The sequence below is a fragment of the Microtus pennsylvanicus genome, chromosome 1 (assembly GCF_037038515.1).
Source record: "Microtus pennsylvanicus isolate mMicPen1 chromosome 1, mMicPen1.hap1, whole genome shotgun sequence".
NCBI lineage: Eukaryota > Metazoa > Chordata > Mammalia > Rodentia > Cricetidae > Microtus > Microtus pennsylvanicus.
Window position 1 is genome coordinate 222,508,160 of NC_134579.1, and position 72,089 is coordinate 222,580,248.

At 34.4% G+C, this 72,089-nt stretch overlaps 7 protein-coding genes and 1 pseudogene across 7 annotated transcripts in view; 1 reads left to right on the plus strand and 7 right to left on the minus strand.

Moving 5' to 3' along the window:
* Positions 1 to 1,945: 1,945 nt before the first annotated feature.
* On the minus strand, positions 1,946 to 2,926 carry LOC142842709 (olfactory receptor 1165-like). The gene has a single exon (XM_075959405.1). It carries the CDS (start codon positions 2,924 to 2,926, stop codon positions 1,946 to 1,948), a length of 981 nt encoding a protein of 326 aa, XP_075815520.1.
* Positions 2,927 to 8,834: 5,908 nt separating this feature from the next.
* Positions 8,835 to 9,785, minus strand: LOC142842711 (olfactory receptor 1165). Its single transcript, XM_075959408.1, has one exon. The coding sequence runs from the start codon at positions 9,783 to 9,785 to the stop codon at positions 8,835 to 8,837; it is 951 nt and encodes a 316-aa protein (XP_075815523.1).
* A 12,173-nt stretch (positions 9,786 to 21,958) lies between these two features.
* LOC142842712 (olfactory receptor 1165-like) lies at positions 21,959 to 22,912 on the minus strand. Its single transcript, XM_075959409.1, has one exon. The coding sequence runs from the start codon at positions 22,910 to 22,912 to the stop codon at positions 21,959 to 21,961; it is 954 nt and encodes a 317-aa protein (XP_075815524.1).
* A 9,605-nt stretch (positions 22,913 to 32,517) lies between these two features.
* LOC142842713 (olfactory receptor 5W2-like) lies at positions 32,518 to 33,438 on the minus strand (annotated as a pseudogene).
* A 6,508-nt stretch (positions 33,439 to 39,946) lies between these two features.
* Positions 39,947 to 40,897, minus strand: LOC142842714 (olfactory receptor 1165-like). The gene has a single exon (XM_075959410.1). It carries the CDS (start codon positions 40,895 to 40,897, stop codon positions 39,947 to 39,949), a length of 951 nt encoding a protein of 316 aa, XP_075815525.1.
* An 8,635-nt stretch (positions 40,898 to 49,532) lies between these two features.
* Positions 49,533 to 52,743, minus strand: LOC142834994 (olfactory receptor 5D13-like). The gene is made up of 2 exons (XM_075948096.1): positions 52,736 to 52,743; positions 49,533 to 50,472 (listed from the first exon to the last, which is right to left on the minus strand). The coding sequence occupies exons 1-2, from the start codon at positions 52,741 to 52,743 to the stop codon at positions 49,533 to 49,535; spliced, it is 948 nt and encodes a 315-aa protein (XP_075804211.1).
* A 13,591-nt stretch (positions 52,744 to 66,334) lies between these two features.
* Positions 66,335 to 67,312, plus strand: LOC142835060 (olfactory receptor 1165-like). Its single transcript, XM_075948206.1, has one exon. The coding sequence runs from the start codon at positions 66,335 to 66,337 to the stop codon at positions 67,310 to 67,312; it is 978 nt and encodes a 325-aa protein (XP_075804321.1).
* A 3,590-nt stretch (positions 67,313 to 70,902) lies between these two features.
* LOC142842715 (olfactory receptor 5D13-like) overlaps positions 70,903 to 72,089 on the minus strand; it is a 2,463-nt gene continuing 1,276 nt past the window's right edge. Inside the window, exon 2 of the mRNA XM_075959411.1 lies at positions 70,903 to 71,833. Within this exon, the coding sequence (XP_075815526.1) occupies positions 70,903 to 71,833 (931 nt within the window). The remainder of the gene's footprint in view (positions 71,834 to 72,089) is intronic.

Below are 72,089 nucleotides of genomic sequence, written 5' to 3' on the forward strand. Positions count from 1 at the left end.
ATAGGACTATGTATTTATGGACAATTTGCTAAATCAATATGAAATTTTCTTTTATTTTACTTATAAATTATTCTGATACATTTCTGAATTACCAAGGATAAGAAACTGCAGCAATGTTTACAAGAAAGACTTATTGATACCTCTTCATTAATCATCTAATAAGCTTTTATAAACCAGGTTTGAATTAGACATTAGGTCTTGCAACAACAAATATACTATGCAAACAAGTAACTTGCAAGTAAAATCAGAGTGATAATTTTATGAAAATTGTCACATAGTTATCTAGAATTAGTTAAACCAAGAACTTTGGAGCATTAATTATTGGGACTTTGTGAATAATCCTAAGATTTCATATTCTATTGTTCTTTAGTAGTTAGGATTTTATGAGATTATAATATAGTCACAGAATCTGTCTCTTAACTGTCAGTTTTAGGTCTGACTTTCATTGCTTTCCTTCTTCACTGTTGGTATCTTCACTTTCCTACTTCTCACCACTATCTGTCACTTTCTGCCTGTTCCTTCATGATTTCATGTTATGACCATTATAAAGTCAAGCTACAAAAGTAAAAAGGATATTTCAACATTTCTGTCTTTGTTTCCACTCTTTCAGGAGCCACTTTGCTAGTCTATAAGTTCATATTCCAATTACACTTCATTTGTATTTTCCACCTTATTTATCCTGAAGTTCTTTAATTCAGGAGAATAAAAGTTTCATTTAAACATCTATAATATGCAGTACAACCATGAGGGCAACAATTCAAATTGTCTTTGCACATTGGCTATGAAGTTTAGCACCTGAAATACGTTGTCAACACCTTGACTAAGAATGACACCCTGTTACTCCAATTACCTTGTTGTTCAAAAAAACATCATTACTAGATTTCTCTATAGATATGGGGCTTAGACTTCCAATTTCTTCTGAGTTCTAAAATGTTAGCAGATGAAACGCAGTCTGTGACATGAGGTGAGTTAGATTCCTCAAGTCTGATTCTGTTTACAACCAGGTGAAGAGTCTAATGTTCTATGGATGTCTTCATGCACTTAGGCCTAAACACTAAAATTTACTAGTTTAGGAGCCGAGACTTAAAACTCTTGTTTCAAGTAATTTAGTAAAATTCAGTTTCAGTTATTCAGTAAAGTCACAGGTGCAAATGGATGGTATATAGCATATAAGTAACTACAATTTTAACTAACAATTGTTAAATAATTGCTCTTTTTCAAATAGTCAATATCTGCATGAGATGTATGAATTATGTCAATATCGATAGAGTTGCTGTTATATTAGATAGTTATGGTAGAACCTAGATAAAATAATTACATCAATATGATTCTTTCCAAAGAAAATGAACCTAAAATAATTTCATTCAGATATCACACGAATAACAATAAACAATAGCCATTGAATGATTACATTATCACAAAGGACAAACTGCAAGATTAGAATATACTTTAAATCCTATCACTTTTTTCTCATACAGCAGAGAAAGTGTTTAATTTATAAAACTGGAATAAATTGAACTATATCATAATATACACTATGAAAGTAATAGATATATGTGTATATTATCATATTTTATTTGGTAAATTTATCAATATTAGAGTTGTCTGATTAAAATTAAATACATTTTTGTTCATTTATGTATTCTGTGTTCCTGTCTGGACAACTCAGTACTGATATATATTAGGAAAGTCAGTTAGTTATTAAAAATACAATTTTTTAAAAGATTTTAAAACTCCACATTATTATATTAAATTCTGAGAAGACCATAATGATAATTTCCTTTCTCTACTTCCTAAATCATACTTAGAATTATTCATTATAGGTGTACAAAATTATATGTACAATTTAGCTCCTCAATAAATAGTCTTTTTTGATAGAAATAGCTACAAATTATCAATAAATATATAAAGTATATTTATTAAAATCATTAAAAAACATGTTTGGTTATAAGGAATGAAAAATACATTTTAGGTAGACTAACTTCCTCACAGTCTCTTTAACGTCTTTGTTTCTGAGGCTGTAGATGAGGGGATTCATCATAGGGATGACCATGCTGTGGAAAACTGTGGCTACTTTCACGAGAAATAGTGAGCTTTTAGATTTGAGCACGCAATATAGTAGAAGAACAATTCCGTGACAGACACCGATAGCTGTGAGGTGGGAGGCACAGGTGGAGAAGGCTTTTCGGAGGGCCCCCTTCGTGGGAATTTTGATGACTGTGACAACTATGAAAACATAGGAGGTGATGATGATCAGGAGGCAACAAGCCTCATTAAACATGGAAATGACTAGACAAGCCATTTGGCTGAAGGAGGTGTCCGAGCAGGACACAGAAAGGAGGGCAGAGTACTCACAGCAGAAGTGATTGATGACATTAGGTCCACAGTAAGATAGCTGCAAAAGGACATATGTGAGGGTTGAGGAGAAGATGACAGCCCATATGTAGGTAACGACTACTAGGAGAGAACAGAGCTGGCGAGACATAGCAACAGTGTAGAGCAGGGGGTTACAAACAGCCTCGAACCTGTCATAGGCCATCACTGCCAGCATGAACATCTCTGTAATCACAAATGTACAGCCAAGAAAATATTGTGCCATGCACCCTTCAAAGGAGATAGTCTTGTCTTCTACAAGCAAGAGGCCTAACAGCTTAGGTGCAATTACAGATGTGTAGCAAAAATCAACAAAGGATAAGTGGCTGAGAAAAAAGTACATAGGAGTGTGGAGTTTGGGATTAATCCTGATGACAAAAATCATACCGAGGTTTTCCAACACAGTGACTGTGTACATGATCAAGAATCCCAGGAAGAGAGGCACCTGGAGGTACGGGAATTCTGAAAAGGCCAAGAGAATAAAAGAAGACACCATGCTTCCATTTCCCTCATTCCACCTCTGGCTTCTGTTGGAAGAAACCACAGAGTTCATCCTGAGCAGCAGTCTGCAGCAGAGGAGTGGGTATTATGGAAGGCAGGCACACTTCCAAAATGAGCTGCTGGAATTTCATGTATCAAATCTGTATCAATGACTTCTTTTTGACATGCTTCATCTCAATCATGGCCCACTTTCTATTTGAACATGTCATGTGTTTCTCACTGAATGACTCATGTCCTTTCTCTGTAAATAACAATTCAATCATTATAAAGCCTTATAAATGATTTATATAAAAATAACAAGATATACTAAAAGGTGAAATAATGGCACAAATATTTTTTAAAAAGTTACAAAAAGCCATGAAATTGTACTTACATCTCAATCAATAGTAGAGAAATCATGTCTGGTATTGCAAACCTATCCTGCTTGCTCTGGCTGGTGAGGCCATGGACCTTAGAAGAGAAGCTACTAATACTAATTCAGTGAGTCAATATAATTTCTAATTGCTTTCTAATACTTATCCTTATTTTCACAGAAAAGCATAGTTCACACCTTCATCAAAGGAACTTGTTTTGCAGCAAATGGAGATGATTATAGAAAACCACAACAGATCAGAACACAGACAATAACTGACCACAGGGTGTCTTATCCTATTTAACACATCTGTGGTACTTATAACTAATTCTAAGTCAGTGGTTCTCAGCCTTCCTAATGATGTAACTTTTTAATAGTTCCTCCTGCTGTGGTGACCCCAACCATAAAATTATTTATTTGCTTCTTCAAAACTACAATTTTGCTACTGTTGTTGATAGTAATGTAAGTAACTGTTATGAAAATATCTGATAAGCAACCCCCAAAAGGGTTGTGATCCACAGATTGAGAACAGCTGGTAAAAGCATATTATAGAAGAGGTGACAGAAATTTGTTAGAGGCAGAGAACGAGGACAATGAGTCAGTTGTTAGGACGAGTCTTTTATATATGACAGAGTATCTGCAACCATGAAATCAACAAGATCTAAAATAAAACACTATTTTTTATGCCTACTGAGGGAATTCTCACAAAGCTACACTCCTAGAGGACAAGTTACTGACAATTAATGGTTACTGAGAGAAGAAGAATCAGTCTTCTCCAGGGACATACTCCCTGATAGTTTAGCCAATCCCAAGAGGTCAGTTCTAAATAAGATTGAACAATACTAAATGATCTTAGCAGCTTATATTTATAAACTTGAATTAAATATAATATATATATATATAATTATAACTAAAGAATAATAGACATTGAGTTTCAGCGGAGGAGGAGGTACCCAGGAGAAACTGGAGAAAGGAGAGTGAGAATGATGTAGCTATAGAATTAGATTTTGGTTCAAAAGTTCTGATTTTAAATGCCTCTTGTAAATTGTTTCAATATTTCACTTGACATTGTTTACAATGTCATATTTTTTTCAAGGCAAGGTTTCTCTGTGTAGCCCTGGCTATCCCGGAACTCACTCTATAGACAAGACTGGTCTCCAACTCACTCATGGAGATTTGTCTGTTCTGCTGGGTTTAAAACATGTACCACAACCACCCAGTCTTCATTGTCATATATTTTAATGTGGTATCTTACTTAAGGTTTGTATTGCTGTGAAGAGACACAATTACTATGGAAACTCTTATAAATAAAACATTTATTTGAGGTGGTTGACATTTTCAGAAGTTTAGTCCACTGTCATCATGACAGGATGTAATGTAGAGTGCAAGCAGACTTGGCGCTGGAGTAGTGGAGAGTCCTACATCTTGTATGTAACTGGAAGTCGACTGGCTCACTGCTCAGTGTTTTAAGCATAGGAATCCCCAAAGCCTTCCCCCACAGTGGCACATGTAGGGATAGCACACTTCCTCCAACAGAGTCATACCAACTGCAACAAAACCTCCTAATAGTGGCTCTCCCTATGAGGTTATGTGGGTCAATTACATTCAAACTATTGCATGTGGTCTGAAAACAGATTGTATGTGCTGAACACCATGTGAAAACCCTCACAATAAACTTCAAAAATGTGCTCTTAGTTTCCATTTTCATAACAGAAACACTGTGGGGCAAACTTTCAACACATGTCCATAGGTAAGGTTTCTAAATGATGTCTGAGGGAAAATGAATCATATCTCATATTTATGTTGACAAAAGTGTAAGTTGTGGTATTATATCTATTATGCATGTCAGAGTCAATTCAGGGTTTCCATCCAGGTCTGTCTCTCACTTTAATTAACGTGAAAATTTGCTTTATTTTATATGTGATCACACCTCCATAAAGCCTATATTAATTAAGTCATAATGTGGTGGCGCATGCATTTAATCCCAGTATTCAGAAGACAAGGCAGATGGACCTCCATGAGTTTGAGGCTAATCTGGTCTATCTACTGAGCTAGTTTCAGGACATACACTAAAGTTGCACAGAGAAACATTGAATTGACTGAATTCACCCCACCAATACAGCTACAGCTTTCAATAGAAAAAATAAAAATTTTAAACCAGGAAAATGAAAGAAAATGGAGCTACATGTAATTTGTTCTATGCTTTATGACCTAACTTGTTATCTACCTAAACTTGCTACATTATTGTTGTTCATATACCTATACCTCTAAAGATATATAATCTTATGAATACTGTCATTAAATATATAATACTAAATACGCATATATTAAAGTATATACTAATTTAATATGCAACATTCAATATAATATATTGAACTTTGTGTGTGTGTCTGTGTATGCGTATGTGTGATTCTAGTGGCCGGATTTGGTTTCTCATATATATGAAAAATAAAAGTATTAGTAGGAGGTAATGGATCAAAATACATAAGAAAATGTATAACTGACATACTCCTTGAAAGAACAACTAGAATTGGTTTAAACCTCACTTATTATAGTGATCTTTGATCTAAATATACTTTTGAAACAAAGAGTATCTACTTCTCTGGCTCCAAACTGACATGTGGGACTCCAGTCCATTTTAGCCAGTCTCCTTTCTAGACTACAAGTAGGATCCTGGATAATGTTGAGATACTAAAATATTTATGTATGTGTCTAGCCATCCTACTAATGTTGCTATCCTCATTCAAAATACATTTTTGTACCAAAAAACATGCTCCTGTATTGAGATGCACAGTTGATCTTCCTATTTTATTGTTTCGTGTGGTTGGTTCTGCATGGATTTTGTTCATTTGTTTGAAGCAGGGTCTTTCTACACAGCCTAGGCTGTAATGTAATCACTATGTAGATGAGGCCAACTTTGAACTCAGGAGGTCCACCTGCCTCTGCCTCTCAAGTGCATCACTACAGCCTAACCTTGCTACTGAAGCCTGTGACAGAAATTATCAATTTCCCAAAAATAAGTAGCCTCTATCTTCAATCATTTCTTTGACATTTAGACATACTTATTTTTATTTTATGTGAATGGGTGTTTTGCTTGAATACTTGTCTGTGTACCACATGCACTCCTGGAGCCAATTTGAAGTCAGAAGAGGAGGTTTGATATCTTGGAACTGGAATAACACATTGTGGTAAACTACCCTAGGAATGTTGGGCATCAAGCCTGGTTCCTCTGCAGTAGTTGGCCAATGCTCTTAACAGTTGAGCTCCTGGGAATTTCATTTTGAACCTCTTTCCTCAACAACAGCATCAATACCATCAAAATACTGCTTTTCCCCACTTAGTATAATGCTGACTGAAGTTTTTGGTACTTTTTTTTTTTTTTTACTGTACTGATCTGTCCATTCTCTTTCAAATATCCAGAATTACGTCTCATTAAATAGCTTTAAACATTATCAAAGGAAGTTCCTCATTTTGTCTACTAAGATTGCTATATATTTTCTTTCATTGAGTCTACTTATGTTCTGTAGTTCACTTATTTATGTTCCTATTTGGATATGTGATTTCTTTTCGATCTATGATTCAAACAAATGTGATTTGTTGAATTCAGCATCTGAGCATATTTTGATGAGTGCTGTGTTTAACTCTTCAGGAAATTGAATGCAGTTCAATAGTTTGCTATAACATTACCTAGTTTTACTATCAAAGAAAATCTAGATGAGTAGAATTAGTTTAGCAATGAGCCTGTTCAAATTTTTGAGCTGATTTGGAAAGTATAGGTGCTAATTCCTGTGTAAAGCTTTGGGAGAGCTCTACAGTGAATGATTCAGTATCATAGCAAGTAAATTATCACTTTATCATCAACAATAATTAAAGTATCATTGAAAATAAACTATTATTTATAAGTAAATCATATCCAGAGCTATGTAGTTGATTGAACAGAGGAGAAAGCAAAAACATATTCTCTCTGACCTTTTCTCATATATATGCAATAATTCAAACTATTTACATTTTCAGCAAAATCTATTTCTGGTGTCAACAGTGTGAGTCATCATTCTTCATATTAAATAACAAAATATCAAACAATTACCATTTATTATTAACCTTTTAAAATTGATCTATAACAGATTACAGATGCTTAAATTTTTAAGAGTTTAATAATAGACATCCTAAGAGACATTGACAAAAAATTATAAAAATTTATATTCGAGCCGGGCGGTGGTGGCGCACGCCTTTAATTCCAGCACTCGGGAGGCAGAGGCAGGCGGATCTCTGTGAGTTCGAGACCAGCCTGGTCTACAAGAGCTAGTTCCAGGACAGGCTCCAAAACCACAGAGAAACCCTGTCTCGAAAAACAAAAAAAAAAAAAAAATTTATATTCGAAATCCTGAAAAAATTGAAAAGAAAGAGATAATCCCTAGACACTTGTAACTAACCACAATTAAATGCAGAGAAATTGTACAGGTTAAACATGTTTTAAAAAACAATGATAGGAGAACAAGAACAAAGATCCTAAATAAAGAAGGAATATGTTTTGTGTTGACCAACTACTTCTGTACATGGGAAATATCTTGAAATGTGATTGATATGTCCAATGATACTCAATTAGTATATGACGTAATATGATTATTAAGGACATATTTTTAACCCACAGATCAGTTCATCATTCAACATCAATATGAAAAGCTTCTTCCTACAGTAGATGTGAATTAACAAAGAGATTTAAATGAGACAATGTGTAAAGAGTAAGAAATTTTGGAGTTCACAGTCCTTAACTTACTTTCATCAAATTCCTCCCTTCAAGGTGCGGGGGGGCTATTCTGTTTGTAATAGCACAGAGAACAGCTTGGTCATTTCATATATTTCACAAGTAAAATGGGTCATAGAACCTGATCTTCTAAATTTTATGTAGAATTAATGTATAACAAAATATCATTTGTACTTTTAATATCCATAAGATAGCATAATCACCTATTATTTTTGATGGTTCTATCAATCATTTATATATATACATACATATATGTGTATATATATATAGTATGAATAGGTAACTTTTTTATATTGGCAATGTCACAATACATTTTATTGATCTTAAAATAACATGTGGACACTCAGAGCAAGTTGTGTACTTAGCTAATGTTTTCAATGAACACTAATTTAAATTAAGACAATATGTTAGTATTGTGAAACAAGATTTTACTTTAATACAACATTAAAATGGAATTAAAATAATTTATATCAAAGCTACTAATTCACAAATAGTTATCAAAACTTCAGTTTGAGTAATATAGAAGCAATTATCATTTTGTATGCATTATTTATCTATTTAAAACAACTTAAAGTATAATATATCTAGAAGGAGTTGACTTGGTAATTTCCCTTTGTCAACCTAACTTCCACAGAATTCAGAATAGAAAATTTTAAAAAATGTTTGATGAAGAAACTTCACAAGTTTGTGCAAGGAAATATGTTGTTAGCAAGGTGAAAAACATTGTATATTTAATACAAAGTTAAATAATTGGAATAAACATAGCACAATTTCAATTATCAATAAAGTAGGGTAACTCGTAAGTAAAATATTCATGTATAAAAAGTAGAGTTCATGTGTGAGTTATTTTGCATGAGAATGCAGTTTCAAACTGAAGAGTCTACTGACTGTCCCCTTCACATCCTTGTTCCTAAGGCTGTAGATGAGGGGGTTCAGCATGGGGATCATAACAGTGAAAAGCACAGTGGCCACTTTGACCACGAGCCATGAGTTTTTGGAGTTGGGCACACAGTAGAGAAGGAGAATGATCCCATGGAAGATGCTGATGGCAGTCAGATGGGAGGAGCAAGTAGAGAAAGCTTTTTGGAGACCACCCTTTGAAGGCATCTTGATGATTGTGACAACTATGAAGACATAAGAGGCCAGGATGATGAGGAGGCTACAAGTCTCATTGAATATCGAAATTATTAAACATACCACTTGACTGAAGGTAGGGTCAGAACAGGACAAAGAGAGGATGGCTGAGTACTCACAGCCAAAGTGGTTGATGATGTTAGGTCCACAATAGGAAAGCTGTAAAAGAGAGTACGTGATCATTGAGGAACAGAACACACCCCACATATATGTTCCAGCTACAAGGAGAGCACAGAGCTTAGGAGACATTGCAACTGTGTAGAGCAAAGGGTTACAAACAGCCACAAACCTGTCATAGGCCATCACTGCTAACATGAACATCTCTGTGATCACAAATGCACAAATGAAAAAAAATTGTGTCATGCATCCTTTGAAAGAGATAGTCCTGTCTTCCACAATCAAGATTTCTAACAGTTTAGGTGTGAAGACACTGGAATAACAAACATCCAAAAATGAAAGATGACTGAGAAAAAAGTACATGGGAGTGTGAAGCTTGGGATTGATCCTCCTGACCACAATTATGCCCAGGTTTCCGATCAGAGTAACTGTGTAGATGATAAAAAACAGCAAGAAAAGAAGTGCATGTAGATGCGGGTATTCAGAAAAGCCCAAAAGGATGAATGTAGTAACAGAACTCTGGTTTCCCATATCAAGCATCATTCCTTTATTGAGGAAAATAGAATGAAAAAAAGCATAATTTAAAGCAGGAAACTGGGAAACTGTGATTTGGTAGAATTTTAGCTGAGGCCCATTGAAAATAGGAGGTTGTCCATTCTAATTCATGATAATTTTACTTCAGTTTGAATCTTTCTTGTATTAATTTCTGATTATTTTCATTGATATCGAACTTCAGTCATATAGGATTTTTTAATCTAGAATTTAAACATAAGTATCAGATAAAATTATAACTATAAATTGTATATACATAAAGTCTTACAATGTTATCTATTAAAATACAATTTTAAGACCCAAAGCACACATCAAAGACAAAAAGCATTAAACAGGATATTTTAGTCATACAATCATGTCAGAAGAATCCTTCAGACATAATGCTCTTATCTCATATATTCAAATGCAATGTTAAAGCTACTAGATTTTATCAATCAAGCCATGTGTCGTATCTCCACGGCACTGTTTTTATCCATCCTATGGATGTTACATTGTTACCTATTTTTAATTCACATACATTTTGTAATTTTAAGTGGTCTTTAAAGTATATTGATGACATTGTTGTTGAATTTAGGTTCCATCTTCTGATAGATTAGAAAATTCAAGGATCTCAGCACCAGCAAATAAACTTTTTTAAACATGGAATTAAGCTTGTTTGGCCAAGTGTAGTACATATCTCATGAAACAGAAAAAAAAAAAACACCTATTTACTAGAAACAAAACACAAGTAAAGATTTGCGGAAGAAAAAATATTCTCTCATATTAAAGAAACTAAAATCCTTTTTATGTAAACAGAGAAAATAAAACATATGTGATTTGTTAATAAAGATTAAGCTTTTTGTGCTTCTTTGTTTTTTTTTTATTTTGTGTTTCCTTGTTTTGTTTTTGTTTATTCTTTAGGTATCCATAAAGAGTCGAAGTATTAAGTGTTCATATGATCAAACCTGAGGGTTAATTCAGGGAGTAAAGTTGGAAATTATATAAATATGATTGAGCATCATGAATGGAAGAGAAAACCAAACTTTTCTATTATTTCATTTTAGAGTTTAAATGAACTATGTCATTTACCTCAGCTAGATAGTGTAATTAACGTCACCGTCTCTTACAGTAGAAATCCTGCACCACTTGAGACTTTTGTTGACTCATCCTACTCTGTTGAAGATTTAGACATGCCATATCTTTCTTTGTTGGTCAATGAAATCATTTAAAGCCTCTTTAACTTGGTGTAAAAATTAATTCCTGGAACCGTCATATTATACTGTCTTAAACATTTTTTGAACTTCTCAATCTACTCCTTAATCCTTCATCTTATATTATGTTTTTATATCAAAACTCTCCTCACTTCTAAAGTCTTCCTTCAGTACTCATCACTAAAATAAGCTGCATATTATTTTTACTAGCATAACTAATAACTAAATGCTAATGTAGAGCATGACAGGTATAGGGACCATCAGAGATTTTATTATAAAATATATGGCGATGTGTATGTTAAAGTATTTCCAAAGAAGAGTCAATTTGGAAACATTTTCCCACTCAGTACTGCATCAAGTAGAAATAGAAAATCTGAACAAGTCAAAATCAAGGAATAAGACTGACTTAGTCATAATTAATCACTCATCAAGAAATGATCAAAAGAGATGCCTCTACTGAGTTCTTCTAAACACTTAAAGAAAAAAATCAATTCTCCTTGCATTATTATAGTTGTTGAGACTAGGGAACTATTTCTTACCTCATCTCATTAGATCAGCACTCATTGCAGTATTCACAAGTCAGATGCTAGTTCAAGAGGAAGACTCTATGAGATAACACATTTTGTAAATGTAGATGAGATATTCTTATTGAAATGTTTGCAAGTTAAATTCTAAACTACACTGAGTATATCACTAAGCAAGTGACACTCATGTCAAATTAAAGCAAGATTTGGTGTTCAATTTAAAAACAAAAAGCAACACAACACATGATAAGAATATCTCACAATGCTGATTCATACAGAAATGTTTCTAATAAAATTTACTACCCTTTCACATTTGAAAGTACGAAAGAAATAAATTTTCATATGCAATGAATATTCCTTACCATATAACATTTTGTGTAATATGAGTAATTAACAGCTATCATAACATAAAATATTTAAAAATTCAATAATCCCTTTGAGAAAGAACAAAGAAAATGTGCTAAGATTGACAACTTTTATTCAACATTGTACTAGAAGCCTCAGCCAGAAAAAGTAGGAGAAATAATAAAACATAGTAAAAAAGCCACATTTTGCAAATTATATTGTAATATATTATATAATGTTGCAAATAGTTCACTAAAATTACTAGCACTCAGTATTTTATATAAAATATAATGAATTAAAATCAGCATGCAATCTTAAGTATTTTTCCAAAAGCTAATATCCACTTGTATGATATAGGAATGAAGAAAACAATTTTACTCATAAGACATGAATGTAAAACATACAGATAATTGCAAATGAAAAGATGAAATAACTTTTTCCAACAGGAAGAATTACAGAAGGCAGAAAAGAAATGGAAAATTTTTCACTGTTTATAGATTCATAGTATCAACATTAGCAAAATGCCTTTCCTACACAGGATAATCTACAGATTCAGTGATCATCCTTTCAGAGCATGACTGACAACTTTTATATAACTGAATGTTAAAGCTAATACACAGAAATAGGGAAGGGACCTATATTTTTCAAAGTAATATTGAGTGGAAAGGTAAGGCTAGAGGCAAACTCCATGATTTTCAAATAATACTGTAAAATTCCAGTCATCACACAGCATAGACGCTATACAAAACAAAGCAACTAATGAAACAAATTACATCACTTGAAATAAAACAAACATTGATAGTAAAATAATTTATTTCAAATTTCTACTAACATGAATGGAGTAAGATTAGCCAGGCCAATAAATGATGCTGGAAAATAATGTGTTCACATGCTCAATAATAGAATTATATCTCTGTCTCATCAACTATAAAATTAATCTAAATAGACAAATAACTGAATGTAAAATGAGGCACAACAAATTTTATATACAAAACACTATTGAAGGTAAATATTAGGACATTGGATACAGGAAGGCACCTGAATTATTCTAAGGCAATGAACAAAAGAAAAAAAAGCACTAAATGAAAATAGCCTTGCAAGAGGAAAGAAAATAAAACCAGGGTGAAAGAATTATGGAGTGAGTAACACTTCACAATATAATGTAAGTTAGAGTCTATAATACATAAGGAACTCAACTCGACCAAGAAATCAGAAAATAGATCTGACAGCAAACAACATGTGTATATTAGACATTTCTAAAAATAGTACAAAGACATGCCCAAGAGGCAGAGGAAAACATTCCAACATTGTTAATATCCAAGGAAATTTTAATATAAATTGTATAATATTTATTTCACTGCTATAATAATGAATACTATAAAAATTAAAACAGAAAAATGTTGGCAATGGTATGATGAAAGGAATAGTCTTTCCCATTGATCCTGTAATAAGAGCAGATACTATATGACTCAGCAGTCATGAATATCATACAACCTAGTATTCGGACTCCTGAGTTTATCAAAAAGAAATGAAACCAGCCTGCTAAATAGACTCTGTACTCTGATAATTACTGTAGCACCATTCACAACATCCAAAATTTTTAAACAAATTAATTATTTGGCCTTATTGGGCGGGTTCTGAAAAATAAAATTATACAAAATACAAGTTATACATTTTTGTTTGGCCACAAGAAGAATGAAATGTTATCATTGACAACGATAAGACTAGAATTGGGCTTTGCATTATTTTTTCACATTACTAAAGGAAATGTGATTATCTTCATAAGAAAATTATGTGATAGTTTGTTTTGAATGGTAGAATAAAACACATTTTTAACTCAAAGTATTTGACAATGGAAGGAGATATGATGAGATACCAATTTATACTGCGAGAGGAGTGATGGTTACTTGCCTGGTGGTACACAGTGGGGTTATTGTGGATAATAAAAACATGCAGTTTATTTTCAAAATTCAACTGATACATTTTAAAGTATTCATGATAAGTAACAGCTATTTAAAAAATTGGCATGTATAGATTATTTAGAATATATAACAGAAGATGAACTATTACATAGTACCATATCATTATGCATAGTTTTATGTATAAGTTAACGAATGACTAAAAACTAATAAAATCATAAATGAAGTAAATGGTCTTCCCTCCCACTTCATCTCTAAATTGCCATCAGTGCCTATAGAACAGCAACCATTATAATTGGATAAATTTCTAGCACATGATTTTAACCAAGATAACTTTACAAAGAACACGTCACTAAAATTTAAATTTCCACTAATATTATTATAGATTTAAAACCATTGCTGATTGTGACAATTTGTTAAATATTTATTACATAGTCTTACATCTCCACTCTCCTCTTATAGAGACAGTCCATGATAAAGAGTAATTGTAATTAGTCTAGGAGTGCAGAGTTCATTTCCCATCACCCACAGAGCATCTCATAACTACCTGTAACTTCAGCTTCAGGAGATCTGACCCTTTTCTCTGATATCTGTGTGGCACCGACACACAAGTCATATGCACATGAGCATGGCAGAGAGAGAGAGAGAGAGAGAGAGAGAGAGAGAGAGAGAGAGAGAGAGAGAGAGAGAGAGAGAGAGAGGAGAGAGGAAGGGAGAGAAGAGATTAATAAAAAGAAAATAATTTGTTTTTAATGCTGTAAGGGTATACCATGTGTTCAATACAAGTTTGCTTATTGCTTTCAGGGTTCCACTGCAATGTAAAAGGGTTAATGAAAACTTAGAGATGTTTCTTGTCTGATCATTGTGCAATTGTTTTGAGTGGTGGCACATGCCTTTAATTCCAGCACTCAGAAGGCAGTAGCAGGTGGATCTTTGTGAGTTCAAGACCAGGCTGGTCTGCAGAGCAAGTTCCAGGACAGCTGGGATTGTTATACAGAGAAACCCTGTGTTAAAAATTCTTTCTGTATATATGAGTTTACAGAAAGAATGATTGCATATTAGAACTATACAAAAAGTGGATTCAGTAATTGCCAAACTAAAACATTAAAAACTTTATGATTGTGTGGTGCTCTTTGCTATCACATGGGTTAAGGAGCTGAGTGGAAATCTTGAGTAAACCAGTAAAATTATACCAAGATTCATCATATTTGCTTAGCACAAAAGCACAGACATTTATTCACGTAAGCAGTTGTTACTCTTTCTCATTTCTTATTAGATTTTCATTCCAAAATACTATAAATTCAAAAGTGTTGGATAATGAAATCAAAATACATTCCCAACGCTAAGTATTTACCCAAAGAAAGACTTTCCTGTTGCAAATTTTATATTATTCCCCTGTTAATCATTGAAAACAGTGACCACAATATTGCTCACCATTAAAAAGGTCCTACGTGTTAAGTAAGCCATTCCTTTAAAGGCAATTGTAAATTCTTGCAAATAATTCAGTAAGAATATTGTTTTCAAAGTAGCAATGTTTCAAACTATGCAATGGTGCTCTTAATGGGGCCTTGAAAGGATATTTTATGTACATGTCATATAATGAACATCTAACTGCTCTACTTCAGGGATTCAGGCCCAGGAGAATCCTCAAAGTTTGCTATCACTAACTGAAACAAGCAAACACAATTAGAAGGAACTCCCTCATCTCTTATTATGTACACAATATCTTTCAAATCATACTGTAATGATATTATGTATAAAAACACCAAAATAGACAGCTGTGTGTGATTCTTTTTTTATTTTTATTCTGGTTTGCTTCCTTTTTTTCTTTGCCTATTTGTTTTTTAAAGGAGAGAAAAAAAGTGCTTAGAGATGGGCAAATGATGATTTGGGGAAGACCAGGTAAAAGTTTGGAGAAAGAAAACCATAATCAAAATATTTTGTATGAAAAAAATTCCTTTCAATCACATATTAAAAGATAATATAAACAGTCTGCCTATTCATAAAGGTTGTACTTCAAGAGAAAACACTATAAAATATATATTGTTATATCAACAGTGTAACAAATTTATCTTTGCTAAAGAATAGCTATTGATTTCACCATTTTTTCCAATTTTTGTGTTGCATAGTCCACATTCCTTAGTATAGAGGAACATACACTAAAAGAAACAAAAAGATTTTAGACTCCTACGTGAAAGAGAAAACTCCACCATTTTCTATTTTTTAAAAAAATTCACAAAGAATGGTACATTGCTAAATTACCATTTTACAAAACTTTGCAGAATTGCATGAAGGTCTAGGTTAGTCGGTTCTATATTGTGATGACAATTTCTTCAAAACTGTCAGTTTATTTTGGCTTAAACTGAAATATTCCGTAAAATGTGGGCATGTTTTATTTATAAAACCTCAGATTATGTGTATTTAAAGGAGAACAGATATAAAATTCAGAGGAAAATGGTATTATATTAAAAACATTTTTACAAAGGAAAGCAGGACAGACATCAAAAGAATCACTCTATAGATTCATTTTAATATGTATATTTTTATGGATGAAGGGAGAAAATGCTGGGAGAGATGACTGGAATTGAGTTACATTTCTAGGGTGAGGTAGAAACCTAGTGCAATGGAAACTCCCAGAAATCTGCATGGGCGACCCTAGTCTATACTCTTAGAAATGGGCATTGTGGTGATAGTTTATTTCTATCTAAGAAATAAAGCTTTCTTAAAGATCAGAGTGTGAAGCTAATCACTAGAGGCCAGGCAGTGCTCACATGCAATTTTAATCGCAGGACTTGGGAGGCAGAGACAGATGGATCTCTGTGAGTTCAATGCCTTCCTGGGTTACAAGAAATAGATCCAGTCTAAAAGAGAAACAGAGGCAGGTAGTGTTGGATCGCAGCTTTAATTTCAGTACTTGGGTGACACATGCATTTAATCCCAACACAAGAGAGGTGGGGACAGGAAGGGATATGGCTGGGCATATAAAAATATTAACCCTTTATCTGACTCATGGTTTTTATTATTAAAACGAACTAGAATTCACAATACAAGCATATAGAGCTTGAACCAACCATCTTCTGTAATAAGGAAAGACCCTGTAGGGATTGTGTAGAAATTGGGACACCAGCCCAGTCACAAAACTTTCACTTACAATTTATGCTTCCTGCAAGATGTGCTGGGTTAAAGGTGGAGCAAAACTAGGAATAACCAAAAAATTACTGACCCATCTTTAGACCCATGACGCTATAGAGAGCTCACAACTTACATTTTCTGTAGCTCCAGGACTCAAAGACTGGAAAGACAGAGACCTAGGATAGAATAGGCATGACTAGCAAAATATAAATTATAGATTGGAGTCTAGATCAATTGAGGGCAAATACACAGCCAAACAATAGATGGAGCTCAAATTTCAGGAATAGTGTAGAATAAGGGACAGGATAGTAGAACCTGCAGAGATAAAGGACATCATAAGAAAATGACCCAAAGAATCAACTAACCATAGTTCCTAGGGCTGATAGACATTGAATTGACAGTCAGGGCACCTGTATGTGTCTGACCTAGGTTCTCTGCATATATGTTATGGTTGTATAGATTTGCATTCCTGTCTTACACCTAACAGTGGAAGAGGGGTCTCTCTCTGATATTTTTTGCCTGATTTTTGGCCAGTTTTATTCCTACTGGGTTGTCTCACGCAGCCTTAATATAACAGAATGTACCTATCCTTATTTTAACATGATATGCCAAGTTTTGTTGATATCCCTGGGAGCTCTGCCCTTTTCTGAAGAGAAATGGAGGAGGAGTAGATCTAGCAGAGAGGTGAGGAGTGGGAGGAGAGGATGGGGGTGGGGAAACTGCAAAGACAATGTAAAGTATGAGAGAAGAAGAAAAGAAAAGGAGAAAATATTTCATTTATTACGGTGCAGAAGTTGAGTGTATCCTAAGTACTTTCAAAGATAAAAAAAAAACAACACAAAAGTGTACTACAAGGATTGGGCAGATGACTTCATGAATAAAGAATTCACCACACAGGCCTGCTGACTTAGTTTGAATTCCCAGAACCCTCAAAGAAGCAGGTGTTCGTGATGTTCTTCTTCTGTTGCAAACAGAGATTCACTTGATGGCAAGTGAAGAAATAAAACTGAGACTGGGATAAACAGTGTTACCCAGGGAAGAGAACACCAAGTGTTTACCAAAGACTTAGAAACATAGAAACACATATCATTATAAAGACTGATCTGGTTGTATTTATAATTTTAGGAATATATGTGTATGCATATACATATCTGTATGCAACAACTATTAATGAAAAAGAGGCTATGGGTTTGAAATAAAGCACAGAGGTGCTTATGAACAGCAGATTTTGAGTGAGGAAATGGAAGAGCAAAATAATGTAATTATATTATAATCTCAAAAATAAATCATTTTAATAAATCATTAGGTGTGCTTATTTGCTCTGTTATAGCAATGTTACAAACGTGAGATGGAGGTACAGCAGAAGAGTCTCTGGAAGCTGACATGCCAGGCAGCTTTGTATACACAGCAGCAAAATTCATCAGCGTTCTGTCTCCACCAAGGTAGACAGTGAGGACAGCAAAAAGTCAGAATCTGATTTCCACACATACCAAACATGTATGTGCCTATATTCATATGCCTGAACATATATAAATACTCACATACATGCATAGTATAAACACATCTATATCTTACATACAGACCATACAGATAAAATATAATAAGAAAGTAGATTAGAGGGCTGGAGAGATGGCTCAGAGGTTAAGAGCATTGCCTGCTCTTCCAAAGGTCCTGAGTTCAATTCCCAGCAACTACATGGTGGCTCACAACCATCTGTAATGGGGTCTGGTGCCCTCTTCTGGCCTGCAGGCATACACACAGAATATTGTATACATAATAAATAAATAAATAAATAAATAAATAAATATTTTTTTAAAAAAAGAAAGTAGATTAGATTAACACGCTGTGAGAATGTGTTATAAAGAATCAATTACAACTACAAAGACATGGAAAAATATGAACATTTGCAAGAGCTATTTTTTGAAACCAGAATCAGTACATTTGAAATATTTCCTGATTGGATTTGAAATATTTCCTGATAATCTGGAAAATTATCCTGATTGTATTGTAATATGGTGAATACATTTGTTGATACATGATGTCTTCCATAAACACACTGAAATTTTGGAGATAATTTTAAATAATTCCACAATCTGTATTAAACTATAAAGACTTTCACTAACTCCTGAAAATTAAACAATAATTCTCTGCTTCCACAATGCTCACACTGATTCCATTTTGGTATCCATCCCACAGCCTACGATCCTACTGCATAAGAGTTTTACTCATTTCTCCTTCAAAAGATTTTTACCAATTCAGTGAGTTCAAAGGTAGAGAGTATTGCAATCTCTTCTACTGCTCAATTAAATAGTCACAGCTAATTCAACCCATCTCCAAGATGATGAGGAGATGATCTTGATATATTTGGAGAGAAGAGAGGTTATGTTACAACACACCTGTACCACATGTATTGGTTATTCATAAGATACCTGGGGAAATGTACTAAAGGAAGGAAGGCTTTGCTTTAGTTCATCCTTCAAGGTTAAGTCGATCATGGCAGAATTAGAAAGAGTAAATACTGGTGCTCAAATAGCTTTCTTGTAAAGTTTAAGACAATATCCCAGGAAATGATGCTACTCATCTCAATTAACCCAACAGAGACAATCCGTCATAGAACATAGTCAGAGGCTAATTTAATCTAGATAATGAGTTACAAGTGTGTATGGAGATTTGTTTTCTCAGTAATTAAAAACGCTGTCTACGTAATGTAATATTGAGCATTATTCCATGATTACTGACCTGTTACTTTATCATTCACCACACTCCTTCATTTGGGGCTTAGCCATAGGACTTTATTTAATGCATAACATGCAGACAAATAAGATCTAGCCTTTTCAAAGATGATTTTAACTTTGTCAAAACTCTATTAATATAGCTGCCTGCAGGAGACAGATGACTCCACAGGAGCCCACCATAGTCTTGCCAATAAGCACATGATGATACACAGATTAATAGAAATGGGTTAATTTAAGATATAAAAGTTAGCCAGAAATACACTTAAGCTATTGGCCAAAGAGTATTGCAATAAATACACTTTCTGTGTGATCATTTTAAGTCAGGGTGGTCAGGAAAGAAAATAGTGGCCTCTTCCAACAAATTGGCAACAACATAGGTGACTACATTCATAAAATCTGAAAGAGCATTGTTTTTTTAGATGGACTCTGTTTGCTGGCAGCAAGTAGGAGCACCATGGCTCGTTTTTGAGAGGTCTTCCTGATTTATTGGTAGGAAGAAAACAACTTTTGAAATGGCAAGTTTCTAGTTCATGCTGCCAGCACAAACTCAGGCTTTTTTAGGAGGTTGAGCACTTGTGGTGTTTGTTGGCAGCAGGCTACAAGTTACTTGCTGACAACATGGGCCAAGTGATTAGCAGAATTGGGGTGGTGAACATGGTTCCCACACCATAGTCTCAGAGGCAGTGAACAGACATCTTCAGTGTTGGACTGAGTGGAGCCAAAAGGCAAAGCAGCCTTAGTTCTAGCATTTTAAGAAGTGGTTCTGGTCAGAAAAGGATTACAGATACGTAAAAACGGATAGATTCAGATTTTTTAAAAAAAAGACCTCTAAATGGGGCACAGTGTTGGATAAATGCACATAGGTATGAGAGAAGGAAGAAAAAGAACATCGACAGTTATAAAAAGAAGTAAACGTGTTTAAAATTAAAACAAAGTAAGATCTAATGAGTCTCTGAATTTCCTCTGTGTCTGTGGTGGGGTTCCTTGGACTTCCCACAGGACAGGGAACCCTGATTGCTTTTCGGGCTGGGGGGAAACTTAATTGGGGGAGGGGGAGGGAAATGGGAGGCGGTGGCGGGGAAGAGACAGAAATCTTTAATAAATAAATAAATTAAAAAAATAGATATTAATTTGTTAGTTTTTGCTGTTGTTTTAATAAAATGGATATTTATTTCCTAAAAAAATTGAAACAAAGTCTTTAAAGGGACAGAGAACAGATGGTAATACATTAAAAGGGTAAAAGAAAAATAAATTATATAAAGATGGAAAACACACAGATAATCCGTATTATGTATATTATTGTTTTTTTTTTATTTTTTGGCTGTGAATGAGTTAAGTACAGAGAGACATTTTATTGTACAGGTTGCTAAGCTAAACTAATATATATATTTTAAGTATCTTGGCTTCAAAATTTGGGTCTAAGAATTTGTTGCTTTGGAAAAGAGGTTCATGTTTTCTTTCCACAGAGGATGATAACTAGTGATTTCCTTCATCCAGACTAATGTGGTTTAGTGGAACAAGATTCTTAGAAAGGTTGAACACTCTCAATAATTAGTTTGCCCAACAAAATGCAAGAAACAGTTTGGAGAGGACTACATCCTAATTCCCAAATATTGTTTTAAAATGTTTGTTTAGATTTGAAAGAGGTTATGCTATAGAGATTTGCATTGATATGGATCTTGGTTTATTGATGTAAATTTAATATATATATATGCTCTTGATGAAGGCATTTTACTTTTGCATCTCATTTAAAAAGGTAATTTATAATTAAGAAATACAGGTTAATAGAGATTTTTTATAATAGTAAAGTTTGTATTCATGTTAGATTTTCTAAATGCTTAGAGATGTATTTCTGATGGATAGATGTTCTTCAGATCTTTCAAAGAGTTTGGAACAGGTATTCTATATTTTTCTGTTTCTCAAATTATTGATTTGACATTTTTCTCTTTCTCTAGAATTCATTGTTTCTTTCTCACTGCATATTGATCATGTACTATACTTATACTAAATAGAGAAAATAAATGTCTGTAGTCTGTCTGCACTTAGAAAATAATACTACAGTCTCTCTCTCTCTCTCTCTCTCTCTCTCTCTCTCTCTCTCTCTCTCTCTCTCTCTCTGTGTGTGTGTGTGTGTGTGTGTGTGTGTGTGTGTATGTATGTATGTGTGTGTATCCCTCTCTGTCTCTCGGTCTCCATCTCTGTCTCTATTTCTCTGTCTCTCTCTCTGTCTCTGTCTCTCTCTCTGTCTCTGTCTCTCTCTTTCTCTCACTTACTCACGCACACACACACACACACACACACAAACACACACTCACACAATTATGTCAAGTGAGAGTGCAGTTTGGAGCTCATAAGCCTCCTGACTGTCTCTTTCACATCTTTATTCCTAAGGCTGTAGATAAGGGGATTCAGCATGGGTATCATGACTGTATAAAGAGCAGTGGCCACTTTGACAAAGAGCCGTGAGCTGTTTGAGTTGGGAACACAATACAGGAGGAGTAAGATTCCATGGAAGATTGTGATGGCCGTCAGATGGGAAGTGCAGGTGGAGAAGGCTTTTCGCAGTCCTCCTTTGGAAGGCATCCTAATAATAGTGACAACTATGAACACATATGAGGCTAATGTGATAAGAACACTAGTAGATTCACTTAATATAGAAATGACTAAGCATACCATCTGACTAAAGGAGGAGTCAGAGCAGGATACAGAGATGACAGCAGAGTACTCACAGCCAAAGTGATTAATAATGCCATAGTCCCAATAAGAGAGTTGTAAAAGAGTATATATGATTATTCCTGCACACAGGCCACCTACCATGTAAGTCCCAGCTACTAGTAGAGCACAGAACTTATGAATCATTACAACTGTGTAGAGCAAGGGGTTACAAACAGCCACAAACCTGTCATAGGCCATCACTGCTAACATGAACATCTCTGTAATCACAAATGTACAAATGAAGAAAAATTGTGTCATGCATCCTCTGAAAGAAATGGTTCTGTCTTCCATCACCAATATCTGCAACAGTTTGGGTGTAAATACACTAGAATAACATATATCCAAAAATGAAAGATGGCTGAGAAAAAAGTACATGGGTGTGTGAAGTCGGGGACTGATCCTGATAACCACAATTATGCCCAGGTTCCCCATCAAAGTCACTGAGTAAATGGTCAAGAACAGGAGGAAGAGAGGTATTTGAAGCTTTGGATATTCTGAGAAGCCCACTAAGATGAATGTGGTCACAGAACTCTGGTTCATCAGTTCACGTGACATCATGTTTCAGATTATAAAAGAGGAAGAGGAATAAAATGAAAGTGAATGGAACTTGAGAGAGTGAAGTGGTAGAAACTTAGTTGGAGCTTGTCATAAAACATAAAATCAGACATGAGCATTTTAAATTTGGAAGCTTTATGCTTCAATTTTTGTTCTTGTGTGGCTGATCACAAATAGCATTTTGAAGCAGTGTCCTTTATTCTTCACTCCTGTGTTTTCCAGATCTGGAATTAAAATGTAATATTCATCAGCATCACTCTATGTGAGCTACAATTATATTTTTATAAAAATATGTATATTATATTTATATTTGTTTGATGCTAGAATATTTACAATAAAATATCATTATATGATGTTAAATACATATATTAAAGTTATTCAAGCACTAAGAAGATTGCAGTGTCCATAAGTTCAAGTCTGAGAAGGTCTGTGCAAACTAAACACATCCCATACGGATCCAAATGCAAAACATGTGACACAAGTTGGAAGGATTTTAGAGTAGTCTACAAATGTCCACATTTAATATCCTTTGATTCTTATTCACTCACACGTTCATAGCACATTATATTAAAAAGGACATGGCCAGCTTTTTTCAGCAGTTATAATAAAAATAAACCACAAAACTTGGCACTAAATATATAAGAATCTATTTTCAACGAAATAAAAATAATATTTAATCTGAACCATCTGGAAATACTTTAGTTAACTAAGAGCATGTCCTGAGGGAAAAGGAATCTAATTCAATTGCAAATGATTTACTTGATCTATTTTTCTATTTCCCCAAACTATTAGATAATAATTGCAATTGTTTATGTTGAATGTGTCGAGAACTGGTATAACTCTTGATTTTGTCTATAGCAAATATTTTCCATAATGCCAGTAGCTATGATTTCCAAGAGTAGACCATTATCTATACCATCATACTCTCCATGGCATGCTGTATTATCAGAACTCTGTGAACGTTATTCTGTCAGTCATGTATTGATAAGCATCTTTTCCATGAGCAAGTATTTGTCTATGCTCTAATGAATATTTCAGTCATTGAACTGTCTAGAGCTGAGAACAACAAAAGTATAACAAAAATAAGAAAAGGGCAATCAAAAGTTCTAAAACAATCATGCTGAAATAATGTAATATGGTAAATTTTAAAGTAACTGAGATATTCAATAGAAGTTGATTACAATAGACTGAAAAACTTCGGTACATTACTACAGCGAATAAATCGTAACAATGATACAGCATTTAAAAATGAAAGGAAAGAAGGACTATACAGCTATATCTTGTCTCCTTTTAGGTTAAGAATTAAGATTTACTTTTGGAACTTTATGTACATCGATGCGTCTCTTGGTAGTGTTAGGTTACCAATTGTTTTCTTTGATTTTCTACTGCTCTACTATGAATATAATGTACCTTCTGTTTTTTTTTCTTCTCTTCCTTCTCTGTCATTCTAAATAACATATTTTTATTGAGGGTACCTTGCTCACTTGTTATAGAATTGTCTAACTTTTACTAAATAATAAGGACATTATTTTTCTCAATTTAGCATATTTTTTAAAATGCACACATTAATTTTCTTTTACATAGACTCCCATGAATCCCAAAAGAAACATGTGAGCAAATTACTTTGTTAATTCTTACAGTATTGTTTTAAACATGGTCTCACTATGTAGAGCTGCATGGTCTGCAACTCACTATGTAGTCCAGGCTTTCCCTAAACTTGAGAATATAAGCCTGCCTCTGCTTTCCAAGTGCTTGGATAAAAGGTATGCATAAATAATATAAAAAGAGGCTGTGATTTGAAAATAGCATAGAGGAGTTTAAGAGACTGCTTAGAGAGAGGAAAGAGAAAAATAAAATGAAATAAATGTAAAAATTGAAAGTTTTTTAAAGGATCTCTTTAAGATGATTTAATTTATGTAATCTGTGAAAAACATTTAGTGTTTTATGTGATGCTTTCTTGACAACTTTCTAAGAAAACTGCTTTATTTTATCAATTCCAGTATTTTCACTCATGTTCCATTTTTTTGCAACTATTTTATTTTCTTTTATATAACAACTCTTACATTTTGGGCTATTTTAAGTGGAAATATTTAATGTGCTATATTTTGTTCATCTGCATCCATTAAAATTATAAGGATAAACTTATAGGTAACTATTGGATTAAAATTTCTGGAGAATGGTTGATTGTTGTGTTACATGCATTTAATAACAGCATTTGGATGGCAGAGAGAGGCAGATACCTATCAGTTCAGTGCTATCTTGGTCTACAGAGTGAGTTCCAGGACATCCAGGAATACACAGAGAAACCTTCTGTCAAAACAACCCACCGAACAAGCAAACAAAGAATAACAACAACAACAACAAAATCTGAAGAGTTACTTAACAATAAGAAGCCAGATTTAAATTCAGTACAGTAGTGAAAGGAACAATAAAATTTAAGTTCAGCACCCTAATAAGTTCTGTTAAATAAAGTAAAAGTATACTTCTCTTTCTCATTTCAATTATGTTTAACCTCCCCACTGATGGGTGGATTCTATGCATATTCCATAAGATTGAAAATATACACAATTCTGAAGTAACTCACCAAAATTCAGTCCATCCCAGTATCCATTTGATAATGTTGTTGATAAAATTTGTAAACTACATGTATAGTCTTTTTCAAATTGAAAATTATTTTATAATTCTCCCAAAATAGTAGTAATTCATCACTGAAACTAATCCAATTGATTACATAAGTACTAATATTTTAGCAGCTCTGAACAATTTGTAAAGAACAAAGGGGAGTCTGTAAGAAGACAGAAACCTGACAATTTATTTCATGATATTATTGATAGTTGAATCTGTAACTACTTGGCACTAGGGACATGGACCCCGAGGAATTGTGATAGCTTGTTATGATGAAACATGTAGAAATAATTAGAGGAAACCTATCCTCTGTTACTGAAAATATGCACCTGGTTTCTATGGCAAACTAGTATGGATACCAGAATCAAAGGTGCGTGTTACCACTGCATGGTCTGTAAGTCTGAGCAGTAGGGCTGCTTTACTCTCTAATCTTTATCTATTAACATACAAATGGAATATCACTACATAGTATATTGGCTTTTTCTCAGTATAGTTGTCTGGGCTTCCCTGCATAACCTTTCAAGCACATGACAAGTAATTTGCATTAATTGTCATTACATGCAATTGTAACTGCCTACAAAACTGCCTAAATATAAATTTAACAGGCCAACCACAAAAGACTTGACAAATGAATGTAGGAACCCTACATGGCTACAACCCTACACAGAGAACTACAGCCAACTAGGAAATGTTGAGAGTGGGAGAAATAGTCCAGGGAAGAACACACCAATTAGTCATCCAGTGCTAAATGGTCAGCCCAGAAAGCAAACGTATAAATAACATTTCTATAAACAGACAGTTTAGAAGTATACATGTATACACATAACTCTTTCTAATTACTCTGAATCCTCTTCTAGTAAGACTATTGGTTTTAAAATGACAATGTTTTCTTTTCCTTAATGTCTATATAATTGGAATTACCAGGCCTATGCTCATGAACCTTTCATTTTCCCATATCCCCCAACATACATCATTTTGATTCAGGTACTTTTGTATCTACCTTCGGGTTTTATTGTGGTGAGGAGACACTATGCCCAATGCAAGTTGTGGTGGCTCCCCGAGAGTTCAGAGGTTCAGTCCATTATCATCCTGGCAGAACATTGCAACATATAGGCAGACCTGGTGCTTGAAAGGTAGCTGCTACATGTTGATACACAGACAAGAGGAGTGGACAGCATTATCAGGTATGACTTAAGCATATTTGAAACTTCAAAGTCTGCCTCCACATTGCCACATTTTCTCCAAAAAGAGTGCACTTATTTTTAACAATTCCACACCTCCCAGTAGTGCCACTCCTTTTCTAGGCCGTTTTCTTTCAAAACACCAAAGCACCTAACTAGCAAAATGTTGTTCTTCCACACTGGTTTTACACATTAATGTTAAATAACAATCACAATTCTTACTTCGTTTATTTCAGGGAATGAGGCTCATTGCAAAATATTTCAATACGAGTGTGTGTGTATGTGTGTGTGTGTTACTCTCTCATATATTGCATCCCAACCACGTTTTCTCCTCCTTCACTTCTGCCTTGTTTTTACCATGACCTCCACTCTGAATAAATCAACTCCTACTTCTGTTTCCCTCAGAAAAAAGAGCAGGCCTCTCAACTAAACATAGCAGAATATGGTACTAAAAGGCCAGGTACATACCATCACATCGAAGCCAAATGAGGCAACTCAATAGGAAGAAAAGGTTTCTACAAGTAGGCAAAAGAATCAGAGACAGTTCCCACTCTCACTGTTCAGAATCCTACAAGAGCACCATAAAAAATACAGATGGATATAGGTTAGAACCCTACATGTTTCCTGGTCTTTGTTAGTCCCAATGAGTTCCAGTCAGTTGAGCTGTGAGCTGGGTTCTCTTGTTCCTGAATGTTCTGTTTCCTCGTATTTTTCCTCCCACTCCTCCACAGGACTCCTGAGCTCTATCTGAGGTTTAGCTGTGGAACTTTTATCTGCTCCCATCAATTGCTGGATGAAGTCTTTCTGGTCTCTTTGGTGAGCATTCTGCTAGGCTCCATTCTCAGAATAATTTGAAGGCAGAGTACATTGTACCTCAAAGGTTTTGTAGCTGAGTTGATATCTCAATTCCTACAGTTGAGACCTTACTTGGTTATGAAAGATGGCTGGTTCAGGATCTGTTCACCATTAATAGGAATGTTTGCAAAAGTTAGTCTGGTATATCCCACGGAGTTTCTATTGCACTAAGTTTCCACTTCATGCCCAAAATGCTCTCAGTATTTTATTACGCCACTCACTTGATCTCTGTAGTAATAGGAGCGGCAGGGCTGCGTCCCCAGCACCCCTGCCGCCTGGCTAGCTTATACCCCAGAATAATTACATGGACACTGTATTCTTTTAAACACTGCTTGGCCCATTAGCTTTAGCCCTTACTGGCTAATTCTGATATCCCGATCAACCCATCTCTAATAATCTGTAGCTCCGATCTTACTGGGAAGATTCTAGCCTACGTCCATCCTGGGTCGGAGCTTCATCGTGCTCTGCCCGGGTGAGGAGAGGAGCATGGTGTCTCTCTGAGGCGTCTGCCCCCGAGAGGAGAGCTGTCAAGTCTGAGCTCACTTCCTCTTCCTCCCAGCATTCTGTTCTGTTTACTCCACCCACCTATGTTTTAACCTATGAGGGCCAAGCAGTTTCTTTATTGCTTAACCAATGAAATCAACAGATTGATATATGACACTCCCACATCAGATCTCTCTTATTCCCAATCCCACCTGTCTCTAGTCTACTCATTAAAACTATTCTGTTTTCCCTTCTCAGAGAGATCCTTGCATCCCCACTTAGACACTCCTTATTACTTAGCATCTTTGAGTCTGTGAATTAGCATAATCATTTTTTTTGTAAATACAGAACATTTACTTCACAGCTAATACCTACATATAAGTGAATACATACCACATTTGTCTTTTTGTGTATGGAATATCTTACTCAAGATGATCTTTTCTAGTTCAGTCCAATTGCTGAAAATTACATGATGTCATTGTTTTTAAACAGCTGAGTAATACTCCATTGATTAAATTTACCATATTTTATTTATTCATTTTTAAGTTGAGAGACATCTACATTACTTCCAGTTTCTAGATCTTATATGTAAAGCTGCTGTGAACATAGTTGGGCAAGTGTCCTGATGATAGGGTAGAAGTCCCTTGTATTTGCCCAGGAGTGGTATAGCTGGTCTTGAGCTATATAGAGTCTTAATTTTCTGAATAACTGCCACATTGACTTACAAAGAGGCTGTAAAAGATTTGCTCCCACCAAAAGTAGAGGAGTGTTGCCCTTACTCCACATCTTGTCCATCATGAGCTGTCACTTGTGTTTTTTCTTAGCCATTGTGACAGGAATCAGATGCTATCTCAAAGACCTATTGATTTGTACTTATCTGATGTCTATAGATGTTGAGTATTTCTTTAAATGTTTCTCAGCCATTTTAGATCCAATGTTCCACTTTTAAATTTGAATGTTTGGATTATTGGTGACTAGTTTCTTTAATTCTCTTTATATTTGGGGTATTAGCCCAAAGTCAGATGTGGAGTTGGTGAAAATCTTTTCCCATTCTTTAGGTTGTTATGTTTTTCTACTGATAGTGTCCTCTATCTTATAGCTTCACAGAGCCCTATTTATTAATTGTCGATCTCAGTGCCTCTTTACTGATCTTCTGTTCTAGAAGTTGTCTCCTATGCCAATGACTTCAAGGTTATTACATACTTTATCTTCTATCAGGTTCAGTGTATCAGGTTTTATGTTGAGGTGTTTAATTCACTTGGACTCAAATACTGTGCAGGATGAGAGACGTGGATCTATTTTTCTTCTTCTTCTTCTTCTTCTTCTTCTTCTTCTTCTTCTTCTTCTTCTTCTTCTTCTTTTACAAAGGAAAACATTTATTTGGGAACTTAGAGTTTCAGAGACTTAGTCCATTAACATCATAGTGAGGGACATAGCAGTAGGCAGTCTTGGTCTGGAAACATAACTAAGACCAGTAGATGGAAAGAAAGGCTGGACCTGAAACCTCAAAGCTCATTCCCATAGACATACTTCCTCCAGAAAGGCCATACAACCTAATCCTTATCAAATAGTGATATTTCTTGATGAATAGGAGCTCAAAGATAGGAGCCTATCAGGACCACTAGTTTTCAAACCATCACAATGACTATATAAAATAAAGATGCATCATATAAGGTATTTATTATTATTATTATTATGGCAATTGTGAAGGGTGTTGGTTCCCTAAATTCTATCTCAGACAATTTGCGGTTTGTATATAGGATAGTTACTGAGTTTTTAAAGTTAATCTTATGTATAGCCACTTTACTTAAGGTTTTCATCGGCTCTGAGAGTTCCTTGGTGGCATTTTTGGTGTTACTGTTCTATACTATCATATTTTCTGTAAATAGAGATTCTTTGACTTCTGGGTTTCCAATTTGGGTAATCTTGATTACAATTACTTATCCTATTGTTCTCACTAGAACTTTAAATACTATATTCAGTAGAGATGGACAGTGTGGAAGGCTTGGGTTGTTCTTGATTTTAGTGGAATTGCTTTAAATTTCTCTGCATTTAATCGTATGTTTCTATAGGCTTGCTGTTGCTGTGAGTTGACATAATGCTTACATGTGTCCTTTGTGTCCCTGATCTCTGCATGACTTTATCATGAAGTGGTACTGGAGGTTTTTAAAACCTTTTTCACCATCTAATATGATGACCATGCAGCTTTTTATTCTTTCAGATTTTTTATATGATGAATTACATTGACAATTTTTTATATGTTGAACCATTCCTGCCTGTGGAATAAAGCATACTTGGTGATGGAAGGTGATCTTTTTTTTATGTGTTCTTGAATTCAGTTGGCTAGTTTTTTTTTGGGGGGGGGGAATATTTGTATCAGTGCTCATGAGGGAAATTATTCCTGTTCACTTTTCCAGACTTTCCATTCTTTGATTTCCCTCAGTGTGTTTTATTTACTGCTGCTATTTCAGTTTTTAGGTCTTGAACAATTTCTTTGTCCCCGCTCCCCACCCACAGGCATTTTCTGACATTCTTTAAGTAATTCATTGACTCTTTTTCCATTTTTTTGTTTCTTTTCCTTAATTTCTTTAAGGTTTTTTTATTTCCTTTTTAATGACCTCTATCATCTTTATAAAGTAGTTTTTAAGGTAATTTTTCTTGTTCTTCAGTTCTTCAGCTGTGTTGTTATATTCAGGTCTAACAGTCATGGGACAGCTGGGCTCTGGTGGTACCATATTGCCCTGCGTTTTGTTAATTGTGTCTTCAATACCTGTGTGTCTATAGTCATTTCATATGTTAAATTTTCATACATAAAAGAATTTATCTGTAAATATTTGTGTACATTCTTGTTCTAAAATACACCCTCCAAACATTTTACCAACACCTGATACATAAAAAATGTTATGTTATCCAGTATCTTATTTTCTTATTCTTGTCAGCATTCTTTTTGTTTTTTTTTTTACAAAATATGATGTTAGAGTTTTGAATTGCAGAAATGAAATACTTGGACCAGAAGTCAAAAATAATTAATATGCCAGTTTGGAGATACTTATATAAAAACAGAGTAAAATTAAATAACAGTTGAATGAAGAAGATAGATGATGAAGTAGAACCTATAACAAAGGATGCATATAAAGAGAAATAAATAGGAAAAATTCCTTAAAGAAACGAAGCAATGCTGATGAACAGAAGTTCCATTCCATCACATAGGAAGAAACTAAAAGTTCAGTCACAAATACCACTTTAATTTCTCAAGATTTTTTAATTTTAATTTTTATTTATTTATTTTTTTACAAGCAAACTGTTCCTTCCTTTACTTCATCTCCTTCCATCCCCGCCTGTACCACCTTCCCTTCGCCGATCCCCCCCATTTCTATTGAGAGAATGTAGGGACTCCCATGGATATCAACCAAACATAAAATATCAAGTTGAAGACTGATTAGGCAACTCAGTATGAGGAAAAGAGTCCCAAAACATGGCAAAAAGAGTCAGAAACTACCACTGATACCACTGTTTGGAATCCCACAGTCAGATAAAGCTACACAACAATATCATATATGCAGAGGGCCTAGGTCAGTCCCATACAGACTTTCTGGTTGTTGGTTCAGTTGCCATGGGACCCTATGAGCCCAGGATAGTTGAAAAGCTTTTAAGCAGTGACGTTGATCTCTTTTTCAAGAGTTGAAGATGACTAGATAGTAAGTTGCAGCTGTTTATGCATACAATATTCTGTTTCCAAAGATCTCCCTGTGCTAATATTATTTGAAGTGCAATGATTTTACAATAAGAGTATCATTGATGATAGAAAGTCTGTCATTGATTTTAACATCACAATCAGGCAAGACTTCTGTGGTTTCCAAATGTCATAGACCTGTTTGCTTCATTTCCTACGTAGCTGTTGTCAAATCTTCAAACTATAATGTGTTCATCTTTTCAACATGTATAACTTTAATTCTCCTGTTAACAAAATATTTTCCCCACCCAATGAATTTAAAACAATCGCCTGTAGAAAATACCCTATACTTCATTTACTTCAGGATCATTTTGAAGTGCATTTTAAATTTTTGAAGTTCAATTAAAATCTATTGCTTTTACAAGAACACAAATTTATTAGAAAAATAACCATTGAATTTGCATTGAAGCATGAGGTATAGAATAAGTAAAGTGAAACTAGTAAATATTCATTAAAGAGGGTAATCAAAACTACTATGAAATAAATATGCCATCAATCAAAATAAGCAGGAAAATTTGTAGTCATGAGAGCTATGCGTTAGTCTTAGACATATGCTGAAACTTGCCATATTTTGAGATCTGCTCAATTTACTCTAGTTTGGTTTTAGAACAAGTGAACAGTTTTACTGATTTCAACTACAAATTACAACTTTTTTCTATGTCATCATTACATTTTCTAGGGGAGGGGGAACATTATTTATAAGTGTATAAGTTTGTGTAATGCAATGTGGTTTAAAACCACATTTTTATTTTCAGTTTTTGAATAGCGTCTTTCACATCCTTGTTCCTCAGACTGTAAATCAGAGGGTTTAGCATGGGAATCACAAGAGTATAAAACAGTGAGGTTATTTTTTCTTGATCCAGGGAACATGAAGAACTTGGCCGAAAATACATGAAGAGTACAGTTCCCTGGAAAATGGCCACTGTTGTCAGATGGGAGGTGCAGGTGGAGAAAGCTTTGAATCTCCCCTCAGCAGAACGGATCTTCAGGACTGATAATATGATGTAACAATAAGAGACTAGAACTCCTGAGATGGTGCTCAGTTCAATGAAACCAAAAACAGTAAATAAAGCCAGTTCATTGACTTGTATGTCTGAGCAGGAGAGAAGATAAAGTGGAGGCAAATCACAAAAGAAGTGATTGATCTCATTAGACCCACAAAAACATAAGCGGAATGTCAAGGTTGTATGTTGTTGCTACCAGGTAAACCCCAGCCATGAGCATGGAACACACCATGCTGGACATGTTCACTGTTTAGAGCAAGAGGTTGCTGATGGCCTGGTACCTATCAAAGGCCATTACTGCTAGCAGAAGACACTCAGAATCTGCAAAGACACAGAATGTTAAGAACTGCAGAGCACAACCAGTCATGGGAATTGTTTTCTCCTTCTCTAAGAGATCCACCAGCATCTTAGGTCCAATTGCTTTGGAATAGCAGAGGTCACAGAAAGAGAGGTTGCTAAGAAAAAAGTACATGGGTTGTGGAGCTGAGAGTCCATTCTAATTAAAATGATCATCCCAAGAATAGACAGAAGAGTAATGAGATAAACAAGTAAGAATGTGGTAAACAGACCTACTTTTGTACCAGGGTTATTGGTAATTCCCAAGAAAATGAATTCATCCACAGAAGAGCAATTTCCCCTGTCCATTCTTCTTTCTTTTTAAGTAAATTTTGAAAGATATTTCCAAATTTGAGTAGGTGTATTCTAGTTATACCTAAAAACGAAAATAAATCATTCTCTGAATTTTGATCCCTAAGAAATCTACCTGGTCATATTCTACTCTGAAAGTAGATCTTTATGATATTGATCATAATAAAACATACCTGATAATCTTAGGGTTAAGTTGTCATGACTTTTATCATCCAGTTAGCACTGTGAAATATATAACTTCTTACATTTTCAACATTTTTGAATCTCCCTTCCCCTTTTGAAAATATATTTTGATTAACTGAAACTTACTTAATCTTCAACATATGTGGACAAAATAACAATCATAGTAATGTGAGGCTGTAAAATAAAATGTTTGATATTTCTTCATATTTTAAAACATTAACCTGAACAAAATATTAATTACTAGTATCTATAGTCTCCAAATTAAAAAAAAACTTTGTCAGTTCAAATACCAATGGAATTCTATGCCACTGGTTAGATAAAATTAAAATCATTTTATTCTAATACTCTGAAGCATATAACATTCAATAATAGGGAACAAATCAGATTTTTAATTAAGAATATATTTTAATTTCACTTGTTTGCTCCAAAACAATCATCTAGACAGAAAGCCTTAGAGTCTGGTCCTTTAAAGAGATATAACCAAATTGGAAATCTTATAATTTAATCCATTTATATTTGTTTTATGTCAAGTTCTTAAGTCAAAATTATATTTTGAATTTTAAAAGAGCATAAGACAATAAAGTTTGCAGAGATGTATATGTTTGACTTTTAGTGTATGATACATTTGCAATATTATATGTAGACCCCTAAATGAAACACAGGGAGGGGAAATGGATGGATATACACTGAATACTTTTTCTATTATTTTGGCTCAATAATTATCATGTATGACTTACATGATGTTGAAGTGAAATTGAAATTTCTCAGGTTGTTATTTATAAAGTGGTATTTCCATAACCTGTTATAAAATAAACATAGAGAAATAAGTGAGCAGATAGAAATTGATTCATGAATATATCTCGTATTGTTTTCCGAAGAAGATCAATATTTTTAACCTTGTGCTTTTTAAATGTGGAAACCCAGGAACTTTCCTGAGGTGAACAGATCAATGGCGTATGAATATTGGGCAGCTGGTGCTGTTTTGTGCCGGTGAAAATTTCGTGTATATATCATCCATCCTTGAAGTTCCGTCCCTAAGGCTTTGGTGTAATAAAAACATTTAATTTATTATGTTTCTAGTTCTCTGTTTTCCCTAGTGAATACATATACATTGTAGACAATGCTTTAGTTTAAGTCTTGTTGACAGTCATTAATTTCACATTCTAAAATGTAATTTATATGAATGTAATTTGTACTATAAAATTTTATCTGTATTCCAAACTGAAATGAATTGAACTAAAATGTATTCATACTTAAACATTATTTATAACCTTCCTGTATTTATTTCATTTTGAACCATTATTTTAAATCCTCTATTGAATTATTGCTAATTTTCACTGTTGCAGTTTTGAGATATAATTAATATACAATGAAATTCATGCAGGTCTGAAAGTAAGTACTATTTGCTTTTTCATTACTGTAATTTGATTTTTCTTTCTCTGTGCTTACTGAGCGTTCATTGCTTCAATATGAAATATACAAGGCACTTTACTATTTACTTTTGTTCTTTAGAATGTTGTAAAATACTTTCTGATTCCATCAAGTTTGTTTGTATTTTATATATAATATATATTATATATTTATTTGTACATGACTTATATTGCTTATTAGTTTATAAATCAGATATATAGAGCTCTATATTTTACAAGATCTTTGCTTTTTCTCTTTTATGTACTGCGGCCTGAAAAAAATACTGGATTCTGAAACCTTCTGTTTTGGTAGTCTATTTTGTTAGAGTATTTGCAAGTCATGCTACTAAACCCTCTTTATATATACATGTATGTGCATTCTGTACATTTTGTTTCTCTAAAGAAACCTGACTAAGGCTTGGAGGGTGGTCAGTACCAAAGGAACAGAGGGGTGAGAAATAAGTAATACTAAGGATGTCTGAAAACTGATAAGGAATCTTATTTTATAGTTACCAAAATTTACATGTAATACATAATATGTATAGAATATATGTATACAAAACATGTGGAAACTCTGAGTAGTTAGTCATGAGAGTCTGGTTGACTCCTAAGGAATATAAGTTATTGCCGTTGACCTTGGTTCCCTTTAAGAGGTTGAGATAAGTCTCTATTGCTGAATACATGGTTAAAGATTTAAGACTTAGAAGACTCTAGCTATATATGACCTAAATGCCTCTGCCCTGAAGAGGAGAATGCAATATTTCATATTCCCCTAATTTGCCATATAATCTGTCAAGGGACAAAAGTAGCCAAAGTTCTGCCTAGATAAGATATGTATTTATCACAACAATGACCAGCATGATATTACAATGGTGCAATATGGGGCTTTGCTTGTTCTTTGACATTAACCATCAGCTATCTGATTGGATTGATGTACTCTTATCACTAAGGGAATCATGCCTTGAAGTGGAAGCCTAGACAACCATTCATGCATAGTGCGTTAGGGCTCTCAGATGAGAATATACTGCTCAGACCTGAATAATCTTACAGAAACTATATTAATTACAACATTAGGCCAATAGCTTAGGCATATTTCTAGCTAATGATTATATCTTAAATTAACCCATTTCTATTAATCTGTTTATCACCATGAGGCTGTGGCCTACCAGAAAGTTTCTGACAGATGGGTGGCGTCTTTCTCCTGCAGCAGCTACATGGCATCTCTCTAACTCTGCCTATTTTCTCTCCATATCTGTTCAGATTTCCCGCCTGACTTTACTAATCCATTGGCCAAACCTTTTCTTTAATAACCAATGGTAATTAAAACATATTCATAGCATACAGAGAGGAATTCCACATCACCCTATGATGAAAAGTATGGTATATTTGAGTTTACTTATTCATAGTCTTTACAGATAAGGAGTGCTGGGTAGCCTGGATTCACTCTCAGCTGATATGGGGAAAAGGAACCTCATTTAACCCTGCTCAAACCTTAACAGGTTACTAATATGTAAGGTACTAACTTTCACTACGGTTTATTGATGCAAGATTTTAGTCTAGGAAATTAACTGTTTGTGTCTTAACATTAAGAAATAAGAGGAAAAGACTCATTTTTCATTATTTTATATTACTTTTTTCCCATCTCTTTAAAGACTTTACTTTAAAACTACTCATTTTTTTCTATGACTGTCAATACCCCTTTTATTTTCTTATGACTATACACAATGTTAGAAACACTGGAACTGGTTTAGAGGTTTTTTTTTTCTCATCCGGATATGTATTTACTGTGTATCTCTAGACTCTTTTGTCTGCATGAACACAGAACTGCAAAGCTGCTCAGCCAGGAGAACCTCTGCTGTGACTTTGGCAGCTGTGCTGCCCTCTTCTTGAGTGTTGAAAGCCAAGCCTAAATCTTGATTGCCTGGTTGGAAGTAGCTGACAGAGAACTGTGTTTAAACTCCCACCTCTTCTTGCACTGTGGCAGGCATTTTTTTTTTACTTTGTATTCTTTTTCTATTTACTGTAAAATGTCTGTTTAAATGTTATGTTGCAGAGTTTCTATCCCCTTTTCTTCAGCTTTCTCAGGTCTTACATACATATATGGAAATCATATTGGAATGCCAAAATGTACTTAGTTTTGTTTTGTTTTATTTCTTTTTGGGAACCCACCACCCAGCTCCCAAATAAATCCATGGAGACTTGTTCTTATTTTTAGGAATGCCTAGTCTTAACTTGACTTGTTTCTAGCCAGCTATTCTTAAATTATCTCATATATGTTTTTGCCTCTAGGACTTTTATCTTTCTTTGTTCTATATATTTCTCTTTCCTTTCTTCTCCATGGTTTGCTGTGCGGTTGGTGGGCTGACACTGGCCTCCTGATCTCATTTTCATTTTCTCACTTCTCCCTCTTCTCTCTTCTTTGGGGCATAGATTTTTTCCTCCTATTCATTCTCTTTGCCTGGCAGCCTCAACTGTTTTTCTCTCCTGCCTAGATATTGGCCATTAAGCTCTTTATAGACAAATCTGGTGTTTTCAACCAGGCAAAGTAACACACCTTTACAGAGTTAAACAAATGGAACATAAATGAATACAACTCATCTTTGTATCATTAAACAAATATTACAAAGCATAAACAAATGTAACATACCTTAAAATAATAGTCTACAATAGAGGTTGGCAATAATGCAATTTTATTTTAATTAAGCAAAGACATTGAATATTAAAATATTAAATTAGTGGAAAATAAATGTAAGTTGATAGAAATAAGCAACCTGGTAGGAATAATCAAAGTTTTAAGCAAACCTTACTCAGTACAACTAAATATTAACATAAGGGAAAATTCCTAATATCCGTAGTGATTAAGAAAATCAGAGATCTATTTCATGTTACTATAATGATACTATTATTCTGATTCTTGTCCTGTTTTATTAATTTTAATGCTTTTTTACAATAGCAGACTTAGATATTTTATTAACAATGGTTCTAATATTTTGCATTCCATGATATTACATTAACCTTGTTTATATGAATAGTATCATGTTAAATTAAAAAGAAAAAGGTATCAGAAGATAAACTCAAACTCAGATATTATATCATACTACCCAATAAAACCTGTCAACAGCTAGGTAGTGGTAGCACATGTCTTTAATCACATACTCAGGAGGCAGAGCCAAGCAGATCTCTCTGACTTAGCGGCCAGAGTGGTTTATCATGAGTCGAAAGAGCCAGAGTGAGTTTCGGGAAAACCAGGGCTATACAAAGAAACTCTGTCTTGAAAAAGAAAAAGAAAATGCTGGAATAATTTAAAATCTATACAGGAATATCAACAGTTAACATAAAGCTTTAAAACCATAAGACTCAGCAGTGAAGAGCACAGCCTGCTCTTCCAAAGGTCCCGAGTTCAATTCCCAGCAACCACATGGGAACTCACAACCATCTGTAATGAAACGTGGTGCCCTCTTGAAGAAGAGACCTGGTCAGACATCCTTGTCAATTTAGATCATGAAACCCTATATGGAAAAGTTTGACAGAACTGTCATACATAGGCTGCCCACACATGCTTCAGCATTGTCAGAGCATAAATTTCAAAATTTCAATTTTCAAAGTAAATTTCAGGAAAGTCAGTTCTACACAGAAAAACCATGTCTTGAAAATAGGGGAAAAAAAGAAAAAGAAAAGTAAAACCTGGCAAAATGTAAAACCTATATAGTAACAAAAAGCTTTAGAACCTTAATTTTTCACTTGTTTTTATTTTTGTATCTTTTATTAAACATAGGATCTCCATATCACGTTAAGTGTTCGTTCAAGTTCTGTAAAGAGTCAAGTTGTAGTTTTGATGAATATTTCATTTAATCCATTTCTTTTATTTTATTTATGTATCCACATTATATCTCTAATTTCTCCAGAACTTTTAACATAAAGGGATATTAGATATTGTCAAAGATCATTTCTGCTTCTAATGAGATGATCATGAATTTTTTCTTCTTTCATTTTGTTTATATGGTAGATCACATTTATTGACTTTTGTATATTGAACCATCCTTGCATCTTTGGAGTAAAACCTACTTGATTGTGGTTTATGATATTTTAATATGTTCTTGAATTTTGCTTGTAAGTATTTTATTTAGAAATTTTACATTTTTCTTCACAAGGGAATTTGGTCTGTAATTCTCTTTTGGTTTTAAATCCTTATGTGGTTTAGTTATCAGGATAGCTATATGTTCCTAGAGTGAATTGGGCAATTTTCATATGTTTTTATTTTGTGGAATTGTTCTAGAAATATTGGCTTTATTTTTTTGAAAGTCTTTTTAGAAATCAGCAGCAAATCAATCTGGTCCAGAGTAGTTTAAGAGTAGGCACTTATTGCTATGAACTGGCTTCTTAGGTTTGCCTTCAGAAGTCCTTCAAGTTTTAGGATGCTATCTTTTCATTTTAATTAAATTCTAAGACATATTCAAATTATTTCTTAATTTCTTTCTTGACCCATTTTTCATTTAGTAGTGAGTTTTCAATTTCTATGAATTTGTAAAAGTTTAAAAGCTTCTGTTGTTACTGCTCATCTTTTACCCATGGTGATCAGGAAGGATTCATGGCACTATTTGAAACTCCTTGTCCCTTTGGAGAATGGGTTGCTTTTTCACATTCATTCTTTGTCTTTTTATTTGGGAATTAAGACTGTCCATGTTGAAAGATATCCATAAGATGTGTTTGTTGATTCCTGTTATTTTGTTCCTGTGGTGTGTGTGTGTGTGTGTGTGTGTGTGTGTGTGTGTGTGCATGTGTTCATATATGCTCACACGTACTCCCCTATTTCTCTCAGATCTACTCCTCCTTCTCTACCCACTCAAAATGAGTGGTAGAGGTTTATTTAGGCTGTTAATTAAAACATATTAAGTTAAAACTTCATTCTATCAGTATTATATTGAGTGAGAGTGCAGTTTTGAGCTGAGGAGCCTCTTGACCGTCTCCTTCACATCCTTGTTCCTTAGGCTGTAAATGAGTGGGTTCAGCATGGGGATCAGGACAGTATAGAGCACAGTTGCCACTTTGACCAGGAGCCGGGAGCTGTTTGCGTTGGGCACACAGTAGAGAAGGAGGATGATCCCGTGAAAGATGCTGATGGCAGTCAGGTGAGAAGTACAGGTGGAAAAAGCTTTTCGGAGCCCACCCTTAGAAGGCATTTTGATAATGGTGAAGACTATGAAGATATAGGAGGCCATGGTGATAAGCAGGCTACTACCCTCACTTAATATGGAAATGACTAAGCATGCCATCTGACTGAATGAGGAGTCAGAACAGGATACAGAGATAATGGCAGAGTACTCGCAGCCAAAGTGATCAATGATGCCAGGTTCACAGTAATAAAGGGCAGTGAGAGTGTATGTGATTATCACAGCACACAGACCACCCCACATATAACTTCCAGCTACTAAGAGAGCACATAGCTGACGAGACATAGCAACAGTGTAGAGCAGGGGGTTACAAACAGCCACAAACCTGTCATAGGCCATCACTGCTAACATGAACATTTCTGTAATCACACATGCACAGCCAAAGAAAAACTGGACCATGCAACCTTTTAGGGAGATAGTTCTCTGTTCCACAACCAAGATCTCCAGTAATTTTGGTGTAAATACACTAGAATAACATATATCCAGAAATGAAAGATGGCTCAGAAAAAAGTACATTGGGGTATGAAGTTTAGGGTTGATCCTTCTGACGACAATTATGCCAATGTTGCCTACTAGAGTGACTGTGTATATGGCCATAACCATAAGAAAGAGTGGTGCTTGGAGGTGTGGGTAGTCCGTGAAGCCCACCAGAATAAATGTGGTCACAGAACTCTGGTTTATCTTTGCATATACCATGAGTTACCACTTACAAAAACAAAGAAAGGAAAAAAATGAAGAAATTTTAACAGTAGAACTTGATAGGGTAAAAGCTCAGATGACACCTGATATAAACAACAACAGCAACAAAAATCTGATGATCTTGAACTCAGTAGTGTTTTGCTTCAGGATTTATTCTTTACCTCAAACTGTGCATTTCTTTACAAGTTGGATCTGTTCTTTAATCCTGTAATGTTCTCACCTGGAATAAAAATAATTAATTATATGAAATGCATATAAAATCCTCATGATTATTTCTGATCGTTGGAATGCTTCATCACAGAAAATAATTGCAAATGAGACATTCAGCTAAATAAGAAAAATCAATATGGTCTGTGCATTCATAGTCTCATGTTTGAGAAAACTGGAAAGTTAAAAACATATAGCATACAAGGAAAATAAAATAATAGGAACTAGTCATACAAATTATTGACATAGAAATTCACAATTCTTTATATTAAAGGTGTTTTATTTCGTTGTGCTGTATTTTGTTTGATTTTTTGTTTGTTTCAGTAATGACTGAACCTATGGCCTTGTGACTGCTAGACAAGAATGCGACTATGCAGTTAACAAAACCTTCTTTTTACTTTTTAAAAGATTTTGAGGATAACCTGACTTTGGCGCAATAGCTGACTGGCATTAATTTTGTTAACTTCCTAATTTACATCAGAATCAAAACAACAGTGATACAGATTAAAACCAAATGATTGTTAATGACTTCTATAGTTTGTACATCCATCTTAGCAATACTTCTCTCTCTTTTTTTCTGAGTCTCCTCTCTTAACACCCGTAACCTCTTCAGTTTGATTTGACAATAATCATTACACTGATCATCAAAATTAATTCCATATTCAGTTGTGTAGAAGGGAGGCCTTCATTAATATTTACTTTTATTATTATTACTACTAGTAGTAATATTTTCATTAGCTTTCTCAGACTAATTAAATATATATGTATATATACAATCATAACAGAGCCTCTATAAAATATTATTTTTATTTTTTATAAATCTTTCCATACATATGTGTTAATCAATTTCATCTCTTTCTTCCTTTAAGTCTTTACATAGTTTTTCAATTGTTTTACCCTCACAAGTTCATATTTTTTAAAAGAAACTATTATAATATTGTCCTGAGCTAAATTCAGTATTAAAATTGGCATCTACAACAATAGAATAAAATTGTCATAGACAATAAAAATATGAATTAGGAGACCTACTATGAATTTTTTACTTACTGTATAACTATTAAATAAGAATGTAAAGCTGTTTGAACTTATTAATTTTACTGGTCTACAAAAACTATTCATGCATTACACATCAGACAAACACTTCATTCTTATGTACTGAGAAATCTTAGATAAATTGGAGGTCCCCAGTTTATTGTTAAATTACAAATTCTGATTTACTTTGTTCTAAATTTCTAATATGCCTTTTTTATCAATTTATATGTTATCTTCTTGAATCTTTGACACCTATTTGCCTTAATTCAGGACTCCCAGAATACATAGTATCATTCAGTAAAATTCCCGTTTCCAGAAATTATCGTAAATATTTGTCATAATCTTATCTTTCTACATACTATTAAAATTGGAGCATGTATCAATAGTTTTAACTGCTATCTCACTGTAGAAATTTAAGCTCCACACTCACGCACATCAGCATCATTTCTTTGGTAAACATAAAGGAGGAGATGAGCATGGGTCTGCATATTCATGACCCAAGGACTCAGGAGTCTTTTGCAAGTGAATAATGGGTTGTAAATTAGACTGAGTTACAGAGTAACACTTTGCCTCAACAAAAATCAGGAAAATCTACAAGAGCACAGTAGCTGAAATATAATGTTAATGACATGTTTTTATGAAAATAAAGTTTTCTTTATAACTAATTAAATTAAATATCCTAACCACCTTTGGGATTACTGCAAAACCAGTGGTTATATCATTCAAAATAGAAACCAAAAGAGCAGGGGGCTTCAAATATGTATACTTGCTCTTAGATTTTTGTGATTAACATTCAGTTTTGATCTCTGGTGTCCAATGATTTGTCACCCAGGACTCTGGGTTAAGTCACTCTATGTTCCCCAAGGCTTTTATTCACCATCAGAGAGAAAATCTATGATCTTTAAAGTATCTTATTTTGTGACTCTTGTGACATAAACCAGGGTTAATGGAAACTACACAGAAATGTATGCAAATGTCCCCAAACTCCCTCCATCCGTTCCACTCCAATCAGTAATTTACAAAGAAAAGTCCTTCCTCTGTTATTACACTATAATCAAACTTACTAACATTAGATGCAATACTTTAAGAAATTTTTACAGTTTGCTATAAAATTTATAAGATTAACTTCTAAATTGATTTCAAAATCAATAACCTAGAACTACATGAACAAGACAATTATTTTATTCTTGAGATTTAATCTCTTTTAATGCTGAAGAATAATTCCATTCTTCCTCTTAATTTTTAATGCTATCTTTCAGTCAGGATTTTCATTATGGTTTCCCTAGAAAGAAGTTTTTCTATGGATAACACTTGTTCCTGCAATTTTATTTTTCTTGCATCTATAACTTCTTAATATCTGCGGTGTATTGCATATTTTACTCAGTTCTGTGTATCTTTACATGTTTGTTGACGCTCATGTACCTAAATAAATCAAATTTCGTGTTGTCACAACTTGTATTTAACATTAAGTTTTAAAATCTTTGTATTAGTAACACAGCAATAAAAGAAATGGCTCAAACAATCAGCATTGGTAAGAACAAAGGAAAAAGCACTTTAATATAAGCTATGTACTCCAATGGGTAGATGCCACTGTCTCAACTCACTTTTCCATCTACTATCCTTCAGTTTTTAAGGATTTTCATATATATTCTGGAAGATTCAAACAGTTTCAAGTAACTCACCAAAAGCATGATTTTCAAGATGTGCTTTTAAGATTATGTCATTTTCTTATTAATAAACATGAGCGATATCCTTCAAAATTAAAATGTTTTAAGTTTCTCAAACAAAGGCAGGAACTGATCCTTGTAAAATAGAAATTAAATAAAGAATGCAATCATCAAAATATTTCAAAAGAAACATATAAACATCTTGAAGAAGACACAGGATTTAATCTGTATTAAATATGGTATTATTTAATATGAACCAACTACTTGACTTTGGGGAAATGCACCCTAGAGAACCCTCACTGATGATTGTCTTGGACTACAAACATCTAATTAGAAGAAATTTCCTCTTTTGTTTTTAGAATGTATAATTTTCCAGGACAATATTGTGTTCTTTTCCAGACCTCATATACAAAGTTTCTCTCAATAGGATTTATGTTTATGAGAATTATTAAATTAACAAGTGAATCTAGTGGAATTCACCAAGAATAGTTATACTAGCTAAGGTTCAGGGAATTGTCCCATCATATGTACATTTGGGGCAGCTCTAACTGAACTTAGTGGTTTATAAGAAAAATGTTGGGAATTTGTAGTGGGCAATGGGAGGTATATTTCATTTTATTTTCATTGTACACATTATACATACAAACATACATTCAATTATAAATGAAACTTTAAATAAGAGAGATCATAATTCTTTATTGCATGTGATACTGAGTCAAATATATTAGTCCAAAAAATTAAACAAAGATAATTAATATTTTGTTTTAAAGAAAGGTGTCAAATGCTGTCAATCATATGACAAATGGAAAAATGGATTTGGTTATGAAATTTATGGTTTACTACTACAATAAGTATGTATCTAAGGAGAAAAGAGAGAATAATGTTGATACATAAGAACATGTCTTTTAAAGGATATTTTATGATACAGCAGGCTCCAAGTTTGAAATAAAAAATATTAAAAATTGTAATTGTCATTGTTTTTATTTGTTTTAGAGTTAAATGTATATTTTTATTTAGCATAAGGATCTGGACCACAGTTGAAAGGATTTTTATAGAGGATAATAAGGAGATGCTAAATTATGTGTAGAGAAGAAGAATTTGATTAAATATGTTATTTATATGCATGAAAATGAATAAAAATATATTATTATGTAAAACATATGCTAATAAAATATAAATAATAATTTAATTTCAGTATTGAAATTAGAACATATAAATAGTATTAAAAAGATGAAATACATCCCAAATTATTCCCATATTACACCTGAATTTTGAGAATCTTGTCTAATATTCCCAAACACTAATTAATATATTTTGCTATAGCATTACAATAAAAAGTCACTGTAATTTGGTTTTGAAAATTTTCATATTTATATACCTACTCAAATTTGTACATTTTAAGTCCTCACTCTACTTTAATCACCTGTCCATCTCTGTTAATCTAATTTACTTTTTAATATTGTTCCAAAATACCAACAAAAAACAAGGTTGGCAAGGAAAGTGTTTGCTTGGCTTACACTTTTATTTCACAGTCTGTCAGTAAAGAAGTCAAGGCACAAACTAAAGTAGAAACCAGGAGGCAAGCACTGGAGTAGAGGCCAAGGGGAAATGCTATTTACTGAAAATCTCAACCTTCTTTCTTATATAAACAACACTACATGTTCAGGTGTGGCCTCAACGTCAATAGACTGGGCTTTCTCACATCAATCATGCACCAAGAGATGCTCTTTGGCCAATCTAATAGAAATAGCTCTTCATGCTATGTTCCCTCTCCAAAAATGACTCTACTGTGTGTCACGTGGACAAAAACTAACCAGCACTCCTACTGAAAGCCTTCTCAATAAACTGATACTTTGATTACTTTTTATGTGTTTTGCTTAATTACAACTGCTAATATTAGCATGAATGGATAAATATTCAGTGGATCATGGCAATGTACATACCTTCCCCTACTGCCAATAACATACCTACCTTCCCCTACTACCAATAACTATCCATAGTCCACATTCCCTCATGCATCATGAAAAGAATAAATGTTCAAACTTTGTACTGGTCTGGTTCAAATAAACACAGTTGTAGTATAAGTGCCAATTTTACATTATGTCCAGAAGGCATGGATTCACAGTATTTCTTCAAGACCTCTCATTAAAGTCCTATTCTTCTTCCACAATAAGAGGCTGGAACTAATGGGCCAGGCAGTGTTTAAAAGAATACAGTTTCAGTGTAATTATTTCGGGAAAAGCTAGCCGGGTGGCAGGACACAGCCCGCTGCTCCTATTTTCAACAGAGTGGCACCCAACGTGGCCAATTAAATGCACTTAAAAACCTGAGAGGGCTTAAAAAAGAGAGAGAGAGTTTACCATAGCTTTTTGCTGTTTGCTAGGGCGTGCTGCAAAGAAATTTCCCTGACTCAGCAGCCTTAGCAGGAAAAAAGCTGCGCAGGTTTAAACCGCAGCTTCCTGGGCTGTACCTCGCCAGTGCAAACTCTGGCTTTAAATTATTTCAATGGCTTATGGAACTAGATGTTTGTGTTCCTGCTCGGGATCTGGAAAAAAGTAGCTGAGACCATGCCCTTGGCTCAGTTCTTCCTGCCTGGGCAGGTGGCGGAATCAGTCTTGGGCAGGCGGGAGAGCCTGGTGGATTCCCGCTGCCATTCACAGAGATGTTTTCAGACTGTGCAGTGCTCTGCGTGTCAGATTTGGATGTAACTTGGATGAAAAGAATTTCTGTGCTGCATGCTCAGTCTTGGAGTTAAAGTGCTGAGTTCCGCTCCTACCTGGTGGCCCCAGAGCTAGCACAAAATGGTATGTACTCCATTTTGAAATTTTCCTGACTCAGCAGCAGGAAAAAACTGGCTGTTTTAAAATGCCGGCTTTCTGGGCTGTGCCACCATTGCGATCTCTGCCTGGCTCCTGCGGGAGACAGAGCTTTTGAATGGAGCATTTGGAGTAAAGTGCTACGGCTTGCTTGATGGCAATGTGGACTGCTGTGTGCCTGGAACTGTGATAGAAAGGGTAATTTGGGGGTTAGTAAGAAACCTGGTGCCAAGGAGGCTCCCAGAAACCCACAAGGATGACTCCAGCTAAAACTCCATGCAATAGCAGAGGGGGTTCCTGAACTCACCTTCCCCTGTAATCAGATAGGTGATTTCTCTAGTTATCATTATAGAGTCTTCATCCAGTACCTGATGGAATCAAATGCAAAGATTCAAGGCAATCACTGGGCTGAGCTCTAGGAGTCCAGGTGAAGATAGGGTGGAGGTATTATATGAGCAAGGGGGGGGGGAGTCAAGATCATGATGGGAAACTCACAGAGACAGCTGACCTGAGTTTGTGGGAGCTCATGGACTTTGGTGGAATAGCTAGAGAGTCAGTATAGGACCAGCCTAGATCCTCTGCATCTGGGTGACAACTGGGTAGTTGAGACTTTTGTGGGGACCCTAGCAGTGGGACCAGGTGCTGTTCCTGATTCATGAGCTGGCACTTTGGAACCTATTCCCTATAGCAGAATAACTTGTTCAGCCTTGATGCAGAGGGGAGGAGCTTGGTTCCGACTCAGCTTCATCTGCCGTGCTTTGTTGATTCCCATAAGAGGCCTTATGGGAATAAGGTTAGAGACATAGGATGAGTGGATGGGAGTATAGGGGAGATGTGGGGGAGGAAAAAAAGGTGGGAAAACAGTGATTTGTATCTAAAATATATAAATAAATGATGAAAGAAGAAAAAGAAATAAATAAAAAACTTAAATTCTGGCTCCAAACTTTGTTACAAATATATATCATCAAGGCCTTGAAGATCAAGACATTAGAAATAATCACTGAAAATTTGCCTGGGAGGCTAAAGTTTGATCTAACATATGTAACCATGTCGTGTGTGATTGTATGTTACATCTCTAAAGCTCTGAGGCATTCATACTATCAATTGTACTCTAATCATAATGAAAATGTAGTGACTTTAATAGATACAAAATGCAGAAAATCATGGGAAAAAGGGCAATAGCAGTTCAGCAAATCATATATATGGTTATTATGTACATTATTTATACATACATATGTGTACCATGTCCTACATGCAACAATACAAATATAGCCTAAATAATATCTATAATATATAATGTATATATAAACCATTAATATATAAAAGTTTATATATAACTAAAATTATTGTATATATGTAATATATACAATTTCCTTAGCTGTCTATATGCTAATACATAAATGTATATTTATATTTACTATATATTACATCATATCATGCATTATATATAATTTTTGTTCTAAAATATATGTGTATGTAAATGTATATGCACACACACACACACACACATACATATATATGCATAGAAAAATCATGTCTGGAATATTCCCCTCTCAGATCCACAGGTTAAGGACTTTAAATTACTAGCTTGACTGTATATCATCTAGATAAATATGCATATAAATGCCATAATGACATAACATATCACTAGAGTAAATATGGATATAATAGTAAAAAACACACCAAAACTAAAGAAAATGTTAATATTTATACAACTACAGCAACCATCTCTGGCCAGCTTTCATGAAAATATCAGCATTTCTGAGAAAACAATATAGACTTGTGGTAAATACATACACATCTATTGTTATCAAATAAAATTTCAGTAAATAACTATAAATATACAACTACTTTTCAATAAATGACTTTACATATTTGTGAATATTTTCAGTGCTATTTCTGATGTATTTTAAAACAAAGTGTGAGCAGAAGTGATTATTCAGTGACTAAGAACATATACTGGGCTTACATTGTGCCATTAAGTTTGGTTCCCAGCACCTACAGTGGTTGTCTCAAGGTTGTATACTCAAGCTTCAAGGGAATTTATGCCATCTATTGGTCTCAAGAAAGCCACACACACACACACACACACACACACACACACACACACACCAGAGAGAGAGAGAGAGAGAGAGAGAGAGAGAGAGAGAGAGAGAGCCTACATACATCTAAATAAAATTAAAACAAAAATCTGTTTAAAAGAAGGAAGCACAATGTAAGGGAAACTGGTATTGACATGTAAAAAATTAATAATAATATAATAAATAATACCAAATATATTTTAAGTATACTAATTCTAAATATGGCAAGAGTTATTTTTAAGATTTTTATTGCACATTTGTGTTGAGCAAAATGTCCAGTGTAAAAATAACCATTAAAGAATTACATGAAGCTTTCCCCTCATTTTCATTACTGGTTATTGAATAGCTCTAAATATTTGCTTTCAAATTATTGTACAAACTTCCTTGATGAGTTGCTTTAGATCATCTGAAAAGTCCTGTATTTTCAATATACAACTTGAGTTAAACATTTTCCTAGGCAGCATTATGCTAGCATACACAAACATGGAAATATACAAGAAGTAATTGTTCTTAAAATATCTGAATAAAATATGGAAAAATGGACTGAGATTAATTTTCTAACAATATTTAAAGTTTGGAGGTTATTGTAATGCATATTTTGTGAATTGGAATATTGCAATGATTTATATAGGGAATCTGAACAACAAGATTACTGATTATTGGTACAGACTACGGGACCTTAATAAAAATACCTCATCTTTCTAGAACTACATTTTCTTTTTTTTAATATTTATTTATTTTTAATTTTTTAAAGTTTATTTATTTATTAAAGATTTCTGCCTCCTCCCCGCCACCGCCTCCCATTTCCCTCCCCCTCCCCCGATCAAGTCTACATTTTCAATGACAAAAGAGAGCTCATTAGTTTCTTCACTGCCTCCTTCACATCCTTGTTCCTGAAGCTGTATATCAATGGATTCAGCATGGGAATGATGACTGTGTAGAACACTGAGGCCACCTTGACCAGCAGCCAGGAACTTTTGTTGGTGGGAACACAATAGAGAAAGAGGATGGTGCCATGAAAAATGCTGATGGCGGTCAGGTGGGAGGCACAAGTGGAGAAGACTTTGTAGCGTCCCCCAGTAGCAGGCATTTTCATGACAGTAATAACAATGAAAACGTAAGAGGTGAGAATGATCATCAGACTGCTGAGCTCATTGAAAGTGGCAAAAATGAAAATGATCTTCTGACTAATGGAGGGGTCAGAGCAGGATACCGCAACGATGGCAGCATGCTCACACACAAAGTTATTTATGAACTTGGTCCCACAGAAGAACAGAGTTAAAAGAAAGTATATGAATATAAAGGAGCAGAATATAGCCCACGAGTACGATGCAGCTACCAGGGAGCAACAGAGCTTCGGAGACATAGCCACTGTGTAGAGTAGGGGGTTGCACACTGCCACAAACCTGTCGTAGGCCATCATTGCCAACATGAATGTTTCTGTCACCACAAATATGCATGCGAAGAAGAACTGCATGACACAGCCTGTGAAGGAGATTCTTCTGTCTTCCACAACCAAGTTTTCTAAGAGTTTGGGTGTCACAACAGTAGAGTAACAGAAATCCACAAAGGACAGGTGACTGAGAAAAAAATACATGGGGGTGTGAAACTTGGCGTTCAGCCTGATGATGGTAATCATGCCCAGGTTTCCCAGCACAGTGACTGAGTATATGGTCAGGAAGAGGAGGAACAGGGGGACCTGGAGGTCCGGGTATTCAGAGAAGCCCACGAGGATGAAAGTCACTGCAGAAGTCTGGTTTTCAGGAAAACTATAGAGAAAAGAGGAAAGGATTATCTGTTAAATTCAGAACTAATATTTGTAATAGAGAAAAATTAGAAAAATATAATACACAGTTTAACAGGTATTATAGAATATGCCTGAAAATAAAAGAACTTCATTTCTAATATTAATGCCTATTTACAAAACATGTATCCCATAAACCCATATTATTTTATGATTTAACTTAAAGAAAATTTCTTGATGAAAGGAGAAAGATTATGGCTAGATGTATTTAAATAAAATGATTCAATACTATCACACATAGCCTCCTGAAAACATCTGTTCTAACCACATCCATTAATTGAACTAAAGGTAAGGTGGGAAATTTGCTGGAGGAACCATACATCAAAAATTTCAAAACTTTTCATGTCTTTAATGGTTACTATTATTTACCATATAGATAATATTATATGCTTTGGTTTCCATTATTTGGGAGTTAAAGCAGAAATGTAATACTATGGTATATTTTATGATACTGCTTCACAAACAAAAAGAAAAAATTATCTTTTTAATTTTATGTTAACTTCGGTGTTATATTGGTCATTTTAAATTTTGCTCTTAAATGCTATATTTTAAATTTTGAAACAAATTATCGGAGACATTATTGATATATACTGTGGTGATATAAAACATTTAAATTATTGTTAAATTTGAATTAATTGTATTGTGTGTACAACAAAATACAGGCTTTGCCTGCCATGATATAATAGTTAAAAAAAAGCAGTGAATATAAAGCTTCTCTTTTTCTGAGTTTTGGTATTTTTCAGAAGATAGGAAATACAGACACAATAGCCACTGTGATACACTAGAAATACAAACATATTTTAAGCCATTGAAGAAAATATTTTCTGGAATTTTAAAGAAATGCCAAAAATAAGTATTAGAACAGAGATCTAATATCCTTGTTTTTATACTTTTAGTGGAATCCTAATTAGTGGATTTACTAATATGAAATGAGGTTTATGATGACATATAGTTTATAAAATACACCGTGTTAGACAGCAGATACACATCACTAGTTCATCAGGCTTTGAGACATTATTTTTTTGTTTTATTTTTTAATGAACTATAAATGTCTCATAATCAGGCCCACATGTGGACAGCTGTCTGTAGTGTTCACTGCTGGGGATTGAATAATCACAGTCTCTCTCCCTGAAACTGCAAAACTGATATGCAGAACCTCATCTGGGAACCTAGTCAAGGAATTCATGTCTTCCTATCCTCTTGTTCCCTGTCTTTATCCTTTCTCTGCTTCCTCTGGGCTTCTTCTTGTAGTAGCAGTATCTGTCAAACAAACAAACAAACAAACAAACATACCAACCAATTGCTAGACAACATCAACCGTTTTAAGTACAACACGTCTGGATTCTGATCATACTATTACAAATATCTATAATTTTAAAATCGTCTTTGTAACACTGTGAAGATAATTTACCTCACCACTCAAACCAGATTGTGGTGATTTTATTGATTTACATATTTTATTAAGGAAACATAAAATCTACATTCTCCTGACTTCTAACATTATCCAGCTAAACATTTTCAATCTCAGTACTAACAACACAGATTCTATAACCCTATGGTTTTATCTACCTAATATATTGTACATATTCATCACAAATGTTAGCTCTTCCATGGCATTCTCAATACTATGATACATTACTGTACCGTGGTATATGGCAAACTACCTCTTGTTCTCTGTATGGAAGCAGGCAATAAGGTTTTTAGCTGTCAATTACAAAACCTTTATTCTATTTTTTTCCTTTTTACTTTTTTTGATATAAGGTCTCATAAAATTCAGGCTGATCTTAAACTCCTTTCATGTCCAAAGCTAACGTCACACTCATAATTTAGTCCAGAGGGGTCTTGAAATGTTGAGGGTAGCCCTCTCATTCTGATCCTTTCTTGTACCTTCTGTGTTCTGGAATCCTAGGCCTGAGGCACCATTTACTGCTTGATTACTCTTTTACTATATAATTTTTTTCAGGTGGGAGTGTTACTCTCCCTTAATTTCTCAGAGATTATAATAATTTAAAGTTGCATTTAATAATTAACTAATATTTAAAATGTTGATTTATTAGTTCATAACAGACACAAAAGTAGAAAACTAAAAAAATCAGAATATAGGTATCATATTCTTAGTGGCAGTTTCATTACTTCATTTGAGGGTGTTAAGGTCTTTTCTTTCCTCCTGAAATATAGCAGCCAGTATTCTCTCATTGGAAGGCAACAGCAGGACAGCATCAACTTACCTACACATGTGGGCCCCTGAGTAATACATTTACTGAAGATTTCTTTGCTAAGAGTTGTGAAGTCCTAAAAAGTTCTTGTTTAGTAGTTAATATGAAAATATAGCCATGGAAATGGAGTCCACTGGATATATCACCAATCATGTCATATGATGTTAGGCTACACCATCAGGAAAATTCAGAAATACCAGATTAAACATTGCCTCTAAGAATTAAATATGGGTACCAAATCATGTCACAGATATGTCATCAAAGCATCAGGGACCTGAAATCTAGGGAGTGTAATAAAATAATTCCAGGGAGGCTACAGGTGGAGCAATTAGGAACAAAATGTCTCATGTGATATCTTGATTGTATGTTACATTTCTAAAGCCCTGAGGCATTTTCATAATCAACTTTAACAGTCATAGCAAATACATAATGCCTCTCTAGGTTGTAAATGTAGAAATACAAAAGAAAAATAAGTAATTTAATGATAGCTCAGAAAGATGTTATTAAGTAAGGCCTTAGAAAATATGTTATTATATTTCTAATTATCAATTTGCTCCAAAATTAAATTCTATTGTCATTTTCTTTTTTTATTTATAAATATTATGCCAAATACATTTTCTGTTTGTGTGACAATTTATGTTAATGTATAACAGGGCACTAAATACAAACGTAAATATAAAATATAAACATAAGGACTACCAGTGTCTTAGTAATGAAATCTAAATTCTTATTAGTGTGTATTGCACAAACTGGGCTGATGGAGGAAGGTCATTGGCTAATAAAGGAACTGCATTGGCCCATTTTATTGGTTAGGACATAGGTAGGTGGAGTAAACAGAACAGAATGCAGGGAGGAAGAGGAAGTGAGGTCAGACTCGACAGCTCTCCTCTCGGGAGCAGACACCTCAGCAGAGACGCCATGCCCCACTCCCAGGCAGACACATGCGATGAAGCTCCGACCTAGAATCTTCCCGGTAAGACCGGTGCTCACAGATTATTAGAGATGGGTTGATCGGTATATCAGAATTAGCCAGTAAGGGCTAGAACTAATGGGTCAGGCAGTGTTTAAAAGAATACAGTTTCCGTGTAATTATTTCAGGGCATAAGCTAGCCGAGCAGGCGGCTGGGGTGTTGGGGACGCAGCCCCGCTGCCCCATATTACTACACTGGGCAGTGATCCTCTCTACATTGATATAAGGATCCTCTTTCATTCACTTGTGGGATTTTCATCATAATGAACCACAATTTATGGTTTCTTTGTCATGAATGTTTATAAAATAAAGATTTACAACTGTACTTTCTTTAATGGTGGCAAATGAACTTACCAAAATAAATATCAAATTTATTGCTTCAATTTTTGAATACTTTTAAAACAATTGTTAAATATATTGAAAAGTTTGGATTTATTGAAAAGGAGTCAACATAGTCTTTAAAAAATGCTCTTTGGGCTGACGAGGGAGGGGGGCTTGATTGGGGGAAGGGAGGGAAATGGGAGGCGGTGGTGGGGAAGAGACAGAAATCTTTAATAAATAAATTAATTAATTAAAAAATTCTCATAGATTTGAGGTTATAACATAATTACATCAGTTCCCTCATCTCTCTCGTTACTTCAAACTCTCTCATATACCTTCTTACTCTCTTTCAAATTCATGACGTCTGTTTTCATTAGTTGTTCTAGGTGAATACAATCTCAGTATTCCTAGTTTCAGGGTCATTAGTATAATATATTTTGTTGTTATGAAGTTCAGTGCTCAGCCCATTTTTATTTTCTTTTTTCTATTGTTTTTTCACTTTATTTAAAAATTTCTACCTTAATATAAATTATATTTTTATTTTTATTTCTATTTTTAATATAATATAATATAATATATAATATAATATAATATAACTGAATCTTGGGAAAGATTTAGAAGAGTCAAAAATAAGTTTATATTTTTACTTTGACATACATATATAAGCAAGTATTTAATTTGCAAATGTATTGATTTTATTTATTGTTCTGTAGCTGAGGAAATGAATACATAAGGCATATGGGAGCATTACAGGATCAAATAGCGTGTAAAGATTCAAGCTGCACAAAAGAGACACCAAACCTAAGAGCAAGAATACTCACTTGTTATCTTTGTCACAGTCATCAAGATTACTACTAAAGGAGCACTCCAAAAAGCATTCTCCATCTGTACCCCCACCTGACTGCTATCTCCTTCTGCTATGGTTTCATTCTCTTTCTCCTTCTCTCCTTTCTCTCCTTCTGTTTTTTTTTGTGGGTTTTTTTTTTTTTTTTGGTTTTTTGAGACAAGGTTTCTCTGTAGCTTTAGTGCCTGTCCCGGGACTAGCTCTTGTAGTCCAGGCTGGCCTCAAACTCCCAGAGATCCGCCTGCCTCTGCCTCCATGTCCCAAGTGCTGGGATTAAAGGCGTGTGCCACCACCAACCAATCATTCTCCTTCTTTACTGTGTGCTCAAGTCTAGAGCCTAGGCAGTTTGGATGCTCACCTTACTAGACCTAGATGGAGGTGGGTGGTCCTTGGACTTCCCACAGGTCAGGGAACCCTGATTGCTCTTTGGGCTGATGAGGGAGGGGATCTTGATTGGGGGAGGGGGAGGGAAATGGGAGGCAGTGGCGGGGAGGAGGCAGAAATCTTTAATAAATAAAATAAATAAATAAATAAATAAATAAATAAATAAATAAAAGCTCATTGGTCTTGGTTAAGACAGTCACTGTGTTTTACAGCATGATCATCCCTATGCTCAATCCTCTTATTCACAGCCTAAGAAATAAGGATGTGAAGGACACCGTCAAAAAATTTTGATTCATACGAAACTGGCATCTCACTCAGTATAAACATACATGCATGCCATACACAAAATCACATAGCAGAATACTCAGGAAGATAATGGTACTTAATAGGCTCAGCCATCTCAAGGAGTTTTTCAAGGCCCTTTCCAAGGTTGCATAACTCAGACAAATTTCTGGAACAGACAAAACTCATCAGAAAGCACCAAGAAAATAGCTTTTTGTGAACTGTCATCAGTTCTCATGTGAGACTTTTGGTTATGATTTCAAAGCACCTATTCCCCACACCTCTTTCCTTTAAGTAAGGACAGAAAATTAATTGGCCCACCAATGTAGACATGAGTGAAGTTTTTTCTTTATAATTTCTACTGTCAAGGATAAATCTGGGGTGAATAAACTCTATTGACCTTGTCCCAGGAAAATTTACTTAGCATCTATATATTTTAAAAAAATCCATGATGCCTTAAATAATATCACATATTAAAAACAAATCCCAACACTAAAAATCTATCATGATTTTATGCCATAAAGACCTCAGGAACTTGAAATTAAAGATGATTACTAAATTCAAATCTTTTATTAGACTATTAAATATTACATGTAATTTTTGGCTGTATATAATTATTGCAAAATTTTAAAGCCTTTTTATTAGTATCTCTGTTGAATTGATAATGAACATATCATATTTTCAAGAATGTGTAATATATAGATATTCAATAGGATAATCAAGTTTAAGACAAAAAATCATATATTGTTCAGTGGACTTCTAATGTGGTTAGATATTAAGGTTTATCTGCACATCCTTAAATTCACTTCCTTATATTAAATACTATAGAGAATGACTAAATAGGAAAAAGGAAAATACAAAGGGACAATGATAATATTGATTTTTAAATCATAAACATAATTGACAAATCTTTAAAAAAACTAAAAAAGAGAGGGAACAAAATTAAAAACATTTAGAAATAAAATCAAAATATTGCAGCATTTGTGGATGAAATTCAGAGATTTCTTAGGGAATAATTGGAAACCTATGTTTAAATAAAATAAAATAACAGAGACATTTCTTAATGCTTATAAACTTCCAAATGTAAAACAAGACGAACTCAGGTTCAATATGAGAGGATTTGCCTTGCCTTATTCTAACTAGTTTTGTACTCTTTTCCTGTAGTTCTCTTGGAGACCTGCTCTTTTCTGAAGAAGAAAGGAGGAGAAGTAGATACAGGGGAGAAGAAAGGTTGTGGGAAAAGTTGGGAGAAGTGGGTGGAGTAGAAAGTGAGGTCAGGATGTATGGTATTAGTGAAGAATTCATTTTCAATAAAATTAAAATAATTCAACTGCTAGCAGATGGAGGACAATGTGGCTGTAAACACACACAAACCCTGACACTGATGGGAAAAGAAGCACTCAAATATCTCTATTTCCAAATCGTGTGATCCTACATATAAGAGACCATTAAGATTCTTCCATTTCCCCTTCCCAGGGAGTTTCGAATGTCTCCCTTTGTGTTCCCGTCTTGTTACCTAGCCTTTTTGGGTCTGTGGATTGTAACATGAATATCCTTCACTTCAGCAATAATATTCTTTTATAAGTGAGTACATACCATATTTGTCTGAGTCTGAGTTACCTCACTCAGGATGATTTTTTTTTTAGTTCTATTTGCCTTCAGATTTCATGATTTCATTGTTTTTGACAGCTGAGTAATACTCTATTGTGTAAATGTACCATATTTTCTTTATCCATTCCTTGGTTAAGGGACATTTAGATTTTTCCAGTTTCTGGCTATTTTCAATAAAACTGCTATGAACATAATTGAGTAAGTGTCCTTGTGGTTTCATTGAGCATCCTTTAGGTATATGTCCAAGAGTTGTATAACTATGCCTTGAGGTAAATAGACTCCTAATTTTCTGAGAAACTGACATATTGATTTCCAAAATTCTATTAATTACCTAGGTTACAGAATAGGGTTAGAGAAAATTAAAACACAAAAGGCACAAATTAGGAGAGACCGGTTAAAGACTCTTAATGACTTCCAAAGATTGTTAGGAGACATTTCCAGTCTACGACCAGCTGTTGGGATAACACCTGATCTAATAGTTCATTTAAACAAAACCTTAGATGGTGATAAAGATTTGAATAGTCCAAGAAAACTGACAGCTGAAGCGGAAAAGGAATTGACAATGATTGAGGAAAAATTACAGGAGACACATGTGGATAGGGTGAACCCAAATCTTAGCTGTATCCTAGTCATATTGCCTTCCAGAATTTCTCCTACAGGGATTCTAATGCAGAGGGAAGATATTATTTTAGAGTGGATATTTATACCTAATAAACCAAGTAAAAAATTAAAAACTTATGTGGAAAAAGTCTCTGAATTAATTATAAAAGGTAAGCTGAGACTTCGTCAACTAGCAGGTATAGACCCAGCAGAAATTATAGTGCCTTTTACTACTGAAGAAATAAAAAAGTTATGGGAAGACAATGAACCGTGGCAAAGAGCTTGTGCTAATTTTTTGGGAGAAATTAATAGCAACTATCCCAAAAGTGGTAGACTTAACCTCATAAAAAGAACTTCTTGGATTCTTCCTAGAATTGTGCGTGATGCTCCAATAACTGGAGCCCGTACGTTCTATACTGATGCAAATAAATCAGGGAAAGCAGGTTACAAGTCAGATGAATTGAGTAAGGTGGAACAAAGCCCTTATAATTCTGTCCAGAAGGCAGAATTATATGCCATTCTTATGGTGCTAAGGGATTTTAAAGAACCTCTTAATATAGTTACAGATTCACAATATGTAGAAAGAGTTATCTTGCATATTGAAACCGCTGAATTTATACCAGATGACACAGAGTTGACTTCATTGTTTATCCAGGTACAAGACATAATCAGGAACAGGCTTTGTCCAATGTACATAACACACATCTGGTCCCATACAGGTCTGCCTGGTCCTCTAACCCAAGGCAACGCTGAGATTGATCAATTATTGATTGGAAGTGTGTTGCAGGCCTCAGAATTTCATAAGAAGCATCATGTCAATAGTAAAGGCCTAAAGAAAGAATTTTCCATTACTTGGCAACAAGCTAAGGACATTATAAAGAGATGTCCTACTTGTTCTTTCTATAATCAAACACCGTTGCCTGCAGGGAGTAACCCAAAGGGTACTAAGAGAAATGAAATCTGGCAGATGGATGTGTTCCACTTTATGGAATTTGGTAAATTAAAATATGCACACCACACCATAGACACGTATTCAGGTTTTCAATGGGCTACTGCCCTGAGCTCAGAAAAGGCTGATTCAGTAATCACACATTTATTGGAAGTTATGGCCATCATGGGTATACTTGCACAAATAAAGACAGATAATGGTCCAGCATATGTATCTAAGAAAATGAAACGCTTTTTTGATTATTATAATATAAAACACATTACCGGTATACCAAATAATCTTACAGGTCAGGCAGTTATAGAAAGATCAAATCGTACTATAAAGGATATGCTGAACAAACAGAAAGGGACCTAAAATACCCCCAGAAATAGATTACGTAATGCTTTATTAACCTTGAATTTTCTTAATGCTAATGAGAAAGGAACAACAGCAGCAGAAAGACATTGGATAATGGAAAAGTCTGCTGAACTAAATCAACCGATTTATTTCAAAGATGTGCTGACCTCTCAGTGGAAGCCAGGAGATGTGCTACGTTGGGGAAGGGGTTTTGCTCTTGTTTCCACAGGAGAAGAAAAATTGTGGATACCATCAAAATTAATAAAGTTTCGATTTGAAGAGGAGAAACCTCTTGGAAAGGAGAAATGACAACTCATCCACGATAATATTCATACAGGTGGTAAGAAAAACATAAAATGGGGGCAGGGTTCTGTTCTTATCTCCACAGGAAAACACTCATCTTTGAGAAATTCAAGGGACCCTGGATGTTTGGATACTGACAGATGGAAAAATACCTGCCCAATAGGAAATATCAAGAAAACTGAATGGGTTGTGTAAGTAATATTAAAACATATTTCTAAATTTATAAAGCTGGTTTTGAAGTTGGACTCTGGCTCAGTCCCTCTCCAATTCCAAGCCTGTTAGTAAGAGAAAAACCCAGAGTTTCTGGAGTTTCTGTCTCATGTCAAGAGCCATGATGTGGGACAGAAAGAAATATGAGTTTAGAAAACATCTTTGCTTTTCTTCATATCTATCATACTTTTCATTGAATATATCTATCATGTCTTTCATTGAATATATATATATATGTCTATATATGTCTATATGATTAATGTTTAAGTTTTTCATAATGAACAATGAGTTTTTCCTGAAGTGACATTTGAAGTTTCCAGGAAGAAGATGGGGCCCCATAACAACAACTCCACCTGGTTGATATGATGTCATGATACTGATAGCGCTACTACAAGACCTGCTTTGGGTACCAGCTGCACAAGACAGTTCCAACTTGGTTAGCTGAAATGGTGCACATCTTATACAACATTTTGGTCAGACCTGCACAAAATACTCAGAGACTATTGGCAATTTTAAAAGACATTAATCTTGAAATTTAACCATCATTTTACTTTCACAGGATCCCCCAGAAAGAACGTCACCCCCATGACAGCTGGAAGTAATTCTAGAGGACGATGTCCCCTCTCCCAGTAAAGTTTGCCCTTGGGTTTAGGGATATCATTTAGGGGTTGATTATAATTAGTATACCATTGAGGGTTGGGGGAGGAATTTTATAAGCTCAGGGATCATTTTGAAAAAAAAAGAGGGATGATGGGATAATAGATTTGTAATTGTGAGTTACTGTTTTTAGACAAATATATTGGTATAGATTCTTGTATATTGATACAAAGTTAAATTATATTGACTATTGTATGCATGCATGTTTCTACCTGTTTAAAACATTTTTTACGTATTGACATATATTGTATTGATATATATATTGTATATATTTACCATATTGCAGTGTACATTTCTACCTCTGATTAAGATACTTTTATAATGTTTGTGTATTGATATATATTTACCTACTGCAATGTATATTTGTACATTGTTTATATTTGGAGGTCATTGTCCTCATTTGTTTCACAGTCGTTTATTGTCTTAGTCTTTAAGTTAGATAGATATTGAGAATTATATAGACCACTCTATTCCCGAGAGAATGTTGAGCACCAAAGACACTCAACCTGGAGCCTTTCTTTTTGGCAGAACTGGCCTTAGGGCAAAGAAATGCCCATCCCTCAACCACTGACAAAGATACAGAGCGTGCATCAATGGAAAAAACAGGGCTGTCATATCCTGCCAAGACAGGGTAAGATAGTTTTGAAAAGTTGCTTGCCTTTGAAAATGGTATGTCAGTTATGTTAGGCCTTAGCCAAGTTGGTTGCTTCAACGCTGCTAATGTGACTTTGGGTGATTGCCTAGGTAGCTAGTTTTCTCTGTGATTTGTTGCATGTTTCGGAAGTTGTTTTACTGAACTTCCTAATTACCCAGGTAACATTATTTCCCTTCTCAGATCTTGGATGGGGTTGAAGACTATATAAATGTAGTTACTTTCTCTCATGACTTGGCCAAGTTATTTATTATTCAAGACCTAAGCTAGTTAGAATAGGATATTTGTACTTATTGTATATAATTTCATAGTAGGTTTAGAACTCTCTTATTTAAACAAAAGGGGCAGGTGTTATGGGAGGTCCTTCCACTCCTCCAGCCTATCGCCTTTGAGATACCAGCCCATTGGGGCGTGGTCTCTCTCCCTTTAAAAAAGCGGCCACTTCCCTCTCCTCTCTCTCTTCACTTCCTGCTCCGCCTGCGACTAGACTTCCTTCCTGGTTGCACAGAGGGCTGACGGTGATCTGTAAGTTTTTTCCCCTTTAAATAAATACCATCCTATTAATCATAATTCCAAACTGGTGTGGCAAGTTTGCAATAGAGGAGTGTTCCCTTTGCTCTACATTTTCTCCAGCTTGAGTTGTCAATTGTGTTTCTGATCTTATCCATTCTGTCTCATGTAAGGTAGAATCCCAGAGTCATTTTGATTGGCATTGCCCTGATGGCTTTTGTAGCTGGACTGGGGGTTGCTTGGGATGAAAACAAGAGGAATCAGGTGGGGAAGTGGTGGTGAGAGTACTGCAAGAACTGACTGGAAAGAGGTTCATTTGGGGTTAGGTTGAAACCAAGTGCAAGGGAAACTGGCAGGAATCTATTAGGATGACTCCAGCTAAGACTCCTAGCAATTGCAGACATTTAGCCTAAACTGGCCATCTCCTGTGACTTGGCAAAACTTGCAGTAGAGGGATTGGGACACAAGCCCAACCACATAACTTTCATCCTAAACTCTGCTCTGCCTGTGGGATGTGCTTGAGTAAGGGTGGCACAGTGATCGCACGGGCAGCCAATCAATGATTGATTGATCCCAGCCTGAGACCCATGCCAGGAAATTGAGCGTACCCTTGACACTGCCCAGAGGGCCAATATCCAGAGGCTTGATAGCCCAGAGACCTAGGAGAGAACCAAACATTAACTGAAATTAAAAAATAAATAAATAAATAAATCAGTGCAATGATACCTAACAATGTTCTGCTGTACTTGTAGATCGGTGCCTAGCCCAATAGTCATCAAACAGGTTTCATAGAGTTACGACTGGAAACAGGCAGAGTTCCCCTTCCCCGACTCAAACATTCGGTTGAGTTTAGGCAGTCCTGCTAAAAAGAGGAAGGGTTGCAGGAAGCAGAGAGGTCAAGGATACCACAAGAAAACCCTCAGAATCAATTAACCTGGGCTCATAGATACTCAACCAGACTGAACGGACCATGAAGGAGTTTGCATGGGACTAAACTAGGTCCTCTACATATGAGCGACTCTTATGCAGCTTGGTTTTCTGGGGCTCCTAGCAGTAGAAGCAGGGGCTGTTTCTGAAACAGCTAGTTTCTGAAATACTATTTCTCATACTGAGTTGCCTTGACCAGCTTTAATACATGGGAAGGTTCTTAGACTTACTACAACTTGATATGCCATGTTTTGTTGATAGCAGTGGGAGGTCTGCCCTTTTCTTAACAGATATGGAGAAGTATAGGTGGGAGTGGCAGAGGAGAGGTGAGAGAAATTGGTAGGAGAGGAGGGAGGGAAAGCTGTTTTCAGGGTGTTAAATAAATTAGAAATAAACAAACAAAAATGAATGAGAAAAAACTCGACCAGCAATCTCATATAACAGAATACCATATTAAATGGAATAGAATAAATGAATGAAATAAATTTCTCAAGTAAGTGATAATTTGAAATTCAATTGACTTCCTTTTGGCAAAATTAATAGACAGGTAGTAACACTTTACTTTCAGTGTATTGAAATGTCTTAACTTCAAGTTTTAAGGCTGGTAAGAGTGTAATCCAAGACACACATTTTGGTAATGCTTTAATAAAATAAGATTTGGGATACCATGCCTGAAATAATCATAAATAACAACAAACTTTAAGGATATCCCCCTAAAATTTCTTCTAGTGCTTCTGTAATACAACTCAGTAAATCCTCAAAATATTAACACATCTATCAATTGACAACAGGTATTTATATGTATAATCATCTTTATTATAAGATTAGCAATTTACTTAAAATGAGAAATTAAAAGACAAATAATGCTACAATGCAAACTTTACATAAGTTTGTTATTAACTTATTTAAAATGCAAGCTGATGAACAAGATATAATTTTTGGAGATGTAATATTTTAAACAATAAATTATTATTTATAAATTCAAAATATATTATTTTGAATTGCACTGTTGTTGCTGTAAGTTGGTTGTAATTGTCTATTAATGACTACCATCCTATTTACGTCCCATATGATTTGGTGATTCAGTTAATTATGCTCATAATTGGGAAGGCGTTCTTCCCATCTTTCTAGTTCATGGTAAACTTTCTCAAGATTTCTGTGGTTTGATTCCCTGGGGCCATGCTTTGAGACTTAAAACACAGTCTTTGACAGTCATATTTGGTTTCTGAGTCTTTCTTACATTGTAAGAATTTTTATGATGAACATTACCCTTTTAGTAACAAATAAAATTTTCTTGGCTCTTCTCCTGACATATTTTGAAAATGGAACTTTTATGGCTTAATTCCAAATTAAATTCATGTCTTTAATCAAAGTTTTATAATTTTTTGTAATTTATGGAATTGATCAAAGAAACCTTTAATTAATGAACCTACAAAAGGAGCATGGTTTTGGGTGGGTAGTTAATTAAAATGTCATATCATAATTCAGACGTGAGAGACTCTAAGTTGAAAGTATATTTTATCAGGGAAAGAGCTCTGTGACAAAATATGATTCACCTGAGATTCATAATACAAGGTACTGAACTTGTAAAAAAACTTGTAAAAATCTTGACTTGATTTTGTGTTTGAGGTTTATTTGTATATTGACTATATAATAGATCTTGTAGAATTAAAATAATATTAATTAAACATTATTAATTTTAACAGTAATTTGGCAGCATGTATATATACATGCTTCTTGTTGAGACATTGGTAATCTTATAAGTTTAAATGCTGTGGAGTTAGAATCCACACAGACTGCATGTTGACTAATTCTTGTATTTCACCTTAACAGTAAAAAAAAAAAATGTAAACAATGTGGGATAGTTTGAGAAAGTGCAGTAACGTAAATCAGAAAGTTTAAGAGTAATCACAATAAGATCAAGGAAGAACACCGCTTCTAGTGTATCTCTGCAGAGTGTTTCCATTTACGGTTTTTTATTTAGTTACACAAGTCATAATTTACAAAATAATAATGCTAATTCCATATTTGCTTTTCATGTATTATAAATTTTAAGTAAAACCAAGAAACCATGAAATAGCAGGGGAAAAAAAACAGCTTAAATTTTGTGGGCATTCACTGATATGTGTAAAAGAGTATTTATTGCTCTAAAAGTAACTTATTTAAGATATATGATAACTGTGACACCACTACTGTTAGTTAATAATTACTCATGTTTTCATATCCAAGGAAATGAACAATGGACATTACATAACTTGGTGGAGTCACATATAAATAGTTTGTTTAAGCAGAATTTCAATATATGCTTACCAAATTCAGTCAATGTTCTTACAGAAGTCTCATTTGTACATTCAAAAAGACTCAGTAACTTGCCTTCTATTAAGACTTGAGTAGCAGCAATCCCTGCTATGCACAATACTAAAGCATGGTTATTGAATGGGAGGATGTTAGGTCTAGAACAAGTCAATTAAATGTCAAATTAATGCAAAGAGAAAGGAGAGACATTTCAAAAATTTGTGAAGCCAAAAGAGTATTACATCTGAAATAGTAATAAGGGTAAAACACATATTGAGAACCTATATTGTGTACTGTTGAAAATATAGTATTCCTCTACCCAAGTTTCCATTATCAGAAGTACAAGGAAAATCTTATATATGGAAGAGAACAGAACACTACTGTTTTTCATACTTGCTTATAAGAATGTTTCAATGAGGAAATGTATATTTACTTCTAAAGGTCAAATTCCAAACAGAACAGTATAAACTTTTGAGGTTTTATTTTAGAAATTTAGGCTTGCTAGAAAATATTAAGTAATCTAAGTATTCTATGATTACAAATGAATAGACAAAAATAATTTGTGCTTGAAGATAATACTGTATGAGATATCCCATTAGGAGGGAATCTCAGTCTTGGCATTCTCAATGTAGAGAATACAGACCAGGTATAATCCTACAGAACGAAATTTTACCCTAAGAAACAAGGAATGGAAAAACCACTGCAGATGGCTTGATATAAAAAAGATAAAACAAGAACTTTTGGTTTTCATTTTAAAAATGGTGATTTATATTATATCTCTATCTTGCAAAACAACAAGATTTCCCTAAATTACATAAATTAAATTTTTGTACTAAAAATGAACATTTTAATTATATAATTATCTGTTCAACAAAATAAGCAATGTAGGAGACAAGAGATATGACTCTCTATCCTTTGTATTGATGTTTTATGGGTAAGATGAGTCAGTACTGAAAAAGACCTTTATAATTTTGTCTTATATTAAAAGATTCTGTGGAGTGTTGACTATTATAGTGTATGCTAAATTTTATCTATGTTTCATGTGCCAAGTTCATAAAATCATGACTATGATGCTAAATTTATTTGTAAATTTCTGTACTTTTTACATTATGTATATGTCATTATATTTCAAAAAACTTGAGATTTTATATTATATTTCTTTCCATGCATGTTCTTTTACCAACATGCACAGGAAACTCTGCAATTTCTTTTAGTAAGTATTTTAATGTTTATAAATACTAATAAAGGCATTTTGTATAGAAACAGGAAGGCAAAAATATAGAAATAGACACTAAAACTCAAACACCATACAATTTAAAAAGAAAATGTTTAAATTTTTCATAAAAATACCAAACATTATTTAAGAAGAATTATTTGGGAATCTAAAGCCTTTACAAATATCTGTATATTAAGAGTCTTGTTTATAAGCTATACTCCAGTACCAGAATAATCAGAAACAGTATCTTAAAAACTTTGATAGTGAAATGGGATTTATATCCAGTTTGGGTGTTGGCTATCCCTGAGTGATAACATTAAAATGTTTAACACAGGTTTGTTCATGACTTCTTGGTGTATATTAAATGAGGTAATGTTTATCCCCAACTGATATAAGAAACCTATATGTATAAAAAGTTTCTGATTCAAAGCCACACTATGTTCTTTTTAAATACCAGTTGGTGTATGCTATACCATGAACTAAGATATATTCTTCTGTCTCCTTTCATACTATCCACATCTTCCACTGTATCCTGCTGCCTGGAATGCATTGTCTGATATTCTCCAATAGGATCCAAATGCATCACTCAACAAATCAGAGTACTGGAGTCTTATTTGTCTTCTTGGGATTCTCAGAGTATCCACACTTACAAGTGCCTTTGTTCCTGGTGTTTTTGATCATATACACCATCACCGTTTTGGAAAATCTGGGTATGATTTTGGTCATCAGGATCAATGCCAAACTCCATACTCCCATGTACTTTTTCCTCAGTCATTTATCCTTCATTGATCTTTGTTACACCACAGTGATTGCACCAAAACTCTTAGACCTTTTGATAACGACAGACAGAACTATGTCCTTAAAAGGATGCATAATCCAGTTTTACTTTGGCTGTGCTTGTGTGGTTGCCCAAACCTTCATGTTAGCAGTGATGGCCTATGATCGCTTTGTAGCCATTTGTAACCCTCTGCTCTATACTGTGGCTATGTCTCGTAGGCTCTGTAGTCTCCTTGTAACCATAACTTACCTCTGGGGTGGGCTCTGTGCTACCACACTGACATATTTTCTTCTGGCATTATCTTACTGTCGATCTACAACCATTAACCACTTTTGTTGTGAGTACTCCGCCATCCTCTCAGCCTCCTGTTCTGATTCTTCCTTCAGCCAGTTGGCATGCTTATTAGTTTGTATGTTCAATGAGATTTGTAGTCTCCTAATCATCATTGTCTCCTATATTGTTATCTTTGTCACTGTCATCAAGATTCCTACTAAAGGAGCACTCCAAAAAGCCTTGTCTACCTGTGCACCCCACCTGACTGCTATCTCCTTCTGCCATGGTATCATTCTACTTCTTTACTGTGTGCTCAAGTCAAAGAGCTCACTGCTTCTTGTTAAAATAGTCACTGTGTTTTATAGCATGGTCATCCCTATGCTCAATCCTCTTATTTACAGTCTAAGAAATAAGGATGTTAAGGAAACTGTGAGAAAGTTAATCCATGTAAAAATCCTTTCTCCCTCATAGCGACACACACCTAATTATCTTTTCTTAATATTTTTATTCATTGATTTCATATTAGCCAAATAATGACACAAAAATTCTGAGAAATGGGATAATGTGTGTGTTTAATAGTCACATTATTCACTACAAATGGCTTTATAGAGAATGGAAATTATATTATTTAATCTTAGAATGGAGAGAGCTAAATCATGATTCTATAATGATGTCTACATTTCTCTTTTTTCATTCTTTCTTTTCCTTTCTATTTCTTAACTTACACCTATTCCTTCCCTTTCTCTGCCCTTTATATTTCCCCCTTGTATGCATGTTAACATTTGTGCAGGAGCACCTTTATATTTATATATGAGTACATATGAATGATAATTCCCTTTGTTTGCTTCTCCAGCAAGCAATAAGAAGACATATTATATTATGCACATTCTTCAAACTTCATAAGAGCACTTTTAGAATCAATTGTCTTGCCTTCCATCAGTAAGGAAGAAATACATTATGGAAATTATAATGTTTATAACTTTTTGACAACCAAAGTTTCTAACTGCTGATTCTGAGATTATATAATTTGCTTTTGCATACACATCTGAAATTTATGCATATAATTTTAATGATTAGAACATACAAAGGGTATATAAAATTTTTAAAGATTTTGTTCAAAACAGTATTTACATTATTATTTGAAACATCATATACTTTTAAATGTCCTTTAAATATCTGTTTATCTGTATTACAGCTGGATTCGTGCTTTGTTTTCTCTTGTCAGTCCTGCATGCTTCAGGCATTTAATCTTTGTATGTATCTTATTAAATAAATTTATCTTCAATTATTATGTGTATGTTGGAGTTTTGGCTTATGATCTTGAGTGCAGTGCCCATAAAAGTCACAAACAGTCTCGGATCCTTTGGAACTGGAATTACAGTCACTTGTGGAATGCCTTTTGTAGGAGTTGATACATGAACTCATATCCTCTGTAAGAACAGTGTGTGTTCTTGACCACTGGACCATCTTTTTGGACGCTGCTAATAGGTGCATCCATGTTGGCAGGGGTTAGACTATGGCTATTTGTGGTGATCTATAATCATGTTTTCTATAGTCTTCAGGAGGCTTCTTCCTTGTCATTGTCTATGTCACACTCTTGGGCTACCGTTGATTCTTTAATATTAACATGCTATTTGTTGACCTTATCCTTTTCAGTACTAAGTTCACAAACTATTCTCTGTGAGCTTGTTGGCACTGGTGCACTATCCTATTCTGAATAAAACATCAGTCAGAAGACTGCTTTTATTATCTCTAAATTTTTGGATAAAATACATAGCCTGGATTATTTTTCTCTCTTCCTATGTTTTCATTTAAATCAGAGTCATCATGATATCAATGGTGGGATGATACACAGCTGTCCATATGTGTCTTTCATCTGTCACTAAGATTTTCATGGTACCTATCTTCTTTGTCTTATTTTTTCCTCTAAAAATTTCAAGGCTTTCAGAAGGTATCCTTTGTCTTTGATAGATCATCACAGAACTATGGCCTAAGCAACAAAGATGTGATGGAGATAAATAATAAATAACAACTGACATAGTAAAGCATATCATTTTAGAAATTTTATTTGGCTTAGAAAGTAACTGTGTGCTATTGTTCAATGTCAAATCACAAATGTGAAGCAACCTACTGATAAGCATATCATTATTTTATATCACATTATTTTATATTACAGAAATTAACAGGACTAAAATCACAGATGACTTAGAAGTAATCAATATAGTGAACATTCTAGCAAGATTTGAGTATCAGTAGACTCTTCCATCTCTACTCAGATCAACATTCATTTCAACTTATATTTCATGAAGTAAAATTATTTTGAGATATTCTCAAGTGCATGTAACTTTAGTGCTGAATATTCAACCAACACTTATTTCCACAATTTGTGTAGCTGTATGACAGCCTTCACTAAAGTTTGCCAGATAAACTTCACTGACTCAGATTTTTAGTGATGGATATAAACATATATATAGAATATATATTCATGCTAAGCATCAGAATTAAGTCTACCCCTAGATTCAATATCCTACCCTTTGTAGGTATTTGTAATAGATTTACATTACAAACTATGGGTTCCTTTCTATATCCTGTAGTGGGTCCCAAATCTAATTCTAGAGTGGTTGGTTACCCCAATACAATTACTTTTTTGTTGTTCTGTTTTCTTCTATAAATGAGGATAGTCAGTTATAATGTCAAAATTATAATTGAATGTATAACTATCAAGTAAGGTTTTTTTTTTAATTAAAGATTTCTATCTCTTCCCCGCCACCGCCTCCCATTTCCTTCCCCCTCCCCCAATCAAGTCCCCCTCCCTCGTCAGCCCAAAGAGCTATCAGGGTTCCCTGCCCTGTGGGAAGTCCAAGGACCACCCACCTCCATCCAGGTCTAGTAAGGTGAGCATCCAAACTGCCTAGGCTCCCACAAAGCCAGTACGTGCAGTAGGATCAAAAACCCATTGCCATTGTTCTTGAGTTCTTGGTAGTCCTCATTGTCCGCTATGTTCAGCAAGTCCTGTTTTATCCCAGGCTTTTTCAGACCCAGGCCAGATGGCCTTGGTGAGTTCCGGATAGAAAATCCCCATTGTCTCAGTGTGTGGGCGCACCCCTCACGGTCCTGAATTCCTTGCTCGTGCTCTCTCTCCTTCTGCTCCTGATTTGGACCTTGAGATTTCTGTCCGGTGCTCCAATGTAGTATGGCTTTTAAAATATTGGGTTATACATTAAAAGTCCTTATAAGACAAATAGAGTTTATTTTTAAAATATTGGGATATACATTAAAAGTCCTTATAAGACAAATAGAGTTTATTTTTATTGTGATTTCATTCCCCACTACATTGTTTCTTGTTCAAAATATTATTTTATTTAAATGTATTTAACAATTGGTAGAGTGTTTTGTTAAATGCATATAACACCTAATTTACAGACCACCAGATATCCCTATAGTTAAACTCCATGATTGTTGACATATTACTGTTTATTTTTAAAAACCTAGAAAGCTCCAATTGGATAAGTTTTTTTTACAAATCATTAGTAATAAAGAAAATTACAATATTTGTTTTAGAAATAAGAATCAACAATTCCAAAATAAAAAGAACTTTATTTTGCAATTTGTTATAGAATATCATTATTGACATTGAACTTTATGAAGATTTTGATATTCCAAAAGTGAGAGCAAGTGAGAGCTGCAAAGATATAGGAATTTACTTCAGGCAATTAAGTAGCCTACTAATTACAAAATAATTTAATCAATTCCATGTATCTAAATTTTTGTTAGTTAATGACTGAAAAAAGAAGAAATTTGTTTTATAATGTATGTGTGCTAGCTTAAAAATTGTGGACATTGAATTTCAAGCACAAAATCTTCACTTAAATAAAAAACTGATGACTACATTCTTTATTATTTTTAGCTAAATACTCAACCTCGAGTTAAAAAAAATGGTTAACCAGGTAACTTGTAGTTAATTCACTGTCTTCTTTATTTTTTTGTTTTAATTTTGCTCATCATTATAGAAAGTGTGAGAAACTTTGTACAATATTTCTTTAAAATGAATGAATATGGCATTATATGTTTTTACTGATCAACTTCCTGACGGTCTCTTTGACGTCTTTATTTCTGAGACTATAGATCAGGGGATTTAACATGGGGATGAAGACAGTATAGAACACTGAGGCCACTTTGACCATGAGCCATGAGCTCTTTGTGTTTGGTACACAGTAGAGAAAAAGAATTGTTCCATGGAAAATAATTATGGCAGTCAGATGAGAGGCACACGTAGAGAAGGCTTTTCTACGGCCCCCAGTGGAAGGCATCTTCATGACAGTGATGAAGATGAAAATATAGGACGTGAGAATGATGACCAGGCTAGTTATTTCATTAAATGTAGCAGAGACAGAAATAATCTCCTGGCTAATGTAAGGGTCAGAATGGGAAACAGCCACAATAGCAGCATGCTCACACACAAAGTTATTTAAAATATTAACTCCTTGAAAGGATAATCTCAGCAAAAAGTAAGTAAGTGTTGTGGAACATATTAGACCCCAAGAGTATGAGGCGCCCACTAAAAAGGAACACAGTTTGGGGGACATGGCAACTGTGTAGCAAAGAGGATTACGCACTGCAACAAACCGGTCGTAGGCCATCACTGCCAACATGTAGGTTTCTGTCACCACAAATGTACATGCAAAGAAGAACTGCATGATGCAGCCTGCGAAGGAGATGGTTCTGTCCTCTAAAATCAAGTTCTCTAACAGTTTGGGTGTCACAACAGTGGAGTAACAGAAGTCCACGAAGGACAGGTGAGCAAGGAAAAAGTACATGGGGGTATTGCGAAGCTTTGTGTTGACCCTGATGATGGCAATCATGCCCAGGTTTCCCAGTACAGTGACTGAGTATATGGTCAGGAAGAGGAGGAACAGGGGCGCCTGGAGGTCCGGGTATTCTGAGAAGCCCAAAAGGATGAAGGTCACTGAAGTAGTCTGGTTTTCTTGGTCCCTGAGATAAAACAGAAAAATTGAAAAACAGACGCAATTAATAAGACAGGGTGAAAAATGTTTGCAAGGAACTACAAATAATTTTATTTCAGTGGTTAAATTTTTTTAATTCAAAATAAAAGTTGACATATTAAAATATATGCTTTCATCCTTTGCAGTATAATGTTGCTTACTCCATAATAAAATACAATTCACAAGATCAAAGATGGATCACTCAAACATAGGATAAAATTTCATCATAAAATTGTAGAAAGTGT

Excerpts from the sequence above, each read along its gene's own strand:
- LOC142842712 (XM_075959409.1), bottom strand. The coding sequence starts at position 22,912 with ATGATGTCACGTGAACTGATGAACCAGAGTTCTGTGACCACATTCATC.
- LOC142842714 (XM_075959410.1), bottom strand. The coding sequence starts at position 40,897 with ATGGTATATGCAAAGATAAACCAGAGTTCTGTGACCACATTTATTCTG.
- LOC142835060 (XM_075948206.1), top strand. The coding sequence starts at position 66,335 with ATGCATTGTCTGATATTCTCCAATAGGATCCAAATGCATCACTCAACA.
- LOC142842709 (XM_075959405.1), bottom strand. The coding sequence starts at position 2,926 with ATGAACTCTGTGGTTTCTTCCAACAGAAGCCAGAGGTGGAATGAGGGA.
- LOC142842711 (XM_075959408.1), bottom strand. The coding sequence starts at position 9,785 with ATGATGCTTGATATGGGAAACCAGAGTTCTGTTACTACATTCATCCTT.